This window comes from Anarhichas minor, unplaced genomic scaffold, assembly GCF_050575085.1.
Source record: "Anarhichas minor isolate MPS153535 unplaced genomic scaffold, ASM5057508v1 ptg000027l, whole genome shotgun sequence".
Lineage (NCBI taxonomy): Eukaryota > Metazoa > Chordata > Actinopteri > Perciformes > Anarhichadidae > Anarhichas > Anarhichas minor.
Genome location: NW_027466473.1, coordinates 21570343 through 21642431, shown reverse-complemented (window position 1 = coordinate 21642431; position 72089 = coordinate 21570343). Strand labels below are relative to the sequence as shown.

General features: G+C 42.1%; 2 protein-coding genes across 2 annotated transcripts; both read right to left on the bottom strand.

The window, feature by feature from the left end:
- Positions 1 to 56106: 56106 nt before the first annotated feature.
- On the bottom strand, positions 56107 to 62499 carry cunh5orf15 (chromosome unknown C5orf15 homolog). Its single transcript, XM_076101759.1, has 3 exons — positions 62362 to 62499; positions 58971 to 60169; positions 56107 to 57763 (listed from the first exon to the last, which is right to left on the bottom strand). The coding sequence occupies exons 1-3, from the start codon at positions 62480 to 62482 to the stop codon at positions 57629 to 57631; spliced, it is 1455 nt and encodes a 484-aa protein (XP_075957874.1). The 5' UTR covers positions 62483 to 62499; the 3' UTR covers positions 56107 to 57628.
- Positions 62500 to 63478: 979 nt separating this feature from the next.
- On the bottom strand, positions 63479 to 71055 carry vdac1 (voltage-dependent anion channel 1). The gene is made up of 9 exons (XM_076102089.1): positions 70937 to 71055; positions 69449 to 69518; positions 67940 to 67989; positions 67452 to 67604; positions 67288 to 67340; positions 66284 to 66511; positions 65374 to 65524; positions 64689 to 64746; positions 63479 to 64575 (listed from the first exon to the last, which is right to left on the bottom strand). The coding sequence occupies exons 2-9, from the start codon at positions 69513 to 69515 to the stop codon at positions 64484 to 64486; spliced, it is 852 nt and encodes a 283-aa protein (XP_075958204.1). The 5' UTR covers positions 69516 to 69518; positions 70937 to 71055; the 3' UTR covers positions 63479 to 64483.
- Positions 71056 to 72089: the final 1034 nt, after the last annotated feature.

Below are 72089 nucleotides of genomic sequence, written 5' to 3'. Positions count from 1 at the left end.
AGGGAATCATACTTCGTCGCCGACCTCCGGGCTATCCACTAGAGCGGCCTCACTGAACTCCAGAGGTGCTCCGCCCACCTGTATTGGTGCTGGGTCCTTTATTAAACACATAACACAGGGATTCTTGTCAAGTCTTGTCATTGACATTTGCTAACCCGTTGAGCCCTTTTATCAGCTGCTGGGAGGTGCTATATGCTATTAGCATCCTCTCATCTCAGTCTCATCCCCCTCGCCACTGCGTGTGTGCTTTTTGGTGTTGGTGTCAAAAACACTTTGAGATGTGAGTGTCAGTGGCACAGCATTGGTGTGGGTGAGTGTGTGTACGTTTGGAGACCGCCTCCAAAAGTGTGTGTGTGTGTGTGTGTGTGTGTGTGTGTGTGTGTGTGTGTGTGTGTGTGTGTGTGTGTGTGTGTGTGTGTGAGAGACTGGCTGAGACCTACAGAGAAAAACACATTGAGCTGACGCTGCCATCTCCTCACTCAACTTTCTTCTGCTGCCAACAAACGATACCCACCTGTGCCAATCGCCGTCACTATTGTCTGTTCCTTCATCGCGCGCAGAGGGAGAGACGGAGAAAATGAATTCAATTGTTATTGATATAACGCAAAATCATAACAGGCTGAGTCTGAGGGCACTTTTAATATAAAGCAGGTCTAGACTGTATTCAACGATTCCCCCCATGAGCCACTCCCTTTTAACAGGCAGAAACCTCGAGCAGAACCAGGCTCTGGGTGGATGGCCATCTGCCTTGACCAGTTGGGTTTAGAGAGAGAGAGAGAGAGAGAGAGAGAGAGAGAGAGAGAGAGAGAGAGAGAGAGAGAGAGCACAGGAGGAGAGAGATCAGTGGCAATAAAACTTATTATTGTTACTAATAACATTTGAATAATATTTGTACCGGCGGGCGTTAAGCAACGGGGTGCACAGCAGGTGGTTTGCAATCACAGATCCAGACTCTACAGCTACAGATATACCTGCAGAAAGCAACAGAAGGAGCGTGGAGAGAGATGAGAAAGCATAAATCTAAGAGTGGGAGACGATTTCGAGTTAGTAACATGCAATGATGCGATAAAAATGCATCCAAATGGACAGGGAGTAGAGACATTTAACCTAGAAACACCAACGTGAAGCTCATGTTCGCAGTAGAAGAAGAGTCTGGGTATCACCAACGTCATCATTTGGCGACCATACCAATACCTGTACAGAATATTCTTCCAATCCATGTGGTAGATGTTGATATAGCTCAGTCAAGACCAAAGTGGTGGACCAATAGACCTACAGACACCTCTGGTGTGGTTATTAATGCAGCAGCACTTTCACTTGAACCACTGCTTATCAATAATGTACAAAGACCAGTCATTTATTGTTTAGAGCAAGTTGCAGTGTTCTTTCAGTAACCATCAAAGAGACAGGATGGTGCATCCCCACGTTTCTATATATACTGTGTGAAGCCTGGCTGCTCCTTTTTGACATGAATGTATAATAATGTATTCTTAATTCTTGCTTGTTTGTGTCTTCCATCTGTGGTTACTGCAATAAACACAACAATAATAATAACAATAATCTCTGTAGTTGTATCATCCATTTTCTTCTTTTTAGGTGCAATACTTCTAACTGTACAATGTCAAGAAACCTCCATTGAGAAATATGAAGCAGAAATATAAAACACTTCCACAAAGTCGTCATAAGTTTTAGGTTTTATTTGAATAGGCCTTCATGTGCACAGATCTTATAACATGACTGGAGGCCTTTGCACACGTTTTCTAAGTCAATATGAACCGTAAATGACATCATGAGAATATAATGACATGACTGTAATCATCATAAGGAGTCGCAATCTCCACCGAGATTCAAATTATGAGCCCTGATGTTGAATGCAAGTGAAATTGGGCCAAAAATGAATAGGGGGATTTAAATGAACAGTGCAGCTAACCAAATCATTATATCACACGTCTTTCTGAAAATGTATCACGTTGGAGCAAACTTGTGTGCAGTTGAGTAAACAAATATTCTCAGGCGGAGAAAATTGCTTGCTCATTTTTTCTCTTGTTTATCCTTCATGGTTTATTTGACTAATCCACAACAAGCCTGCCAGGTATTCTGTTAATGTAGTCTTATAGCTTACCTGCAAACTCTATGAAATAATTTAGATAAAACACTTCTGTTTTTTATTCAACATGGCCGTATCTATCTACCTACCTATCTATCCATCTATCCATCCATCTATCTACCTACCCATCTATCTACCTACCCATCTATCTATCTACCCATCTACCCATCTATCTATCTATCCACCTATCTATCTATCCATCCATCTATCCATCTATCCATCTATCTACCTATCTATCTATCCATCCATCTATCCATCCATCCATCTATCTACCTACCTACCCATCTATCTATCTACCTACCTACCCATCTATCCATCTATCTACCTACCCATCTATCTACCTACCCATCTATCTATCTACCCATCTACCCATCTATCCATCTATCTACCTATCTATCTATCCATCCATCTATCCATCCATCTATCTACCTACCTACCCATCTATCCATCTATCTATCTACCTACCTACCCATCTATCCATCTATCTACCTACCCATCTATCTATCTACCCATCTATCTACCCATCTATCTGTCTGTCTGTCTATCCATCCATCGCTGGCCTTTTTTAGAATAACCCTGCAGGGCACTGAAGACAAAATACAATTCTTATTTTGGACCCACAGCTCTTATCAACGACACTATAAAAAGTGCTGCTTATAGGACGTTTTGTCTCTTGTTTATGACTGTTTGGCGTCTTCTTTTTTCCAAGGGTGACCGTAACTCTGAAGGACACGATACGACTTGACTCACCTCTCTGTGATTCACGCTCACCGTCCAGTCGGGTGGCGGTCTTCTCTCGGTTAAAAGCTCAGGTTGTGCCAGTCTAATCCCCCCCAGCAGCAGGCCTGAATAGAGAAGTGAATGGTGGTGCGGTGGGAGACACTGAAAGGAGAAGAAAGGTTAATTGGTTTTGTTGACCATCTGTCTGCGGAGGAGGCTGGTGAGAGACGGCACACCTCAGGTTGGATAGTAAGGACTAGGATTTACAGGCGCTGATTGGCAGTGACCAGAGTGCTCACCTGTCCTATTAATAGAGCAACTTCATCTCTCGCAATAGTTCATGCTTCCCTTTATGTTTTTGCCACTGTTCTTTCTATCTATGCCCTTCTGCTGGCTGCACTTTTCAACCATCTAGTTCTTGGGCTCTTTGTGTACCTCACACAGGTTGACTGGCTGACTAAATCTCTCTCTCTCTCTCTCTCGCTCTCTCTCTCTCGCTCTCTCTACAAGGTGAATGAGCCATAGACATCCAGCTGAGAGGAAAGGAGAAGTAGCTGAGTGATGCATTCAGCCAGTCTAAAGGCATAGCCTGATTGATTGCCTGAGGGGGGGGGGGGGGGGGGGGGGGGGTTGCAGCTGTACCTTCAAAAACAAAACTGGTGATCTCTCTGTTGCACTGCTGAGCCCTAAAGTGGGTATTTCTATCAAACAGGAGTACCCACTCAGAGACAGAGAGATGCAGAGAGGAAAACACAGAGACAGCCATCACTACACTGTAACCACCTATGACTCTTTTATGTGCAAGCTGGGATGTGAACAAGTCACTTTTTTTTATAAACTCTGGTTATTTCTATCAAGCAACTTGATATATCATACCCTAAGGGCAGCAGACTCCACGTCAGAAATCGAAAGTACGGAGCTGCAGCTTTAAGCTATTGAATTATGGTTGGGAATGAAAACCTGTTTGTCGCCATCCTGATAAAACTGGAATTGCCTGCTTATAGCTGCTCACGATGACCTTGATGGTGCGCTGTGTGCTTGAGAGAGCGAAGCTGCAGGTGACTCGACTCTCTGTTGTGTCTTTTAATGCTGTTCCCGTCCACTTTGATGTCAGTGTAACGTCGAGTCACATTTTTAGGGTGTTTGTGCAATGCCCTCTGTCCTAAAACAGGTGGTAGTGCACGAAATGGCCATCAAAACACAGATATGAGTTTCCCCTTGTCTACACCTGCCTGCCACTGCAACTCAACAGAATTCATGAATGTAATGATATGTTTCGACATCTTTTATGTATTAAAGATGGACAAACTTTCCCGCTACCATTGTTCGAGACTCACAATGCTTTCTCCACAGAAGTGTAGAAGAAAAACTTGAGTGAAAACTCTTCTTCATGGGAGACCAGACAATTTATAAAACACTTGAAAATACTCATCTCACCGCAGGAACCGAAGCTGCTAAATTATCACCTCGAAGCTTAATTTAGTGAATTTGGGTTTTCAGCAGAGGGGGGAGGGGGGGGGGGGGCAGTCCTCAGGACAAGAAGGCTCAGCTGTCTGCCAGATATTGTGAAGGGGATTTTTTATCTTCAATGCTCTTTACATGCAACACAATGTAGTAAGGCTGAGAGCAGACTCATCCTGCTAACCCCATTTTATGCCAAAACATTTTCAGAAAACGTTTTACTCACTCACTCAATTTAATGAATTAATGTAAACTCGTGCTGCTTTTGCTTTTTAATTATTGTAACAGAGAATAAAGACCCGGCTTTACAGGAACAGTGTTATTCCTTAACTTCATGGTCTTCTGATCTCCAGGTGATGTGGTGGTTCACGTTGACACTGTGATCTGTAGCTTTAGCTTCTATCTTCAGCTTTTCCACCACTCAATCCTGAAAGCCAATTGAAATTGCTTCTGGAATTAGTTTTTGCATAATCCGAAGCATAAAAAGAGTGATGTAGAGAAGGAGTGGACAAACATCTTTTTTTGTACAACCTTTTGAGTTGTGGCCATGCATCCGGCTTTATAAAAGATACTGTCTGAACTGTTAAACTTGTTATCCAACATCACTTTTAAAACAAATCAAAGTATTCCTTTGAGCCTGTTCTCTCCTGCAGCAAGCCTCTCAGTGAAGAGGTCAAACGTAATTTACAGTGCATCTGGACGGTCAATGGTAAATGATTAACCTGCTGGTAGAGAGTCTTTGAATTAAAGTGTTGCCCAATTTCACATATGTCACTCTTGCCAAATTTAAATGATATGCTCATATAAATACTGCAGGAAAAACAAATGTGGTCTTTCAGCAGAGTAGATGTAAAAATATTTTTTGTCTGTTTTATATGACTTTAATGCTAAATTTGGAGACTACATTGCTTCTTACTTAGTAGTAATAAATCCTGTTATCGGGTATTTTGTTGTGGAGGAGCCAATAACTGCTGTTGGATAAACACTTTATCTGTATCGTTTGTTGAGAACACTAATCAATAATGCATTACACGTTTCAGACACTTAAGAAAGCACCACAGGGAACACTCCGCAGTCGTAAACTGCCAAAGGTGACATACACTTTTAATATCGCCCATGTTCTGATTTACACAATGCTGTTTTACTAACACTCTGCGGAAAACGCACAGTTTCATTTTCTGCCAATATCTGGCCTCCGTGCTGCTCTCTGTCAGAGTGGGAATACAATTAGCAGGTACATTTCATCGTAATTAACACGGCTTCAACAGAAGTTTGTTGTTCTCGTTTCCATCCTGAATCTGTAAAAACTTCAGGAGTGTTAATTTGCCTCGGAGCATCGTCTCCATTCAGCTTGTTGACATATATTAAATATAAATTCACTGCAGAGTAATTTAACACATGCACCACATCTGATTGCTGCAGTTATAATAGCTGAATAGGTCAATGAGTCCATTAGACTGATGAGATCAAAGTTATAAATAACTGCATATCACCATTCTACATTTGCTGCATTATTTTATTCGTCCAACTCACAAATCATGCCATTAAAGAACAACCAAAGCTATTTCCTCACTATTACGATGATGACTGATGTCAGGTGTAAGTGTCTCGGTGACATTGAAGATGTTCTTATAAGGATATACAGGGAAGCAATATCTGCATACTCTCCCCTAGAACATCGGTTTAAAGCTGCTAATTACAAACTGCATTTATATATAAAATATTCATTTCTTTTTAATTATCTGCTGTGAGGGTCAAAGAGTCTGCGCCATGTATTTAGTGAACAACAGCCTGAAGGCAACAAAAAAATGAAAATGAAAAAAACCTGTCTGAAAAATGTCTTTAAAGAGCGTCACAGCTGCATTATTCTTTTAATCACTTGATCAGAAGACGACTAAGGAGTCGAAAGACTTAAAGGTGCAGTGTGGAGGATTTGGGAAGCATCTAGTGGTGAGGTTGCAGATTGCAACCAACTGAAATTTCCGTGTGCCAACTATGGTGGCCGGCGCAAAATGATTGGCTCTTTGTAGAGCCAGTGTTTGGTTTGTCTGTTCTGGGGTAAGGTAGGAACATGGCTGTGAAGAGGACCCACTCCAGATGCAGAATCAAACGGCTCATTCTAAGCTAACAAAAACACAAACATTCTTATTTTCAGGTATGTCTACTCTAAAGAAAACAAACTTGTCGGCTGAGACCAAGTTTGCGACGAAAATCCGGTAAAACTTTCGACTGAACTGCAGGCTGCTGAACACAGAGCAGAGAGGAGAGGAGAGGCTGGAAGTAGAGGTTGTAAACATGTGAATAGCTCAACATTGGGAACACTCGTGGGGTTCAGTTAATGAACACGTCGCCCGCAAAACGTCACAAGATGTTCATACCATTGCAGTTTTTTGGCACTTCCCCATTGGTTTCATTTCTCAGCACCGGAGGTTGCTGCTTGATACAAACCCAGTCGTCAGTATTAAAGTCCTGAGAAAGCAGCACTTTCTACACTCCCAGCCTCCTCAACAGAAATAGCACTTACATTCCCAATGTCAGCTATTGCTATACTTGATATTTGCCAAAGTTGGCTTTTGAAGTAAAAGTAACTATACATCCACATATCTAACATAATACATATGACATCTTTCTATTAAAAGAGATATGAGGAGAATCATTTGGCAATGACGAACTGGAAAGCTGTCAAACTTGAAACACTCACACACCCACACATACGTATACCTCATGACCACTCACAAGAAATATCTGACTATTTTGCAATCAGATGAAAAGGATATCTTAGCAGCACCTATGATTAAATTTGAATAATCTCAACTAAATACCAGATAGAGCAGCGAGCACTCGAATTCAAATGCCACATCCGACACTGGCCAGTTACTCCGGGGATTTAAACATTGAAATATAAATAGTAGTATGCTGCCATAAAGCCAGATGGGTGATTTAGATGGATGGGCCTATTAAACAGTAGCTTAATGAAGAGTCCTTTTCTATTCTCCAAAAGGTTCAGCAATAAAGTAAAATGAAGATCCATTTATTTTCGTTTATTACGGTGAATCATTCATTCAATTTCTCCCTCTCGCTTCTTCAAGAATCAAATGAGCTTTCAGTGGATCATTAAGACGATGAGAAGTCTGGCTCTGATTCACCCCAGGGAGCATCCAGACTGAATAGTGTTGATTGTGTTTTTTTTATCAAGATTGTTGTTGACTTGTTTACATCAGGCCTCCCAGTGATGACTCATTAGCGTTGCCGCAGCTGTCAATAGCTCTGTTGAACAAATTTCATCCTACTGTCAATAGAACCGAGTTTTTCTTTTTTTCTGTCATGAGATGTGTTTTTGTTTGCCCTTATGTGTTTTAAAATTAGAGTTTTAGTCTGTTGGCTGGAGAGATTATATTCAAAGGCGTATGATCACCAAACATCTACGTCTACCTGGCGGCAAACTCCGGTTCTGCTGAAGAAAGCCAAGCGGAATTTCCTTAAACCTGCATTCTCTCTAGTGTCCACCAGGGGGCGACTCCTCTGGTTGTATCGCAGTCTATGAGAAAAGGACTACTTTATTACCTCAGTAAACATTGTAAACATGAGTTTATGGTCTCAATCTCTAGTTTCAAGTCTTCTTCAATACAGCATGATGTTCATTTAGTAACTTATGGTCCATTTAGAGTCAAACAGACCATAAAGCAGGGGATGCTTTAGGGCGGGGCTACTGTGATTGACAGGTCGCTACCAGAGCCGTATCTGGCATCTCCTCCGCATTCCAAATATGGTGACGTCCGTTCATCGGTTGCAAAAAAGCCAAGATGGCGTAGACCCTATTCCAAGATGATCACCCGCCAAATATTGTTTTAAAGTGCCTGCAGTTTCCAATGATGGCTTATCAGATGTTTCTGTGTAACAAACCACACTGTGGATCAGGTTCCATATGATAAGCACTGTTCAAAAACAACTCTGTTCTCCTCTCCGGATGAGGTTTGGTCCTAGCACCTAATATTACTGTTGAGATAAGGGAAAGATTCCATATATCAGGTGTTGGCAGGCACGCGGGAGCTTAACCTATGGCACACTAGCATTATGTGTGCAATAGAGTTTTTTAGACAGTGCCCTCACATCTGCATGCTAAATCACCTCTTTCACCAGCCCTGCTCTGCCTCTGATTGGCTAGTACTCGTTGCCTTCTTTGCAGGATTTTGCAGGTTTATTGCTGATGAAGAAGATTGGTGGAAAGTTGGTCGGGTTGATGATTTATACTAAGATGTGTTTCATAAAGATGGCAGCGTTCTTGTGTAGTGCTCACATTTATAATTACAATGTCCTAATTATGGGAGAATGAATGGTTGTCTAATACTCTCAAGAGACGACCACCAGAGGTCGCTTGTCAGTTGAACCTAAACACACGTCATCTTAAGCGTGTGAAAGAACTAATGCTGACATGTTTGCGGCCTCATCATTGCTGCACATGCTCTAGCTGCATAGAAACCGCCGTGAATGCACGACCTCCCCTCTGAACGCATGTTTATCCACACAAGCACCATCCAGCAGCAACCCACAGTAACGACACATGAAACGAAAAAAAACATGAAACAGGTCAATAATTTCATCAAGTGCCTGCGATGCCCGGGGCTCATTTCACAGACGTGGATTAAGACTAATCCTCGACCAGAACATTGCTTAAAACAGGTTTAATAGTCCACATGTGACATCCAGCTTTACATCACACTTAAAAGCTTGTAAATATGTATTTATACAGATTAGTCAGGTCAGGTCCATGCTGTATGACTGGTAGGCGCTGGATATGAAAGTCTTCATTTTCTGGTCTGTTCAAACCATTCAGTCCTAAACAAATACACACAAGGTCGTATTAAAGAGTCAAAGTTTGTGCTGAGCCAAAGTGATGCATAAATGAATACCACATGCGTTCCCTTGTTGGTTATTTCCTTTCATAATGAGCCATAGAGTTGGACATTTGCTGTGAGCGAGCATATGCTGTATGAGAGTGTGCTTCACTTCACAGAGTGTAGACGGTCATTTGGAGAGCATGTTTCCACCCTTGAAGAGAACTCAGGTAGAGAACAGGAAGCAAGAGCGGCTGCTGATAAAATGGATCCTCCGACCTGTCGCACCATGTTTGTGTTTGAAGGGATCAGTGAGTTTCTTTCCTTCTTCTAAAGTTCTGACGATTTTGTTTTTTAATATTGTGTGGAGTGTAACATCCAACATTAAGTAAATACCTATTTACTTATCAACTGAACTGGATGCTGCTTTGGTTTGTCTTTATTTAGTTATTATATGGGACATTTGACATGCTTTACATTGTGCTTCATAATTATTGCATTTGGCCCTTATCCTGTTTTCATGTGGTGTTTTGCTTTTACATTGCCAAAAATATTTACCTTTTTCGAACAGGTAAAAGTCTCACTGAGTATGTTTACATGTCCACTAATACACCCGTTTAGTTGTATCCTATGTTGATGATATTCAGGTGTTCATGTTTATTAATGTCTCTGTACACATTTTCATGACAGAATCCCGGTTTTGATTGACATGCGAGTATGAACTCATTTGGTTTCTGCCTGTGTGACTTCTTCTGGATTCAGACCAAACGATTTATACTCTGAATTACTCGAGTCAGATGTTCACCATAACTTTGTTCAAGGGAGGTATGCATCCAACAGCACTCAAAGAAAGAAAATGTGTTTTTCTGGGCAGAGAAACAACATAACTAGATGAAGAATTCACTCCAATACAGCACACTGAGTAGATTACCTCGACTTCCCTGCAGTGTGAAACTCTTCCGAACCAAGTCGGGGTTTTTGCTGGAGAAAACGACATAAAAGAAAATGAGCACTTTGCTCCTCAAGAGCTCGGTGGTTAACTACATCTGTCAGAAACATAAGACTGGGGGGAAGCTGAAAGCTTGATGTCGGACTAACATGGAAGCAGAGGAACGTATTCCAGCTGATGAAAGGGAATGCTTTAATACCTGATGCTGCTAACTCTCAGTAATTGACCCCTTATGGCAGCCCTCCATAAGAGGATGATCTCCAGTGAATTGTAAGCGCTAACTTATCTGGAGCGATGTGTGGATTGGCAGAACTTGGAAATGATGTGTGTGTGTGTGTGTGTGTGTGTGTGTGTGTGTGTGTGTGTGAGAGAGGGGGGGGGTCATTTTAGAGCTTGCGGCTGCCTTTATAAGAGCATCAGCAATGTAACTCGCATGTCAGGACAATTGTCAAGCATTTAGAAATTTATTCAACAAAATAAAAAAATGAAAAAAATGATGAACATGCAGATGTTTTATGTTACTGAAAACTTGATCGACACGTGTCATTTCCGTTCTTGTTTTTAAACAACCATAACCATATCAGATGCTCTTCATATGTTTGCACTGTTGTTGCCGTACATGACGGATAATTTACTGATATTGATGCAAATCCACATTGTGGCCTCAGCCCTTCTTCTCCAGACAGTTAACATCTGATCTTGTGAGTCACGATACATTTTCTCATCAATTCCTTCACACACACACACACACACACACACACACACACACAAACAGATGTTAGCTCAGGACAGTAACTTGCAGCTGCCAAGGAATCAATGAAATCACGACGATCACTGTTTTTCTCTCTGGCAAGCATGTAGAATTCAATTTACTACTTGACACTGATATTGAAATTGATCCCCTCTTACTAAATGCCAGATAAGCTCTCAGGGATTCATGAACCTGCAGATGCAAATGTCAGCTTGATGCCACCTTGTTACTCCACCCCGAGTTGAAAACGAGGTGAGAGGTCTGTCAGCGGGTTGTCAAAAAGATGGCGAGGAGGACAAAAATAGGAGAACTGTAAATGAGTCACCTCATTAAAACAAGACAGAAACAACAAGAAATAACTCTTCACGATTTCATCGAGCTACATGTTTGTTTTTTCAGCGAGGGTCCCCGTCGGTTTGCGGTTGCTGGGGGAATTCTGCGTTGGTTATGTGCAATTACTTAGTTGGCATTCAATAAGGCAGTGAAGTAATAAACTGGCTTTGTGTTAATCCAAGATTAATTCTCATGAATATTAGATCAAGGAGGGGGATTTCATATTGGGAAGATGTAAAATACTCACTTGAGATTCATCAGCAAGTAAATACAAGCCATGAGAGGAGGCTCTGCTTCTTAGTGGGTGTTGCACGAAGCTCAGGACGCCTTGATTGCTGTTGCACTTGCTGGTCACACAGCTAAAGGGGATTTTTTTTAATTGAATGTAGGAGACAAAAACATAATATTGACTCTGGCAGATTGTGAGAGACAAATGCATTGATTAAGAATCGCAAAGGGGGTTCTGGTTCAGGTAGAAACAAGCGGAGGGGAGGGAAGGAACGTGAAAGAGAAGGCGGACAGAGAGAGATAAAATACGCTGCAAAGTGCGCTCGCTCCGACACCGTTTGGTGATTTATCCCGCTCCCTCCGCTCTCCCAACCAAACACATCACACTCACAGCGGCCTTCTGCGCGAGATCATCATCACATAATTGGTTTTAAATCAAGAGGGAGAGCCTGCTGCCCAGCGGGGGGCCGGGATCAATCATGGGAATCGATAACAAAACACTGAAATAATGCCTCCCGAATTACATTTCTTAGCCGAAGGGGGGGCGCGGAGCCAACCTCCGCGAGCCCGGGACAATGAACAGTGTTTACTCTGTCACACCCCTTAATTGGTTTATGTGTGATTTACTGAAGTGGATATTTATTGCATCCCCAGTCACAATATGATTCGATATTTAAGCAAAAGTGTGTAATGGTACATGAACCATTTCTGTCTTCATATAATGCTACAGCCTGAAATAAAAAGAGAGAATACAAGTCAGAGTTCATCGAGTGCATCTACTGCCAGTGTTGTAGGAACTAATTACAGTCATCCACCAAACACTTGCTTTGCTTTTGTTCCCAGTGAGGACGTATAGCGAAGGTCAACATCAAGCGAAAATACTGGAATTGTGTGAAGCAGGCTGAACATGTTGTTTGGCACACGCAGGAAAACTTTTAAAGGACTGATGAGCAATGCAACAACTGCAGGCTGGGGTGCATGCCAACAGAAGAGGAGTTTTACGACCAGAATTGTTAATGAAACTGAGGGCGGGGAACAAAGAAGCTGGAATAAAGAAATAAAAGTCTCACAGTAATCTGTCCTCGTACCAGAGACCAGTTACTGCCGTCTAAACCTCCTTTAGCTTCAGCTCAACTGGAACCAACAATAAGCACGGTGTGAGCTAAACAGGTACAACAATTAAAAGAACACAAAGTTACAAACAAAAAAGTTTTCCAGGATACTTTATATTTTAGCCACGGCATACACCAGTACACACAGATGCCCTTTGACTTTAATAAAAGGTCATCTACTGCAGATGAGTTTCACCTCTTCTTCCATTAACTTGTCTGGTCCCTCGGGGCTCAACGACCCTAATGGTGCACACCTGTTCAATGAATGAGATAATCATCTGACAAAAGATTGCTTTTCTATCTAAAAATAGAACCAATGTCCCTATTCTTTGTAGTTATATGGACAATATGGGATTCAAAGGCATGGCTCTGCTTCTACTCTTAAACCCTTGGATGCTGTTTGTCACTCTGCACTTTTATTTTTTTGTTTTTTAGCAGGTAATTATTAAACCTTGGTAAGGGGTCGATTACACTGAGTGCATCGCTAGAAATGCGTAGCGCACAAAACCATTGTTTGTCCTTCGGTACAGCGAACCTGCCGTGCACTCCTCTCTAGTGCTGCAGGTTTCAGGTGCTTTTTAGACGCGCAAAAAAGTTTAAATATTTTCAAAAAATACACACACGCACACACACACAAACACACTCCACAAGGTGAGGTTTTCTCATGACACACTTATGCTTCAGGTCCCACGGACACGTTTTGCTCTTGAAATGTCCGCCTTTCCAGTCAGTGTTCCCATCTCATGGAACGACCTCCAACATACCTTGAGGACCAGTGATCTCACAGCATATCAGGGCCATCACCATTAGTCACTGTGTATCAGTGTGTCATTGTTTGAGCTGATTCTATTGTTCTTATCTTAGTTTTTAGTGCTTTAATCTTCATTTTTTACTCCTTTTATTCAGTTGTTTAATGTTGTTTTGTTTATCTGACTTAACTCATTCTAAATGAGGGCCCTCAATGATCAATCAGAGATATGAATAAATAAATGAAACCTTTGTGTTTCACCCAGGACGTGTTTCCATAATGAGTTCATGATGAGCTTTGAAAAGAGCATTCCACCTTTGCAAAATACTCGAATAAAACAGCTGAAAAGCACGAGAAAACTTCCACAATGGCCAGTTTTGACATGAGGAGACATCAAGTTTGCCCTTTAAATGGGTCAAAAAAACAGCTTTTGGTCCCAAAGTACACAGCGGGAGAGAAAACCCCATGTGAAGCATCCAGGTGGATAATTTCATCTGTCCTTGTTCTGTCAGTGGTCCCAGCTGAGGGTGTTACTGGTCAGCATGTCCTGTCCTAATTACTCTGCTAGCAGGGAGGACCACAGGTCCAGATGCACTGGGACTCCATAAGCGCTGGAGAAAAGGTCCCAGGCCGCTATCCGCACAGAGACACACAAACACCACCATAGACGCGCTGTACAGACGCACATACACACACGACAACCTGAGCAGAGGTGTGGACTCGTCCAAGTTGAAGGTGCACAAATATGTATCTGCACACACGGACTCACACAGTCAGCGAGGCCCATATGTAGAGGGACTGTGCATCCTTCCAGGTCATTAGCCCCTGGCTGTCAGGCCGAGCCGAGGAAGCGGAGGTGACATGTCGTCTCCAGCTCTGCACCAGATGTGCTGCTGACACTGCAGACAGACAGCGTCGCTCTTCAAGCCCAAAGTTTGTAATGAAGTCATCTCATGCGCTGTAATGAAATCATCTCCTTCTTTGACGTAAAGAGGATCTGAAGACGTTGCTTTTATTAGAGAGGGGGTTCAGCATTTTGAGTTTAGCTTACGTCATCCCAGTATCATAGCCACAGAATACAATCCATTGGTTGGTGTACAGGGACATGGATTTTTCTTATTGCTCAGGACGAAATAATGCCAATATTATGCAATAATGGAACGTCAATTAGGAGCCTTAATTTTGGTGCACACACAAATTAAATGCATCCATTTGATAGTCAGAGCAAGTGACTTTATGTATTTTTTGTAAGCACTTCATAAAATCCAAAAAGACAAATATTGGTGGGTCTAACAAACAGGACTCTCAACTGGAAGAACGGTGCTCAACACCACTTTGTGGTTTTATTGTCATGGTTGTCAACTTTCTTTTTAAACACGTAAAAAACGGACAGTTCGTGTCCCAGTACCCAAAACCAAAAGATTGCATTTCGGGACTATTTCAAGAACTGCCGTGAGACGTGTTGCTTATTCAGACCTGTGTTGCTGTTCTTTCTGCTCCGTCTCCATTTTTCTTCTCTGCAGCTCTCTTCTATATTTTGCAGAATCATCCGTGTTGATTTAGCTCTGAAATAATAGAAGTCAACACCATGTCAGTGTTTATCCACATTCACACCCTTCCAAGCTTTTGATGGTTTTCAACAGCTGAACCTCGGAGTCATTTCAGTTCTACGAGAGGACAAACAACACTCCAGTCCACACTTGTCATCTCCAAACAATTGCGACGAAAAAATGCTGCTAATGAAAAATCAACACCTAGCAAACAACTCTGGATAATTTGTGGTGTTGTGTGGATGTGACCACATATTGAAAAATACATCCATGATGCTTCATTGTGACAGCAAGGACTCTAATAAGTCATTTACATCACTGTTTGTGATGCTTTCGATGAGAACCTGGTGTGTTCATAGATGGCATAGACTCAAACGGCCAAAAAAATGAGTCATGCTGTCTCATCAAATTTTCAGTGTATGAAAACACAGACTCCATTGCTCAATTACATTTGGCTCCAGAGATTGCAATGCAACCTGCTTTTGTGTGAAGTCCTGCTTCTGGACGATCATGCAAACGGACAGTTCACAGAAAAAACTAAACATATTTTACTTATTTCTCCTCTTACCTGTAGTGCTATTTATCGATCTAGAATGTTTTGGTGTGGAAATGTCGGCCTTCTCTTCAATATAATGGGACTAGATGTCATTCGGCTTGTGGTGCTCAAAGGAGGGCTTTGTCTTCAAGTAGTGAGGACTGGAGTGGATATCTTCTGTTTTCTGTCCTCAAATCAGACCAGAGAAAAGACCCAGTTACGAAGAACACTTGAGGTTGTCGTGGTGCCAGCCCTGGTGGATGAGTCTCAACAGCTTAGGCACGTAGTTTGTGTTTGCAGTTGGTGACGAACAAGTTTTGTAATTAACAAATGCGCAGGAAAGTTAGTCAAACCTGCAACGTTTTTTTTTTTTGACACCAAACCAACACTGCAGCACATTCGGAGAAAGATAGAAGCGCATGCCCAAAAAGTTGGCGCGCTCCGCGGTGCAGGACGGTGTAGGAAATGAGAGGAGGCTGCGCGGGGAAAACAGAGCTACTGGTGGAGGAAATCTGGCAAAGTTGTACTCTGGGCTTCATGCTGCTGCCTCTGCTCTGGAGCTAAGTTGGCTGGTGTGAGAGGAAGGACAGCCAAATCCCCTAAACCAGAACAAATATGTCTAGCGAACTGCACTACGCTGCAAAAAGTGTCCATGTCAACCAGTGATTTCAGCTTGCATTCAAGCTTGTAGCTGAAGGAAACGTTATGACTTAACAAAAACTGTCTCACAACAGTGAAGTGGGTCAAACACATTTTGTCTAAAGCATTAGAAATTGTCTATGAAACTAAAATACTTTTCAATATGTATGTCCGATGTTATTTTCTGATAGATGTTATAAAGTTTAGATCTTTATTTTTAAATGATGGTAAAACTAAACGGATATGACCACTAACTGAAGGAGAAGCTGCTCTTACTTTTAGTTCTGCTGCTATTTCAAGAGGTTGTATTTACAATGTTATTTCACCTCTTAGGGGTGGGGGTGAAATTACTCTAGTACGCCATACTTTTTAATAGATATGCAGTTTGATGTGAACAGATGGGACCGTTGACTGGCAGAGTAAAAGCTACCGGCAGATTTATGGATCCCCTCTAACTTTTATAACACCTTTAATTTTGCGCCGTTTGAGGCGCATCAGTACCGCTCGAGGGGAAGCAACACGTTTGCCGTGATGAATCTATTTAAACTGAACAGATGCAAAAGTGCCATACGTCATGTGTCTGTAGTTGTACTTCTCTTTCGTTGCATTTGTGAATTTTTAAGAAAATCTGCAGGTTTTGGATTAAGTACCGCAGGTAAACAGGTTAAAAAGGTTTCAAAAGTACACTTTGTTATTTTAGATGCATTACATGTGAAGTTTCACAGCCAAGTCAAGTTTCATGTTTCCTTCTTGGCTGTGAATGGTGCCAACTGTGAGATATTATCAAAGGCGTGTTGATTTTCTCTCAATCACGAATCCACAATTAAAAAATTATTGTAAAAAAAAAAAAAAAAAAAAGGTGCAATGACAGAATCATGAGATCGAGGGTGGACAAGAGCAACACTTTGAAAAGTTTGCGGTGTAACACACTTTTCATGCAAAAACAGAAATCTCATTGAAACCATGCACACACACACACACACACACACATTGGAAAGAGAGACAACAGGCTGTTTTCACAGCAGTCACACACACACAGTCTGCAGAGACGCTCCCAAAAAAAAGAGCAGCAGACCTACACACACACACACACACACACACACACACACACACACACACACACACACACACCACACAAACTGAAAAAACATTGACTTTATCCCCAACTACACCTCCCCAGCCTCACACACACCTGTGCAGTTGTACACAAACCGGTGAGGTGTGTGTCTTTCTCCATGGTGTTTGTCAGGTCTAATTAAAGAGCGATCTGCTCACCAGAGGGGCTGATGACACATGAGGGTGTTTAATTAATATTCGAAAGAAAGCCACGCGCCGTGGCAGTGTTACGGGACGGCACGGGCTCCTGGAGAACCAGGAGAGGGAGGGAGAAAGTAGAGAGAAAGAGGGAAAGTGGAAAAGGGGATGAGTTATTTGAGGATATTTACCAAACAGAAGGAAGAAGGGGGCTGAAAGATTTCTGCTGAATTAATCAAAAGACAGAAGTTAGAAATGTATGTAGGTCATAACTCAAACCTCCATGCTCTCCAGTGGTAACAAGAGTAAGAGCGTGCTTTTCATTATGCTAATGACATGTCTCCTCAACTCCTTTCCTCGCCTCCTCTCCTCGCAATCACTGTGTAACCCCGCCCTAAAGCTTCCCCTGCTTTATGGTCTGTTTGACTCTAAATGGACCATAATGTACTAAATGAACATCATGCTGTATTGAAGAAGACTTGAAACTAGAGATTGAGACCATAAACTCATGTTTACAATGTTTACTGAGGTAATAAATCAAGAGAGAAGTAGAGTCATTTTCTCATAGACTTCTATACAACCAGAGGAGTCCCCCCCCCCCAGTAGAGAGAATGTGAGTTCAAGGCACTTAAGCATTGGCTTTACTTTTCAGACCTGGAGATTTTCCAGTTGGGAGTTCCCAGCCTAACTGTGGGGAATATGGAGAATTAGATATGGGGAGGGAGCAAACAGAGAAAAAAAGAGATTGAAATGAATGAAAAACAAGGACAGAAAAAGAGACGGGATGAACCAAAAACAAAGAGAAAGAGAAAGAGAGAGAGAGAGAGAGAGTAAAATCACTCATGACCAGCAGTGCATAGAGGAAACTGTGTGGTGTGGCAAATTAATTGTTCTGCAGGAAGCATTTTCATTTGTGTGCTCACACAGCACAAAGCTACTGGAAGGGAGCTGGAGCTGCGTGTGTGTGTGTGTGTGTGTGTGTGTGTGTGTGTGTGTGTGTGTGTGTGTGTGTGTGCGTGTGCTACGATTGCATATACTGGATGTTGGGATGAAGGGGGTGACCTTATATATTTTAAAAGGTTTACTTCCTGAATGCTTACTTTGTCATCACAGAATGCTATTCCATATCATGAATGCTGAATCATACCGTTTTTACAGTATGTAACATACACTGTACATTGCTAGTGCACATCACTCATAGCACCAATAACTCTCCTTCTCAACAGAATTGTTGGAGCCAATATGGGTGTTTTTTTTCTTGGTTTCTTAGTTCATATTTTTGTGGGTATTTGTATGTTAACATGTTGATGATGGGTCACGTCTCACAATCACGTCATAGGTAGACACAGGTGCTTAGTCTCAGTGAGTTTGGATCGCTGGAGGTGTAATGGTTCAACTGCAGCATCACGGAAGAAGCAAGCAACCAAACTCAAGAACTTATTGTAAAAAAAAAAAAAAAATAGCAAGACCTCCTCAAGCCACATTCTTAGCATTGTGATGGTGAGACCAAGTCCTCAGGTGATACATGAAGTCATGTTAAGAAGTGAAATATCACAAAGAAGGACTCCTCAGTTAAGGGCCACACTCCACATTCATTTTCATGCCTTGTATTACGCTTCATATCGCCTGTTGATTTGTTTTTTTTGCTTTATTCTTTCCACCTTTTCAGTGCTCAAAAAAGCACAGAGCGGTTAATAAATGTCTCCATCGGTCAGATGGGAACGTGTAAGCGGAGAACAAGTGTTTTTACACAGCCTTGTGATCCTCCTGCTGAGCCTCATCTCTGTCTGCCCTCAGGCCTTTAACTCTGATCAGCCGCGATGCATCGCCGATGATTAGATGCTGAAAGGGTCCTCGATCCGTTTCGATCTTCAATGTCTGTGCCTTTTTATACCTGTCTTGCCAGATAAAATGTAAACAGGTACAGATGCAGTTGTCTAGAGCTCAAGAAACACTGTTTACGCCTTCAAGCCTTGAAACAAAGCTTGGTGGGATATTGAAGTTATAATGTTAAACTCTCTCCCAGGGCCGACACTGTGTTCAATAAATGTTTGTTGTTTTTCCAGACGCATTGCTTTTACGATAAGAAGAATATCGATGTCATTCTTGGTAATCAGTGCAAATAAAAACTTCAGTAATGTTTATTATGCCGATATTGTACATACAATACTCATACTGCACGTACAGATATGGATTGTGCACTATGCACACACACTTATGCTTAAAAGTTTATCTTGCGAAAACTGTCTTGCGCACACACACACACACACACACACACACACGCACACACACACACACGCACACACGGCAGCTCTGCCAGGAGGCTTCGAGTCGCTCCATCCTCCTGTATAGCTTTATTTGTTTTGTCATGAAAGCAAATTTTTTGAAAACTGACACTTGCCGTAACGAGCATCTGTTTTCGCCATCTGTGAGCTATGCAAATTAAGCCAATGAATATTCAGACAGGACTCAGTTTAGAGCCACGAGTCCTCGGGCTTGCTTACAGTTGGTGGAGAGAATCATGTGGACCGTCGGGACGGCAGGAAAAAAAAAAGAAAAAGGGAAGTAAATCTATGTAGCCCCTGCTCTCCACCTCCCCATTCTTTTCTTTTTCAATTTAAGCAGGCATATGCTGAATGAAAGCTCTGCTAATTTGGAACAATTTATGAGCTGACAGACACGTCTGTTTTATTCATCCACTCTCGGGGACATCTGATCTACCTGTCCTGCGTGCAGAAAGCTGTTTTCCTGTTTCCTCCCGCTAGTGGTCGGCCACTTCTCTCCATCACCTCCTGTTTATCTCTGCCCCTCTCTGACTGTCCCCTATTCGTCTCGTCTTTCCTCCTCCTTCCGTGATTCTCCACCTTCATTTTCTCTCAGTTGCTTCCCTTTTATTCTTTGTTTCTGCTGTTTTTAATCACCTCTAATTCCCTCTTTCCGTTTCTCTTCCCACTTTATTTCCATTTTTTCCACCTCGCTCCCTCTCTTCACTTTCTCCCTACAGTGAGGGCATCGCATGAATAATTCAAAGGCATTGCAGGATGATAATGGGAAATTAGAGGTGAGACTGTGTGTGTGTGTGTGTGTGTGTGTGTGTGTGAGATCAGGCGATTCTTTCCAGCCAGGGGGAAACTGTAAGAGGGCTCTTTATCCATATAAATTATGTCAATAAAGTGACACTTCTGTTTAAAGTTGCAAAGTGAAGACGAGTGACAGACGATTTAGTCGTCTGAGGATGATGGAGTAATGATTACCGTTGAGTTGTTAAGTCAACATTATTGCCATCAGTCAGAGCTGGTTTCTGAGGAAATTCTGGGTGTAAAAAAGGGAAAAAGATGCTGCTCTCTTCTGGTGCAAGTAGGAGGCCACCGCGAATGGTTGCTGGTCCACTTCATGATATGGATTGAGGACAGCTTACTTCACACTGTACAGCATGTGTATCATAATGGTGATTTTAGACACTCTAATTAACATTTTGCTTAGCCCCGCCTCCTGCTGCTACTCTGTCGAGCTGTCAGAGCTACGTTACCATGGGGCCCACACTGTCACTAACTCGTTTAATAAATATTATATATGTTTTGGGGAAACTGGAAAAAGTGATTTCAGAGAGAAGCAGACAAAATAAGGAAAATCTGAAACCATTGCATGAGAGTGTTTGGTGCAGAGCCAGATAATTATCTGACCCTGGTTTGAGCTGGCAGATGCTGCACTATCATTGGCTAGTGTGCGTTCGAGAGGCGGGACTAAGCAAAAGGTCAATTGCTCTTGCAGCATGCAGCGACTTGAAGCAGTAAGCGTAAAACAAAATGTTGTTAAATTCTGCGTCCGATCACCCTGTAACCCCGTCCCAAAATTGAGAAGAGGAATCTACGTCTGTTCAGACTCTCAACTGAAGATCTGTCTCTTTTAATGGCTGCTCTGAAGTGCTGCCGTTAAAATGTTTGGTCTAATTGTGCATACAGGTCTCTGTGCTACCCTGCTGCTGCATTATCCAAGAGGTGACAGCATAAAGCGTCTCTATCGGTTTTCCCTCGCTGAATGGAAGATAACTTTCCTCTGCTGGCTGCTTTGGAGTGCCGCTGCTGCAGGCGAGCTCATTCACGCTCCTCCAGGGCTTCATTTAACTGACTAACTAACAGTCTAGGCTGCGCAAATCCATCCAGCTGGAGGTGAACGGCAGCGCAAGCAGCTGTCAGCTGCAAACTGGCCTCCATCCTGCTAAATCCCAGGGCGGCAGCAGCAGCAGCGCTGACAGAGAGGGACCGTCACAGAGAAACTGACCTGGGGGGGCTTTGCGTCGCTGAAAGGCTTCTTCTTCTCTTCTCTCCTCGTGTGGCTAAAGATAGAGGAGAGGAGGGGATGAAAAGTGAAGAGAGGAAGAGGAGGAGATCAGTATTGAGAGAAATGTTCTCAAAGCCAAAATACCCAAAGACCGCGATATACATGGCTGACATTAACATCTAATGATTTCGTGACTAGAAAAACCAGCCTGTCCATTCACGTCAGGGTGTTTAAATGTAAATGGAGCAGAGGAAATACAACAGAACTCCTCAATATGCACTGCTATATTGGAGGCTGTTACATAGCGGGGGCGTGACGGATAAACAACGGGCCAAATACTCGCCTGCGACTATTTTGCATAAAGAATATTCATACCGTAGGATAGCTTTTGTAAAAATGTTGGCAAGACGGTAAACACTAAATCAATGTCGCTGCAATCCCAAACTGTGTAGATGATAGAATAATCAATAATTTACTGCTAGAAAAAAAATTGACATTCTTCCAAAAAGAGTTGAAGGAGGTGGGTGCTTTTCTTTGCCTATGCAGAGAAAATTACCTTCCTAGTTATCTTCCAATGAGACCCCATTATATACGAGTTAGCGCCCTATTATTACTGTTATCATATTTTTGGGCCTGAGGGGTAATCATTTATGTTTACTGCAGTATGTGTAATATGACCAAACTGAAGGGACATGATGTGTTTTCCTTGTAGTTCAAAGGTTTATTTTTCTATTGTACTACCATAACATGACACTGCCACTCACTTGCAGAGATGCAAATTTGCAGCACTTTTTCAATAAAAGGTTTGAATTGCCTATTGACCCAGAGCAGCATCTGGCAGTCTGTCTGAAGTAAACTGTTTTTATTGTGAAAGGTAAGTACGGAAGGAGTGGATCTGGTCTGCGCTGCCTTTGTGAAGGTTGAAAGGAGAAATAAAGTTTGGTTCGCAGATGTACGCTTTGAATATCTTTGTTCCACAAAACATGATTGGTTGACGCCTTTAGTTGCGTTGCAAAAGCTCAGAAAAGTAAACATCGTTCGGGAAAGAAAATTACACAGTGGTGGGCCGTCAGGGCCTGAAGGCCTGCTCTGCTGGCCTAGACAGAATCACAAAGTTATAGCTATTTTATAATTTAATAAATTTTCATAAATACACTACATGTATTATAATTTTTTTTCCCATTATCTTATTTTCTCATTGCACAGCTACTGTCTTCCTCAGTTGCTCTGCTTCCAGTGCAGCTTGTTTTAAGTAGAGCTTTTATCCAATCAGATTTCACCTCTGTGTCTCTAGGTAAGAAGAGAGGCAGAGGCCTGCAGACTCACAAGTGAATCCCTTTTTACAGTTTCAGTGAATGGGGACGATATTGTTGATTGTCATAGTGTTCAACCAATCAGATCTTTAGTTTGACATGTTGGGCGTATTCTTTGACGTGTCAGAGCCTGCTAGCTGGCCTACAACTACTTCAGCATTACATGCAGCTCAGTTTTCAGATGCAGCTCTGCAGTGAGGTGCAGCGTGTGCTGTGATTGGTCAGTGGGCGAGCACGTGACTATTGTGAAACGAAACTTAAGCAGGCAAAACTTAGTCCGAGTAGTAAGAGTTCAAATTGAAAGATATGGAAGAAATGACATTTTTTGCATTTTGCATTTTTTGCATTATTATAATTTTTACCTATAGCTTTGTTTTTGTATCACTCAGTGGCTGACTCAGCCATGAAAAGGATTTGTATGAACGGTGTTCCTGGCTGACAGCATCGCACATTTTATGGCTGGGAATGTGTTTGATTTTAACTGAGTATCTTGGTGTTTGGAGCTATGCTATGCTAACCTGAGGATGCCATAGCACAGCAGGACACTACGGTACTTTTGGAGAGACTCGCGTGGATCTACAGATCAACGAACACGTTCGCAGGGAAACGGAGCTCCGGTGTTCGCTGAACCGGCTTTCGTCGGACGCCGGCCGGCGTTTGTACACCGAACGGTACACCGAATATATTTCACCGAATATATTTCCACATAATATTCATGTTCTGTGGGAAAATATTCATGACAAAAACAAAAGTTTGAAGAAATATAGAGACATGCAAAATGTTAACATGAAAAAAAAATGCCCCCTGTAGTGTAAAGGCTGTTATTTGTGTGTTTAAATGAACTGAGACAAATAAAAACACGTCCACTGATATTATTGCCACTGACATTTGAACCCTCATGAAATGACGTGTTTGAGTGATAGTGGAGAAGCAATTCATGATTTCACACCCAAAAGCCAATAGCTGTGAATCCAGAGGTGTTCTGCTGAAATACCTCCACTTACCGCGTGAAGTGTACTTCTCTGGATCACACATACTTCTGCATGCTCAACATTGGACTGGCAAACGGACGTCTGTACCTGCACATGAAATACATCATCACAGCGAGACAACGATTTCTGACAAGTGGGATCACATCCATCATACGTCTCGCTCCTGCTGCACACACCTTCTGTCTTTTTAAATACGCTCTCGGTTTCCTTCCATTCACCCCAGAGAGGTCAAACAAAGATTCCAACGGCTGTCTTAGAATGACAGCATCACGCCGAAGCAGGTGAGACAGAGACATCTGTCAGGATACGAGGCTTTGGCTTCGGGCTAGGAACACACACACACACACTTGTCCTCAGAGGTTCAGCCCTCAGGTGATGGAAAGAGAGCATTACATCCTACTCCACTGTCTCAGAGCCAGAGCCTCATCCGTTCTGGAATGAAGACAACACACACACACACACACACACTTTCTCCTTCTCTGTTTCACACTAGCCTTCTCTCGCCATCCACTTTGTGTCCTCAGGGGGAAGGAGTTCCTATACGACGTCCATAACGACCCCTGGATGAGCCTCTTAGGCGTCCATAAAGCTGTGGACAGCGATGACAGAGGCCTGCGGGCTGCACTCGTAAAGAAACCTGGTCGCACCACCTCATCACAGCCAGAGTCAGGAAGCTGCACACGCAGCCGTCCTCTAAAGTCCCTTCTTTTAAACCTGCAACACTGCACAAACCAGACTGTTCTCATACAGCGTTCGTGGCTATACCCTACAACAAAATGAATGCGTAGATAGCCCACAAAGTCCCAGGAAGTATGCATACCACAAAAACCCGAAACCACGATATTTTCCTAAACCTAACAAAGTGGTTTTGTTGCCTAAACCTAACTAAGTTGTTTCCTGTGTATTCTGAAAAGACTGTTTGCATGTAACGAGTGGAAATTGACACGTTTTTGCTGGATATTTGTAGGAAAACGCACGAAAAATGAGGTATAACTTATTTGTGAGGTATCAAACGAACTGTTTTATGAGGATGCGTTGCACATTTAACATCACAGGAGATGCCGAGATGAACAGAACAGATTAAAATGCACATTTTAATTTTAGTGCATAGGAGGTAAGAACAGTAAAACATAAAATGTATTTAATTCTAAGCAGCAAATCATTGTTGAGATTACATCTTTTATGGTTTTAATACTTGCTTTCTATTTTCCTTTTCCTTTAGTTGTAGTGACCCAGTTTACCAGCAAAATCTGAAAAAAAACAACTAGATTTTGATTTATCAATAATCAATCAAAACAGAAGACGAGACCTCCCCCGTGATGTGCCATGTCTTTCATGCTGTGGACGGTTACCCAAGTTCCCTTTCTGTCAGTAGGGAGAGACTGCCGGCTGCATGCCTTATTAAATATCCTACTGAACTACACAGGAAGACAAACGATATGAAATGATGAGCTCTCTTAGTGTCACTCAGGCTGGCTGCATACATTAAAAACCTGACTTCTGTGAGAGATTAGAACAGAGCTGAGTGAGTGAGTGAGAGAAAAGAACACACACCAAGATAACGTTAATTTCTTGTCACTACAATCATTGCAATTCAAATTCACAGTGACCGTCCTCTGTCCATGTACCGAAGCTTTCAAAGTGCATCAACACTGACCTCTAATGCCGCCGTGGGAACCGTGTAGTCGATCGTATTTTCCTCCTTTTGACACTCATAATTTGCACATAAAAACCGCCACACGAGGATATTTCTGTACCAGAGAAGAGATGAATATTCATGCATCCTCGGTCGATCTGTCGGAGCGAAACTCATCAAAATGTATCAGTAATTAATCTAATAAACTGAAACATCATTTTACTGGACAGTAGCTACATTAAGTCTTTCCCACACTGAGTGAAGCAGCATCAAGAGGCCTGGTGATTAGTATTCAGAAGGATATTATTCATCGTTTTAAATCTTTAAAGCATTTACATGAATATAGATGAGGAGACCCCTGTGAAACTGCAGTCAAATGCTGCCAGTCCTGACAGGGATGCAATGCACTGCAAAATAAAAAGTCCCCATCTTGACAAATAAAGTAACGCTATGTACTGCACGTTCAAGGAATTTAAAATACCTGTTGTGTTTCCAAAGAAAAGTGTAATTTCAAATTTAAAAGTCTTGAGTGTGTGATTTTTTATGGATGCGTTAGATTATATTGTTTTTTAAAATGGACATTTTTTTCCAGTGCAGTGTTCCTTTCCCCAGTTGCAGCTTCAGAGGTAAGCTGCATGTGTTACAGGTCCCACTTAATATTCTTAGTGATGCAAACATCATTAGCACTTCGAGGTGTTTAAATAGAGAGCTTTGCCCCGAGCGTCCAATGAAATTAGACAAATATCCGCAGTCAGCTCCTGGAGGTATTCTTGCTCTTGTTATAATCCTCTTGTTCCCTTTTGCCTTTTTTGCTGCCCTCACACTGTTTCCCTGTAAAATATCATAATGGGAATGAGTGAAATAAAACAATGTTTCATCATATGTTTGAACTTAAAGGATAAGGCTGACGGTTTTCTATATTTTGTAAAAAGTCAGGCTATTCTCATTAATTGTTCGTACTTACACCTACGAACGAAATCGCAACAAAATTCATATATAACTCAGCCCGGTCTCACAGAAATATGGGACGTGGTGGTGGCCCGAAATGTGCTAAGACTATGTATCGGCACGTGATTGCCATTTTCTTTGATAACATGACAACAATCCAAACCATGATGAGAGTTAATATCCACTTTGCTTACCACCCACACATTGTGTTGTATAACTGGGAGCAGCCTGAGGTGTAGAGCCTTCTCTGTGTATTTGCATTGTCATGAAAATAGCTTCTGACTAGCGATGCCCCTCAAAACCCGGTTCTAAACGGGAACCAATAAGACAGTATCCCGGAGTATCGTTAAGATCGATAAAAAACGTTTTCTGTGACGACGGAAGTTGATTTTGAAAAGCCTGTATGCACATGACGAGTGGAACGATGACACATGTCGCTGTACTTCTGTAGGAAAATGTAAAAAATGAGGATGTATGAGGATACGTTAAACAAACATTGTATTCAATACCTCTCCATTCATTCACATTTTAAGGCAAATAAAATGCAGTTGTTTTCAAGCTGAACTTGTTTTACAGTGTTGTGCGTTTCTCTCCTCCCTCCCTTATTTTATATTTACCGTGGGACTCCAGCCGCTCCATTACTACAGGTCAAGGCACTATGCAGGGGAAGAGAGATTAACTCTGGGCAATTAGAGAAGTGAAATTCCCTGGCAATGTTTATCATCCTGCCCTCAGTCTTGTTCTGGGGCCCAGCTAGTGAAATATAGATGTACATTCAATATTTAACATGGGGACATCAAAGTGGGCCATAGATGTCGTGCCAGGAAGAAAAATGAGGCAACTATTTTTCCAGTGGTATGAGCAGACATTACTCATGGGGGCGCCAAAAATCTGCAATTTCCTGTCAGCGTCCGAGTTTTGCTCAGGGCATCAACGCTCACAAAATCGGAAAATGTGGGATTCAGAAATATTTCCATCGACATTTCTCCCGGAGAGACTCTTTTTACAACAGATAACTGTCAATCCGAGCAACCGTACAAAGAGGTTTCCTATACACAAGCTACATGGATTATGTTCAGAGATAAAGTCCTTTGTATTGTAGCAAGTACTACATTTATGTGCCGCACACTAGTCAAACTTTGACTTCTGGGTTCCTCATATGGTTGGAAAACACTTTAGTTAAGTTTCAAAAAAAGATTGTGTTTTTTGGTCCATTTTCATGAAGCAAGCACATCACAAAAGTTACTTTCATGTATTAAACCAACCACAATCTCCCCCTGAAATGAATCGGGCACTAAACACTCCAGTAAAAAAAGTCAACCTGTCAATCACAAGGTAGCCCCGCCCTAAAGCATCCCCTGCTTTATGGTCTGTTTGACTCTAAATTGACCATAATTTACTAAATGAACATCATGCTGTATTGAAGAAGACTTGAAACTAGAGATTGAGACCATAAACTCATGTTTACAATGTTTACTGAGGTAATAAATCAAGAGAGAAGTAGAGTCATTTTCTCATAGACTTCTATACAACCAGAGGAGTCGCCCCCTGGTGGACATTAGAGAGAATGCAGGTTTAAGACACTTCTGCATCTGCTTCAGTCTTCAGAACTCTGAACTAAATGAACTGCAGCATGTGTGAACGGCAGTTGTGATACTTTGACTTGTGAGTGCAGGAGAAGTAAAGGTGTTACCAATAACATTAATGATGATTCTGTTGAACCAGAATGCCATTACTAAAGTTATTAGCAGCACCTGTCTTTGTCAAAATGTCCTCTGTGAGAAAAGGTTCAGGAAATAAATGAGCATACTGTATTTTCCCCTAAAGTGCACTTTAACGCTATCACATTATATCCACAGCACACCTGTGGCAGTTGAGAAAACTACCAACACTGCTTTACCACCAGATAAATGTTTGCACCTCGGGCAGTGAAGTTGTGTGTGTTCGTATATGAGGTATGAGGTGTTTGTGTAACCTGATGAAATGTTTCCTTGCAGTTGCTAAATTGCATGCAACCAGTTTAAAGCAATCAATATTTCAGCATTCTAGGGACTTTTGTGATTTGTGTCTGTGAGGTGGGGTGGCCGATCCATCCACTGCAACCTGAAGCCAATTTTCTTGATTGCTTCTGTGTTCCTGCAGCGTTTCTGCTCCGGCTTGTTCCCTCCGTGTGACGAGAGGCATTTCTTTAAGTGTGTGAGTCCAAGCAGCAGCTGAAACAATCAGAAGTGATGTCATGCTCGTGTCAAGTGTGTAATGCTAACTGTGTCACTTCAAGAGTGGTGACAAAGAGCTGCTTAGAATTAAAAAGTGTACAAAAAAGAAAAACGGTTTTGATGACAGCTGAAATGGAAACAAATCAATCCCCAGAAACTTGGCTTCGGGCATCATAAACATCACATCACCAAAGGCCTACAATATCAGCATGAAAACATAAACATGATTTCATATGGAAAAAGACAATGAATGAAATCTGCCATAACAAGATAAATCTTTAAAATATGTAGTTTAAAATGAGTTATATATATACACACACACACTATCAAAAGTTAAAGTTAAAAGAGGTTAAAGACAAATTGAGCGGTACAGTTGGTATAATTCTCTGTAGGTTTGTCACTGAGGGCGCCAGTTTGATTGCTCATATAAAGTTCTTTCTTTATGTTGAGTTTCATCATTAGCAGCGTTTTCTTCCCGTTGTGGTTTGGAGCGAATAGACTAAGCTACCGTGTAGTTTGGTCAGACGTTGACTCGTGGCTGTAATCCGCCAGTAAACAGAGTAGAAGAAGATGAGATCGTGAACCGGAAACAGAACAAGTCGCCTGTCACCTCGGCCATCTATCTAACCCATGTACGGTGGGAAAACGGAGAGATGCCTTTAGGAATTTGTTTCCTTTGGTCTAGTTTTAATTTTTCTTTGAGTCATGCGAGTCAAATGTTCACTATGTCAGACTTTATTCAGCAAATGCATTTCCATAATCAATTCAGCACATTATCTATTTTTCAACAAATGCAATAACCACTACAATTGAAGTTGTTTTATCGAATTTTTGCGTTTCCATACAACTTTTCTAATTCAAAACTTCATCATGTGCTTAAAATATGTGAAGGGAAACACAGTTAATGTCCTAACTTGTTTTGTTGTTTTCAAGCTGTGTGTGTGTCCTCCATTTACATTGTGCTCTGTGTTGTTGGACAGCAGCGCCCATAAACAGCACATAAAAAAAACAAGCGCATTTTGTAATTATAAACATCATATCTGGTAAGACTTTGCATAGTTTTGCAACACAGCCATTGTGTGCGTTTTAGTGTGAACGTTATTTGTCCTCTCTTTCTGTTTAGTGAATCCATTTCACCTCAAAGTGTTGAAACATCAGAACATCCACAGAGAACAGAGTCTAAACAATTTCAGATACAAATACTCTATGAAGATAGTCCTGTGATGACATTATTTTACAGTCATGCACTGTTCCACCTGTGTATACCATGTTCATTCCTTCCCTGCCACTCTAATCCTTTCAGCTCTCTGAACTTCTTTCCCACTGAAACAGATCATTTTTTGCCCCCAACGTGTAGGCAACATGCGGCGCCACACTATCTGCCCATAGCTGTGTAAGCTCACAGAGTCGTACCACGGCAGGTACCCCACGCTGTTTGCCCCTAGAAGATGGAATTACCCAGACAGCCGTGGAGCGCTCCAAAAGAGGGGGAGCGGTGAATCGTAATGCTGTTTACACCACGCCGCCGCTTCACGGCTAACATGAACTTAATCTCATGTCTCAACTGCAGTGGAAATGTAGCTTCTAGAAAGCTTATTCCGACAGATTATTTTTCAAAAAGAAGGTCGGAAAGGAAAAAACGGTCCGGGACATTTTTTAAGTAGACTGTGTCCAAGGGTAAAGTGAATTTCCTCCCCAAATAAACCACATGCAGATAGGGCTGCTCAGAGGGGGTGCATTCTGGGTAAATGCACGGTGCGTCTTTGTGTGCATCTGTCTTTATACCTCCACTGAACAACAGAGACACAGACTCCTGTTTACTGAATTAGCATTTATATTCCTGCATCCAGGAGGCCCAAAATCCGAGTCTCCGGCTGTCAGTTGGCCATGCTTCCGGACAGTGAGTAATCTATTCACTGCTGGGTAATGATACAGCAGTTGTTCACTGGTCCGTATTCTTTGCTTGTCCATTATAGTGCTCTTCCACCAAAGTCTTCTCGTCTTTTGTGTTGAATTCCCCTCAGCTCTAAAACTACCCTTTTCCTTGATTTTCTCCCAACTTCCATTTCTGCTTCAATATCTCATCCTTTGATTTCAACCAACTCGTAAGCCTCCTCTTTCCCTCTCCATCTACTCCCCCTTTTAACCTAAAGAAAGAGCTCCTCTACATCCTCCTCTTCTTCTCCACCATTACCGATTTCACCCCCACCACCATCTCGTCTCCCTCTTTTGGCCTTCACCTTGCCATACAGCTCTCCCCCAGAAACAGATGAAAACACTACTCCCAAGTGTCCTTTCCCACCCATGATTTCTGCTTGCCTTTTACCGAACTCCAGGACATCGAAAGGCAGCCATTTATCACGGCTGTGGAGCAAAAGCACGCGGCCCGAAAGTATTGAGGCGGTCATAAATCTGGAACGCGTGGGGGGGGGGGGGGGTCTTGTTTCAGTCGACGCAGGAAAGGGTCAGGAAACATTCAGCACCATGTTCACCGTGACAGGACTGCAGATGGCATACCGAGTTTGGCTCCAATCCAGAGCTAATCAGGGGGATGTGATTTTTACCAAAGCATAAGCAGGGATCTGGTCTTCATCTGCTGCTTAGCCCTGAGAGCATTAATATAGCATCAAACAACTATTTGCTATGTAAAGATATAGTGGAGTGTTGTTTTGCCAGCTTCTCTTTGCTTTGCTAACATACTCAGGGCCCAGTCTGAACTCACAGAAATACATGAATGACCCCCAACCTCCTACCGGCACATCATGTGGTGTTGGTCCCATGTAAACAATACCAATGGAAAGTCAGTTAGGATCCTTTGTCATGGAGGTCACACAAATTAAACTCATCCACGAGAATACGCAATGTATAGAATGAAGTGACGGAGTGAGAAAAACCAGGAGATCCGCGTTAAATTGTCACGTCCCCCCATGGAAACATTTTAACGCACTGTACAGAGGTCGTGGTCATTTCATGCATTTCTGGTGAGATCAGGTTGTCGGGCCAGCTGCGCTTGATTTTAGTGCATGTCCGTGCATGTGAGCGCACCCCTCAGGTTAGCTCACGGCCGCCACCCTGCACTGCGCTCATGCGCCGGTGACAGCCCACAACGTCTCCGTTGTGTAAAGCGTATCACTCGTCCTTTGGTTCCCTCTCAGGTAAACACTGTCAGCACTGCTGCTGTTGTTTGCAATGTTAGCTGCGAGCCGCCTGCTCAGGCTTCGCCATGTTGAGAGCCAATCAAAATAATCCCAATCTCGCATTAGGCCCCTTTAACGATTAGCTCATCTAGCCCCTATAATTAATTTAAGCATTTGCATCGCAACGACGAGTAATCTGCACAGAACCTGCAGGCTGAATCTCTATAGCAACCCAGAATCAGCCATAACTTAGTTTACTATATATATATATATATATATATATATATATATATATATATATATATATATATATATATATATATATATATATATATATATAGTTCTTAACATCATTTCCTGAAGAGAACTGCTTTTTCACAGATCATATTCAGAACAAGTGTGTATATGGGTGGTTACGTACACACACTGGTCAGTTGTGTGGTATAAAGCATCAGGACAGAGTAGAGATCACCATTCATCAAGTGACCCGATGTCACAGACATCCATTTTCGCCGATGTGTCCTTGAGTGTAAATTCTTGAGTCCCCGCTACCTCCGGTAGCTGCTTCTCTTCAGCCGACCTCTGCTGAAGGAATGGACGACAGAGAGGTGAAGCTGTGAGCAGTGACCGCAGGCCGAGAGCTCGGCTTGAATGACTCTGAATGGTGCTGAAGTCTCTGCTCTGCTGCCGAGCGCTTCATCTCATAAACAGGACCTTCCAATTGTTCACTGTAATTGTTTAATTCCAACCCCTCTATTGTAAACGACTGATATGAAAATGAGAGCAGAGGTTAGAAAAGTCAGTCAATATCTGAAAGCAAAGCTTACAAGTGATACTCGAGTTGCATTCACGTGTTTACGCTCTTCATTTGCAAAACACAACTGTTTTAAATGCTGCTTCAGCTCATAAGTCCCACCTTTGTATACCATTCCCCTGTACAACTCTTTCTCATACAACTAAATTGTTATGAATATTACATTCCGTTGTGTTGGCAAACATAACGGTGCCTGGATTATGTCCACAGGCTTTACAGAGTGAATGAAGTGTTTACGTACAGCACCAGAGGCACGGAGAAGTGATCGGTGGCATTTCACAAATGAAATACGTTGTCAATGACCAGTTAACTGATATGTTCGGTATCAACGTGTTTGCAACTCACCATATCAGAATCAAATTCCGGTTTGTTGTCCAGAAGGTTTCATGTACAATTATTTACTTTGTGTCACGGGGTGTGGTGGAGGACCAGAAGTTGAGTGAAGCAGGTATTTAATGGATAATGAAATCAGAACAGGAACTTACAGGAACACAAGAGGGAATCCACAGACGAGACAAGAGACGAGGGGGAAAATCCAGCAGAATGAGGCAATGCAGGCAGACGGGGAACCGCGAACAGGACAATCCAAACGGGCGGGTAGACATGAGAATGATCTGGCAGTGAGTGTGTGTGTGTGACTGGGGTTTAAATAGTGGGTGCAGCAGAGTGAGCAGGTGAGAGTAATGAGCTGACGAGGTGGGTGTGACTGGCAGGTGCGCTGAATAAACTGATTAGGTGAGTGAGCGATGGACAAAACAGGATAACGGTGGCAGAGCTGTGACACGTTGGTGTGCTGGTGCATCATGTAGCCATTGTAAAAAGAAATACAAAATAAAAGTAAGTGCAAAAGCCAAGAAACATTAAATTGAAAGAGCTCTGTCTTTAGTGGTAGTTTTGTGCAGAAATGTGCAAAGGTTCATAGAAGGAAGTATAAAAAGAATGAAAATGTAGATACTGTATAGACAGATGTGAAGACATGTTTATTACGTTTTTGTGTGCTTTTTGTGCACCATGTAGTCCGTACTGACTGCAATGTTAAGTAAAGTACATTAGGGATGTTTGTGACGTGTTCTCCTGTAACATTGTTTCTGTCTGTATTTGAAATAGTTTACATACTTATTTTAAGCCCAACCATTTTGTTTCATGGCAACGACGTGGCGTTAAAACGACACGGCAAAAGCCTAAAATGCCAAATAATGACACATTGGCGGAAGTAATGATTGATAACATTTCCTCATTACGACGATTCAAAATGTAATCTGTCGCTGGCCATTGCCCTTGTTGAGCTCGGTGTATTCTTGCAGCGTGTAACGAGGTCAGAACCCAATGATGAGCACTCTACATATTAAACAATATTCGCAAACAAAATCTAAAAAAACTGTAATTTAAGTTACAAAGCATTCATATAGACAGTGTGCTCGTCCTAAAACATATTTAAAATCTGACTTGTAGCTAACACATCACTGCACATTGTCATAATATAGTTATTAATGTTACTTAATCACACGTGGAGACCTATCATCATCAGGTTTATTTGATCTACTTACCTTTTAATCTATTTTCATGCAGCAACACAGTGTAAACAGTATGGAAGACTCTGAGTCCTGCCGTTGGATATCTTTCTCCCCATGTCGGCTCTCTGTCTACTGTGTGTCCTCTTCAATACGTGTCTCAGTTAAATACTTCATCCTGAGTACTTAGGCAGAAGTGAGAGCTCTCACGTTACACCGAGAGAACCGGAATGAGAATCAGCCGCAGAATGCCAACGGCTGGATTAGAAATGATAATCATGTTAGAGCTGTGGGACCAGCATCTGAAGTGAGTGCTGATGATCATTAAACCACGTGGTTGGTGGGGATACTGGTGTCTCTCTCAATCACACACTAAAGTAAAACACACACATCGTCAGGTGTGTTCTCATTCAGTTGATGAAAGGCCAACAACTGGTTTTATCAGTTTAAGTATAGATAGATATTATATATGTATGTATATATATATATATATATGTATATTTCTTTTTTATCTCAATAAATACCTTCCGATACAGGTATGGGAACAACGCTTTTTATTTTTTAACATAAAGATGTTCATTTAATTGTTCTATCATATAAAATCAACCCCCCCCACCGCCTTTTGAAAATGTAACGCGTTTACTTTTATGCAAGTATATTTTTACACAAGTGGTGTAAAAATGAAGATTTTCTACTTTTCTTTCCGTCTGCATTACTTTTCACTCTTTTATTTGTTCTCCCTCTCAACACCTGCACACGAGAATAATCACATCTGAGGGACTTTGTGTGTCTGTGTGCATCTGCTTTTCTCGCTAAGCCGTCTCGCTATAAACAATTGGCTTCTCAGCGAGGCAATAGCTATTGTTGGTGTACTTGGTAGCCTTGGCTGTGCCCACAGTGTAGCAGTGAGGGGCCTTCAGATGATGAGTTTGCAGAAGAAAACCAGCCAATCAGCCTCCAGATAATGCTCAGTGTCACTCATTATTGGCAGCTGGAAGTATGGAAGAGGTAAAGCTTTTTCTGATTGTTTGTGCTCACTGGGATTACAGACTGAGTGTGACTGGAATCAACAAGCAAGGCTCGTCTGAGAGGAAAACTTTTCTGAAAGGAACATTGTTGTGCTTATTGGTCAGCATACCTGATATGCACGTTAATTATTCCAATTGTTCACATCAGTGTTTCACACTTTATTAATACAAATGCATGCATACAATAGAACCACTACTATTGCTAGTATTGGTAGGATTTGTAAAGATGGGGAAATTATTGGGCAGATGATAAATGGAGGGAGGCAGCGCTTTTCAACCCGGGGGTCAGGACCCCCACGAGGGGTCACAGGATAAATCCACAAATATGTATGATTTGAAACTTTCCTCTGCTATCTTTCTTGTAAAACTCTGTATAATTTCCAACATTCAGGCCTTTAGGAATTTGTATTGCAGTATTGGTATTAGTAGTATTTTAATGGGTCAAAGTCCAAAACATTTTGAGACCATTGCTGTAATGGCAGGTCCGTTATTTTTCTTTCTTAAAGTTCTGTAGCTTCCCAGTAGTGTTCCGTATGTATTCAAACCCAAACATTCAAATTTTGGTTTTAGCATCCAAATGCTATTTTCCCAAAGTCTTCTAACACATTTTGCCACATGACCTGATGTAGGTTTTTGCATGATGACGTTCTTCATAAATACATATCTAAATACATATCTCATTATCCATAGTCAGTGTGTAATACAGACAGTAACTAAGCCACAAGACTTTATTGACAAAACCAGTAATTTTACCTCGCAGAACATGCAGGACGCAGAACACTTCATAAACTAACCCTTTCAGTTATTTCCAAACTCAACACAGCGAATGTTGACTGTTGCTAGTCTTCACATTATTATTAATTAGCTTGGTAACCCACATCAGTGCTTTCCGCTAACGGCTAAGTGGGCGTTTCCATTCGCATTTTCGATTTGAAAAGAACGCAGATGGAGTTGATTTTTAATGAATAGTTAAAGCTGCAATAACCGATTGTTGTGGGCCAAGCTGGGGGCAACAGAAACAAACATAGAATCACATTTTAACATTGATTTGTAAGCAAACCATTGCCTAGCGAAACATCCAGCAGCGACAGGGAAACATTATCATTCATTTTGAATCGTGATTCTGGCCACCTGAAGAATGTAAGTCCAATGTTCACGCTTTAGTCCAAACCAGAACAACCGTAGAGCTGAGGGGAACTGCAGAGTCGGGTGATTCTACTCTGTGAGCAACCCTTCTGGGTTACACATCATTTGACCATTTTACTAGTATGTATCAATGTAAATCCTTTTTGTTCCTTGTTTTCTGTGTGTGATTCATGCCAGCCATATTCAAAGAGCACTAGTAAATACACACAGTGTAAACACGCACACACAAAACACACATGCAGACTTATAATAAGCATCAGGCTGCTGTCATAGCAGCAGTCAAGAGCTGAATAATGGATGGGAACAAATAGAGGCAATTACTTAACAGCTTGTCAATTCAATTAGCCTACTGTTTAAATGGCTTAATCACAGTCATACCACCCTCTCGCTCTCTCTCTCTCTCTCTCTCTCTCTCTCTCTCTCTCTCTGTCTGTCTCATTTCCCTCCCCTGCCTCTTCTCTCCTTATTTCTATTTGAAGAAGATGACAGGGGTGAGGAAGAAGAAGGAAAAAAATAAAGCAGTGCCCCCGAGAAGCTGTAAATGAAGAGGGAGGACGGCAGGAAGAGGAATGAAGGAAAGAAAGAAGTACAGAAAGCGAGGGAGGGAGAGGAAACGGGAGTAGGGGTGAGGAGCAAGGAATGATAGGAGATAAGGGATTTATAGGAAACAGAAGGCGAGGAGGAAGGAAATAAGGAGAGAGGGAAAAATATATATACAGGAAGAAAGTTCGCAAGAGGGATCATTCGGAAAGGAGGGGGGTGGAGGGAGGAATAAATGAGGGATGGCTTGTGTAAGCAAAAGGGATTGAAGTTACAGACAGAGGGAAGGAAAGGAAAGGGCAGAATGGAGGCAGAAGGTAGGTCAATTAGAGAGAGCTGAAGGACGGAGGCGGTAAGAAAGGAAAGACTTGAAGTACTTAACAAAAAAGATAAAGTGTGCCCAGAGAAGAAAGGCCAATAAGGATAGAACAGGAAAGGGAAGGAAAGAAGGTTTAACAGCAAACTTTATATATTATATAGTGGAACAGTCACGTGACACCCGAAAAACACTTTTTCACATTAACTTACATTGGGAAAGAGGCGTCCGTAATTTGGCAGAATTGTATTTATTTAGATAAATCAACACACAAATAGCTCTAATTTAAATGATTAGCTCCTAGAAGTTGCAATAGGCACTAATAGCTTTGCTCTATGGCCCCAGTGATGCAGGAGTTCCCCGCAAGGTATTTTCATCCGAATTCAAAGTCAAACTCGGAAGAACCGACACAAGGCGTTGGTTGGATAAGAGGCCGAACACATGCCGAGTTTTTTCTGCGAACTCAAATCCAAAGTTGTCAATGTAACTTTGCTTCATTCTTTCTGCCCAAGGACGTCACAACATCTGGTTGAAAGGTCGGCCAAAGTGACACAGACGAATCGAGCGGAAAAAGCTAGTGTGAGGGATTTTACGTCGCTGGAAGTCCATTCATCTTTGTCTTTGTTTAGTTCAGTCAGTGATGCTTTCTGCTAAATAACCGCAACTTTATCAAGCACCTTGGATGAAAGGATGCGAGTGGCACTGATGGCGTTGTTTGAGACGCAGCATGTGAACGACCCCGAAGGAGGTGTAAAGGTACGTAAGTAGGAAGAAAGGAAGAGCGAGCGAGACAAAGGGAAAGTGTTTGGCATGAAGCAGCTGTTAGTGAGCAGTCAGGAAGGCAGACAGACAGTAAGAGGAGGACGACTGTCAACACCTTTTTCCAAAAGAAAAAGTGCTATATCAATAACCACCTGGTAGCAGTAAGATAGGCATGCAAGGCTCTGGCCCGGTTCAGTGTGTGGCTCAGGGACACTTGAGAAGGAGCCGGGGATTGAACCCCAAGCTTGCAATTAGTGGACATCCCTCTCTATCTGATGGGCCGCAGCCGTCTGGAAGATATGGTACATAAGTTCATTAAAAATATTTCCCCTAATACCGGTCTCTCTCTCTTCCCTCGTGTCCGCCTCTATTTCGTCCACTGCCTGATAATTACATTTATAAACAAGTTATTTGGTGAGTGAAAGTAGAATATAAATGTAATTTCTAGGTTGCCGATACACTTCCGTGGCTAGAAACAAGGATGCATTCGCAGTTACCTCACACGCGCAGCGAACAGTCACAGCTACATCTGCTACGCCACGCTTCTCTCACCCAGCGGCCCCAGCAGGGTTTGACAACAGCAAACTGGAACACAGAAATCATGCAGTTGCCTGGTGTTTCAAATACCACAGAGGGCTCGACACACACGAACACTCGTACACACTTCATCTGGGTTCCCGCTGTTTTTACAGAGATAGTTTTCCAGCACGTTTCCGGGACATTTTCCGTGATGATCTAGCTGATAATAAAGACATAAACTAATACGTTCATCTCTGTGGAAGTCTGATTTATTAGACATGCAGTCAATGGCTAAAACATGCTTTTTTTCCAGTGTGACAAATTGTTCGTGAAATAATATAATAATCCAGTTACCAGACGGCCAGTGACTAATATTTACATTTAAAAGATAATGTAACTTACATTATTCTGAGTTTCGGCCTCTTGAATTTTAACCGGCATTTCCACAACAGACTATTCAAATTACTTTTATCTATAAACTTCCATTTAAACATTAATAGGATCCTGAACATGATGGATATACTAGCAGTTCTTTGTCAGCTGAAGGAAAATAACGGAGCATTGAAATCATTTTCTGGGACAACACAAGCTTTTCCCAGACGTTTGACATTTTCCACGACTGGTCCCTGGACGCGTAGGAACCCTGTTCATCTTCATCACATACAGTCTTTGCCTCTTGTTTTGTTTTTCCTCCAGCTTCCTTCCAGCTCTTTCTCTCTCTCATTTTTCTCCACAGTTACATCTTTATATACCTGCTTGACAGTCAGTCCCAACCTCTCCTATCTCCTCTTCTACTCTCGTTCTGTCCCTCTCTGTCTCCTCACATTCTCTTTCTTCTTGCCTTAACTGCCTCGTCTCCCGCTCTCCTTAACAATTCCCTTTGTTTTACTCCACATCTATGTTGGGATGTTAGTGCACAGAGAATAAAGGTGAAATCTGGCACCAAAAATGCTTCTTTAGAGGAATGCCATAGAAGAACTGTTTCTGGTTCCACAGAGAACCTTTCAGACCAAGGTATTTTAAAGAACTATTTTGCTTCAGAGAACCATCAAAAAATGGTTATTTGAGGAACCATTTCTGGTTCTTTGAAGAACTTAAAGAAAGAAATGTTCTCTAAAGAACCTTTTGCAAATTTGTTTTTCAAATGTATACCATCCTCCACCATCCAATAACTCAAACATGAATTACGAACCCTAAAGAACCATGTGGCAAACATGTAGAATCATCCAATAGATAAAATGGTTCTTTAGTGGGTGATGGTTCTTCGTGGAACCACACAGCCTTTTACAGAACCAGTTAAGAACCATTATCTTTCTGTGTGTGGTGGTCTAGAAGGCAGAAAGTCATGCTTGTTATCTAAAACTGTTTCCACCAAGCAGTCCGGTTCAGTCCAATGGTTATCATCTTTTTCCATTATGTTATGGTTATTAATGTTTATATATATATATATATATAATATATTGTTAAATGGCTGTTTTTCCTCTGAAAGTCCTGGAACCCGATTAGAAAACTTGGAAATTGTAGCGTTTGTCCTTAACGTCCCTTGTAGGTCAATCTACTTCACAACCACAAACAAGATGCAATCGAGCTGACTAATGTCCTGCCATAATCACTGCTACATAAAACCAGTTATTCTAATGAGGCCATTAATTAAGCTAAATAATGCATTCATTAGCAAGCATTCTATGGTGCTGTGTGGCGTACATGATATGCGATCTCCATATATTAAAGCATTATTGTTTTTGCCTCATTTAATGTGCAAATTTATGTACCAACATGCTCAAAGGTATGATGGGCTCTCGTCTTATGCAGGTATGTTTTAGCAGGTGTTACTTGTGTTACTGGCTTGTTTACACAGCGGTATCACACAGGACGACAGAAGGATGATGACACCATTTCCCGAAATCTACAGTTGAGGGGTTTAAACTCACGCGCAGTAAATACATGCATTAACAACACCATTAGCTTACAACAACAGGGAAATCTGGATCTATTAGAGGGAGCTGGAACTCACTTCTAAAAGGGTTGAAAGGAAATGTTTTAAGTTAGAGTAAGAAAGAGACGCCTCTGCTGTTGAGCCCTTTAGAAAAGCCACTGCTCTGTACCAGCAGGACGGTGGGTTTACTGAGCATCTCCCCAGTGAATGCGTAGACTCTGCCCCATCGAGTGAGCCGATTGCTAGTTTTAAATGCTGGACTGAGCTCAGTTGTTTCAGGTGTAGTGGTCACCCTGATGTCGGGTTTTACTGAAGGATTTTGCCTGCAACAGGAACTGGTACTTCTCAAAAAGTAATCAAAAATCAAATTAAAAGCCCTCTTTGGTGGCAAGTAATGTGTTAAAATAACATGTCGCCACCACGGAAACAATTTATGTTTTGTGAAGAAAAGATCATAGTTTTGGTTAAAAGAACTACATTTGTTACTTCTAACAGCCTACGTAATTTACAATCAGTCAATATTGACTTTTGGATTCACATGGGACACAAACAGCGGTCTCCTGGGTGAAAGTCCTGTGTTACCCATCCATCCATCCATCCCGACCTCCTCCCTATACTTTCAACTGCCGTGATTCGGACATTTGCGTCCTCACATACTGCTCCTCTGGGTAATGTCTAGATAAGTTCAGGGTTGCAGTTCATGCGTGAAAGGAGCTATAGGTTAGTTTTTAACAACAGTGTGGTGAACTAATTAGTATTTGTCTCTCCCATCAGGCTTTCTTGATCCGTCTTTAGAAGTGGATGATGTGAAGGACTCAGAGGCTTTGCTTTCACTTTGTGAACTTTGCGCTGATGAAAGCAGCCTGCAGAGAAACAATATCTAAAACAAAATCCAAAGTTGTTTTTTAATAGGAGCAAGCTGGAGACCTGAATGACCAAGAAAGCTAATGAGAGACCATTAAACGTGCTAATTAACTTTAGAAAACTTTAAAATAACCTCACAAGGAGGAACATCTTCACCACCTACGCCGGAGTCTTAGCTGTGCGTGTGAAGCATCTTCAAAATACAACACATGATAAATCCAAGTTCAAATGTCATAATTCTCTCAAACACAGAGGGAAACATTTGCAAACACTTTTCCCCATGGTAAATACTGGATATTATTCACATTCACTCCTCTTTGAAGTCTTCCAATTTCTACATTCTCACATAATCAGAAACGGTTTATTGCCAGGTATGTTTGCACATACAAAGAATTTGATTTGGTGAAATGGACCATAAGTTACTAAATTAACATCATGCTGTATTGAAGAAGACTTGAAACTAGAGATTGAGACCATAAACTCATGTTTACAATGTTTACTGAGGTGATAAATCAAGAGAGAAGTAGAGTCATTTCCTCATAGACTTCTATACAATCAGAGGAGTCGCCCCCTGATGGACACTAGAGAGAATGCAGCTTTTAAGACACTTCTGCAGCGGCTTCACTCGGCAGAACCGGAGGACCTGATTCTCCAGACAATGGGCTTCATGCAAGAAGCGATAGAACAACAAATTTACTCTTATTTTTGTTCAAATCCACGATCTTGTTCTTTTAATTAGTACCCATTGATTTCTGGTGATGTTTTCTTAATTCTACTTGAACCCAGTGTGTGAGGATGCACAGAATAATCTGAAACGATAACAGTTTGGGGTTTTTTGGATCAAAAATAAATTTCACACTCAAATAAAAAAAACGGAATGAGATGCACCACATGTGAGTGATGTTTAACAATTTAATCTTCATGTACATATTTCCGTAAAGACTTTGCTATTTGCATGAAAATAGAGGAACAATTAATTTGGCTATTTGAGATGTAAATTTGGGATATTGTTTCGTTGAAAAGCATCGGGTTTCAACCACTGAAGGAGGTCAAATTTGTGTTTACCCCCTGGCATTGAAATTGTCCTCACATTAAAGCTGACAGCGTTAAAACCACGCACTGCATGTGAGCCATCAGCTCCTGAGGCTGCAACACATGGCGGCTCTAATAAGCAATAGCACATTGATGACTTGATTTTAAGCCGCTGTCTGAACGCATTTCCAGGCTGCCATTTAGCTGGCTGCCTCTAATATACCTGTCCTCATGAAGCTAATGCCTGGCTCCATTCCTGCCTCAGGTGACTGCCTTTGCGCCGCTCAGAAAATGCACCCCCCCCCCCCCCCTTCTCCCCCACTGTTTATTTTTCCTATTAGCATCTGTTGGTCGCCAGACAAAAGCGACGCTGGCGCTGATGCGTGATGCCACCACAACAGCTGCCGTGTTAAAGTGGAAACCAGAAGAAGTCAAAAATGTGCAAGGGGGGTGCTGTGCCCTCTATCTGACACCAACTTCTCTGGAGCGGCTTTCTGCAAGAATCCCAGCAACCACAGCTGGCACCATAATGGAGGTCGTCTGGAGAAGCAATGGCGAAATACAGAAAAGTGTCTCAAAAGCACGCCAACGAGGGAGTACATTATTAATTGAACGAAGAATTGTCTTGCTTTTAGCGCTAAACTTTCAGCCATGAAAGTGCAACCTTGTCAAGTAAGTGTCAAAAATAATTGGTCTAAACTGACTTTTACCTTATTAGCTCTATTTTAATCTGTGGCAGATTGCAATCAAGAGTTAGTTTAGCCTGATCCCACAGAAACACGTGAAATAAAGACGACCTCTGAACAGCGCATTACTGTACGTGGTGCTGTCACTTGATGTGTTAAAACCATGCAACCATGGAACCAGCAGTGCCAGAGATTTAGAATGATCGTATTTTGAGGAAAATTGTTGTACACGAGTCATAACCATGAGAGCAAATCATTTACAAAACACATCTATTTAAAATACTTTTTGAAACCTGTAAAAACCACCCACGTCATTTAGTTTAAAGCAAGCTGAGCTATGATGCGTGGAAGGGGGGGGGGGTATGTGTCCATAAGTCTGACAATTTTTGTAAAAGTCTACTATTACAAAATATAATTACAAGATCGCAAGACTGGAAGCCTGTTCATATCATCCTTGACAACAGTCAAGGCCATGAGTTTAGCTAATTACACTGAGCTTACTGCTGCATTCACAGCTATCGCTTGTGAAAACTCTACAAACGAGTGTTGAGCAGCCGCGTTCCAGAGTCACAGTCATGAGTGGCTGCAAAGAGGTCACATGGGAAGAGATTTGAAAACACAGACGTAGGATTCATCCGGAAATTAATTCAAATTAAACCACACAGACAAAACAAACAACTACTGACTGTAAATAATTCATTGTTGATCGTACTGAGGGCAAAATGTTCGTACAAATACGATAATTATCGCACATCGGGCAACTCTGCAGAGAAACTATGCCAATGGGAAATCAATCAATTTATTTTTATTTTGCTCCCAAGTCTGTTTTACATCGCAATGGTTTAGATATTAAAACTCACTTCTGCTGACAAATGTGTAAATATTTTCACTTTAAAGTATCATTAAAATGCTGATTGTTAGGGAATCCACCACGACTAAGATGTGAGCTGCTGTGGGCTGTGGCTGAAATGAGAAAGCTGGACAGAATAATAACAGCGATGTAAGAGCGGTGCTACACTTCGGGTCAGGGAGTAAGCAATTACATGGAGAAGGAATAATCTTATTATTAGAACAGCACAGTTATTGCAAAACCTCAGTCAGGTCATTAAAAAAATGAAGATGTTTACTTATCACTTTGCAAAAGGTTCTAAAGAAAAGAAAAGATCAGAATGTAAGTGATATACAGACAGTGATATAATGACAATGGTAATTCAAAATGAACATCTATTTATTCCTGGAGCGTCTGTCTGAGACGGGGAGCAGATTATAGAAACACCAACTTCTTTTATCTTACAGCACAAGTTAAGAACACATTGTGATTAAGGCTGCCGTCACCAATACAATCAGTGCAATCGCGGATGGTGCAGAAGTCAATTGCCTCGACTCAATTCTGACACTCTGATATGTGGTAATTAAGGACACATAGACAGACGGGATGTTCAGAGCCAGACTTAAAGTGCACCGCAGCAGTGACAAAAGATGTATTTTTCCCCCAACATACCAGCGTGCTGCTGTGTGTTGTGGTGTGTGTGGTGTTTGAGTCTTTTATCAGTCGACAGACAGACAGTATCTCCACAGGTTTGATTCGTTTTGACCCCAAGTGTCCAGGTTTCCCTCAGAGAGACGCAGAGTCCACACAGCACTGCCAAACCTCAGGGACGCTGTTCTGTAGTCGACATACGGCACTGACCTGCTGTCCCCCCGTGGATCCACAGAGAATCAGGAAACACATTTTTTTTTTTTACGGAAATACAGGAAACGGTGGAGGTTTACTGCAGTTTCCATCACATGTATTCATAGAGGCTTTAATCAGATTTAAAAGGTCAAAGGACTTCACAAAACTGACATCATGCATCATGGTGTTTTATACACCGTAGTCTTATCACAGCATCCTCTGCACCCACAAAATCACAAAGTCAAATATGGTCTGAAAAATCTATCCAGAAGTTATGCAATTTGAGTCTAGAAAAGTATGCAACTGTGAAAAGGGAAAAAGTGTAAAAACTTTGTTATACCGCTGTCTCAAAGACACCACAACCATTTGCATAAACTTTTACCGCGCAGAAAACACAAGTTGCTGGTCTACCACTGCACCGATCGCTTAGTTTGTTATACATTTGTGACTTTCGGAAATGAATGAACGTGTCGACACATTTCTGGTCGGAAGTAGAAATGCACACTTTTAAACATTGTGAAAGATTTGGATATCGACGGCGTAGCCATAGGACCAGACGGCAAACTCCGGTTCTGAAAAGTGAAGCCAAAGCTTCGTGTGTTAAACCTGCATTCTCTCTAATGTCCACCAGGGGGCGACTCCTCTGGTTGTATAGAAGTCTATGAGAAAATGACTCTACTTCTCTCTTGATTTATTACCTCAGTAAACATTGTAAACATGAGTTCATGGTCTCAATCTCTAGTTTCAATTCTTCTTCAATACAGCATGATGTTCATTTAGTACATTATGGTCCATTTAGAGTCAAACAGACACTAAAGCAGGGGATGCTTTAGGGCGGGGCTAACTTGTGACTGACAGGTCGCTACCACAGCGTTGTCTAGTCAGTCTTAGCTCCACCCCATCCCCATTTCTGATTGCAAAAAAAGATGGCGACAACCAATGGGTGACTACGACAACTTGTGATGTACAGTCTATGCGTAGGACGTACATCATGGTGGCTTAAATCGGAGTATGCAAGGCTGCAAGTTAACAGGAATATTAGTGGAATATTAATTTTCATTAGATGCAAACAATTTAGTGGGAACATTTTGAGCATGTAAACGTCGTCACTCAGTCAGTTTCATGTTTGTCTCTCAGCTACACTTCTTCCCCTTCGTGGACCAAAGGCCAGAAATAAAAACCAAGCAGCAGACAGAGGTTCATTACGGCACAGGGCACCAATTGGCCACACGATCGTTTTTCCGATAAAGTCGGCTAACCACTGCTTTGGGTGATTACAGATTTATCTATCTCTGCTTCCTCTTCAGCTCTTCACACATCACAGACTCTTGCTAAATGTTTCCCTTTGGGGATGAATGGAGGAAGTTTGATAAATTGTGCTCGTGTGCGGGAGGCTTTTAACCGATCTCTGTGAACATCAGGTCACTGAGAGTCACCGGAGCCTTTCCAATGGTTTCCCCCATTACAGTATGTTTATGTCAGTCTTGTTGATTATGTTTATTTATTTCCAAAAACATGTGACTAAACACCTCCAATTCACAATAGGAGTTTAAAGCTGCATTAGCCGTTATTCTAAGACTTTGTGTAATGTGAAAGGTGTCGACTCTGCAGTTTCCATCAGCGGTTAAGATTTGTTTCTGCATCTTTCAGCTTGTTGTTTTGGATTTATGGCCTGCGCACGCTGCCCAGCCTCATTGCCAGATGCAGCATGCGTTTGTTTTAGTGAAAATGCTCCAATAAACCAAACAAATGACACAAAACATTAACGACTAGCTGGCGAAGAAAGTTCAGCGTTGCAGCTGAAGAGCTGAATAATCCCCGAGAGTTTATGGAGTCCATAAAAGAGCTGAATATTTATAAAGTGGTCAGAAATACAAAAGGATGCTCCATGTCTGCTGGATGTGTAAATAAGCAATTCACCACAACAGCTGTTTACGGTCAAAGGCATATTATATTTATCTAGAATCTAGAACAAAGCGAAAGTCAAAATGAGTTATGGGTATGAGTCCAACAGTATAACAAAAACGAGAGAAGAAAGAGCTCTATTCCTGTAAAACTAGTCACGGCCGACTGTTTAGCATTTTAAAAGTACAATTATCTCTTATGTTACTATTTTGAAAGCAAAGATAATTAAGGGTTATGACTTTCACTTCAACTACAAAACCCTAATTTATGAAAATAATGAAAACCTCATTTTGGAATTCAAACCCTTCATTTTCTTGAATTTTCACTGCAGCAGAAAGACTCGACCCTCCCTCTGCTCCTGCATTGCCGTCGCCTCCATTATGAAAATTACACCACCGACACACACACACACACACTTTTCTCCCCATGCTGCCGGCGACCACGGCACCTCTCTCATAATTCCTCCTGCTATATGGCTGCCGTCAGGTGATGAAATGGTTTCCTTGACCAGAGCGGGGCCTGCCAGTTGTTTTAGTGTTCGGGTTTTAGCAGAGCGATAAAGCATCGCCGGCTAACCCCGGCTGACAGAGAGCGATATCTAATAGGCCTGTCGCTCTCGCGCCAAACCGCTCGCTGCATTTCAATTAAGGCCTCATGGGCAGAAAAAGGCCATATCAGACACGGAGTGTTTGCAAGTTATGTAATGCATACATGCACACACACACACACGTCCATGTTTAACCTTGCACAGAATGATGTATGTGCAAACGAGAAGTTTGTGCCTAAAACATACTGTTTGGCCTAATATGTTCAGAAACAGATAAAGTCTTGCATTCCTCCAGCTCATTTTCATGTCTTTGTTTGCCCAGAGCTAAACATGGCATGATGAAATGTCACAGGTGGATCAACATATTGACTTTTCTGCTTGCACCGTTCTCACACACACACACACAAAACACACCCTTTCCTCTTTTACCGCTGTTATGCTGACAATATAATAAACCCTTTTTATAAAGGAAAGCATCATAGGAGACTTTCACTGTGATATTTGTAAGCGTACGTCACCACCACTGGATCAAAAACACACTTTGGACCTTGTTCTGTTTTACAGTGGCTGTAGAGCTGTTACTTTTGTTTCCCATTTTTAACACTTATGCTACACTATTTTTAAATCACCTTGAATGCCATGAAGGGTGTGGTGGAGAGGATGTGACTACTTATAATAGGTCTGTGATAAACTGTGGACCCTGAAGGAAAGAAATGTCCCCATTGAAACATATTAAAACACGTTTTTGATCCCTCGGCCATTACATCATAAAATGTGCATTCTGTTACATCTGGCTTCAGAAGTGTACTTTTCACTATTTTCCACCGCATTGAGACATTTTCTCATGTTTGCCTTGCGTGGCAAATACATGTTGTTTTCTAAGCATCCACTAGGGGCATTGCTGCTGTATTACGGCGCACTGCTGTGTTTGATGCAATGCATGATGTGACGACCCCTCCCTTCCACCAGGGGTCTGTGTCCTGTTTGTCTCTTTCTGTCTTTCAGGTTGTTGCTCGTCAGCTGATGGGACACACCTGAGCCTGGTGGGAGTGCCAGGTATAAAGACTCGCCCCCTCTTCTCTGCCTCCTTCTTTGGGTGACACAGCTGCTTATTTGTTTAGTTTAGTTATTTGCTCTTTGAATAAATGTCTATTTATTACTTTTAACTTGTCTTGTCTCCCTTACGTTGCAGCATCTGAGCCAGGTTGTAACAAGCACAAAATCAATGATGTTGCTAATCATTGACATATCAAAGATTGTGGGGGGAAATCCCCCCAGCATTTAGTATACAGAACATAATTAAAGTTGTGTTGTTTTCTCATAATGTCATTGTGTACACAAACTGGCATTTAAAGATGAATGAATAAAAATGAATATATATTTGGTATTATGATCAGAACTGAATTTGGTTCAAAGATTTAAGTTGGTGAAAGTTGAAAATGACATTAATACATTTTATGCTAGACATGTTTGTCCTCTCAGGACATCGGAGCACCTTTTTTAAAGGGTTGCACAACAGTTAAAGGTGCAAAATGTTTGCACAGTGAACATCAATATCTCTCTCTCTCTCTCTCTCTCTCTCTCTCTCTCTCTCTGCCTCACATCACCTTCTTTCTATCTTCCCTCTTGCTCCAGAAAAGCTTTATCCTCTGTACCTTCTGTTCTATTGTGCAGCGACGGTGCCCTCATCAAAGTGAAGCAAAAGGGCGAGAAGAGGGTTCAGCATGCTGTACAAAGAACACACACTGCAACATTGTCAGTGTGTGTGTGGGTGTATGTGTGTGTGTGTGTGTGTGTCTGATACTACCCACCACAATGTCTGATTGAGACTTTTCTTTCCTCAGCCTCATTTATAATATTAATAAGCTTTATGTACACAGAACTATTCTCAACAAATAAACAAACTTGCTGCTGGAAAATATACAATGCAATGAAATACCATAGCAACAACAAATACACACAAAATATACTCAAGTAAACAGCAGCACTGAAAATGGAAAATAACAGCATGTAACACAGAGGTGAAAGTTCAGAAACTGTGCGATTATCATGTTTATTTATGGTCATTACACTTAAAATTGATTTAGCAATGATTTATAGGTATTAAAATCCCTCGGAGCATCTAATCACTTAAGAGATGCGTGTCAGTGTGAGCAATGACTGTCTTGAGTTATGGACGATATTTGCCGTAACAGTTACGGTGACAAATGTTTATTTGAAAGTAGGGTCGATGATTCATGTGCCACTGAGTCACGTTGATGCATCTTTTAATTGATGGGCTGTAACTTTGTACGTCTTGTTTGTTCATTAATTAAGTCCCTTCAAACTGGCCACGTCAGGAAAAAGGTTTGGAGGAGAGGAAAATTATTTGAGGTGGGAAGCTGTGTTATTGTGCGTTTTTATTTAGTTTTGTTCTTCTCGCTGTGGTCCACCATGGACTATTTATTGAGGGTCTTATCTGGGCTATCGGTCAGATGTCAGTCTAATTTGGGTCAATTTACTTGTCAGAGGTGAAATACGATTTAAAAAAAACAGGGATACAATTCTAAAGTGAACTGAAGCAAAGTTGTGTTTGCTCGAAGTAGAAATGTTAACATCTCAATTTAGGAGTAAACGTACGAGCATCGCTGCGTTACTGTCACCGACTGTAGACTAAAGACGCACTGCTACAGAGAAGTCCTTGTAAGCTAATGTGCATGAATTACAGAGAATTAAAGAACTATTCTGCTAATTATCAGAACATGTCAAATCTCAATCGTAAAAATAATTCAACCTCAACAAAAACTCATCTACTGACTCCTTTCTGTCAGAAAACTGGGATCAGTGTTAAAATAAGCCCCCGGGCAAAAATCTCTCATAGCCAGAGGAGAACAAGAGGAGAACGTTTCCTCCAAAGCCGAGAAATACTGTTGAGAGCGAGCCAAATACAGGAGGGCCAATTAATGCAAAGAAGACATACCTAAAAATACACACACATGTACACCCACCAAACCGGCTGCTTATCAGAGGCAGGGAGAGGAAGATCAAAGTAGCAAAGAGACAGAGGCTGTGAGATTGAGACAGAGCTGAGAGGTACGACGCATGATGTGAAGGACAGAGAGAGGAGGAGGAGGAAGAATGCAGGAGAGCAAGAGAGAGGAAGAGAAAGAGACGGGGAGGCAAAATTAGACAGCAATGAAATGCTCAGATCCAAACCGTCTGAGAGGAAGGCAGTCACAGTCAAAAGAGTTAAAAGCAAGAGTCTTCGGAGTCTGGTTTGATGGACAGAATAAGTCCCTCGAGCAGAGAAAAGATACAGAATTTAAAAAAGACGATAAGGGAAAATGTTCAGAGTGCAGCGAGAGGAAAAGGGAGAAGAACAAAGCAGTGTGAGGTAGAATGTGACAAGAACTTTGAAGAAGACTTAAAACAGGCGGCATAATGAGGGATCCGATACGGAGGGAAGAATTGAAAGATCGACGCTTCGTACTGCAGGTTTGAGTCTATCGCTGGAAGGGACAGGTGTTCTTCAAACGTGAAGATATTCAAAACGATTTTTCTTGAAACTGATTTTATTGTGTTGGCTCACTCAGAAGACTTTGTTTTTTTGCTTCAATGAGCCCGGTGTGTGAAAGTCACGACCAGATTCAACCACTAGAGGGCCCCGGGAGCAACGTGAACTCACGGTGCCCTCTGACCTCTTGTTTGGAGATGTCCCTCTACAAGACAAAGCCTCTAAAGTTAGGCCGGCTCAGGGACGGTGCGTCTATCAGAGCTTTCCTGCTGAAAACAGCTGCTGCTGGAAACTAGGTTGATTAGAGCCGAATATTCAAGCCAGAAAACCAAAATAATAAGCTCCATGGTAGAATATTATCTGTGGGATCCTCACAGCAAGTGACACGTGTCTTTGTATTACAGTGTGTCTCGTACATCTCATTTGATGCATTGTTTGAATTAAAAAATAACACGTTTTTTACGATTTATAACTTCATAGAAGGACCGAGGTGTGATGAAGAGAGATGTGATGAAGGACACATACTTATTATACACACCATACATGCATTTCCAAGATGTTTCCCTCTCCTCTCTCTCGTGATACTGTCCTGTATGTGCAGCACAATACATAATTGGAAACTTCTGCTCCATCTAATCTCAACCTCTCTTCCCGTCTTTCTCCGTGGCCCCCCGGTGATGTCTCTGCCTCTCTTGTTGCTGAGGAGCCTCTACCCTCTCCAAAGATGATCGCCCCTCTATTTTCTTCTGAGCGGTGAGACAAAAGCATAAGAGGCTCCACTCAGAGCAGCCGATAAAGAACAAGGGCGGTTAAGCTTTGTCAACACGGGGACACAAAACTCTGAGAGATAAAACAGAATGGAGAAAACATAAAGCCGAGGCCGTGGCTATTATTTGCCGTTCCTGGGAGACTCAGCGCCATGAAACTCAGAGAAATTAAATATAAAAAGGAAGCTGGAAAAGCAACGCGGGTTCACACAGGTAAAGAAGGACAAAGCCACTTTCTGAGAGTATGAAACATCAGCTCACAGCGCCGCCCGGATGAATCCCAGTCCATCCAAGATACAGAAACTCCTGAAGCTTCAATTGTTTCCCCCTTTAAAGGTTGGCGGCCTGAAATCCCACTCCTTAACACCATGCTGTGTTTGCACTTTCTGTGCTACCAAAATAACCCACACTCTGTCCTGGAGTTACTGCTATTCACCCTGCCATTTAAGAGGTATTGTGGCCTCCCGAGGGAGGGAGGTGTAGAGGTGTAGAGGAAAGCCTGTCGGCATGGAGCAGGAGAAGGTTTATAGACACCAGTGTCGGTTTATGTGACACCTCGTTCCCACGTTCATCCACGATTACCCCTCCGCCTCATTTGGAAGTGTTGTGAAAGCTGTGTGGACGGATGAAAGCAGATTGGGTGACATTTGCATAATTTTCTTTTTGCTAACATTAAATATAATTAGGCTGGTCTCCTACAGCATTCATAGCAATACCTAAGCAATATAATGTGTTGTAATTTGTAGATATCCCACGTTATCTTGACGGAGGACATATAAAGACCGCTAAATCACATTTTAACCCGAACGACTATCTATTCCTAAACCTACGTGATTTTGATTTTTAACTGAGTTTCCTGTGAAGACGGAAGATTATTTTGAAAAGACCGTATGCATGTAACGAGAGGAAATTGACACATTTTCTATGTTTTTCTTTGAAAAATGCACAAATAATTTAAATATTACTTTTCGTAGGATATCATACGAAGAGTTGTGTGAGGATATCTTGAATATTTAAAGCGCTAACCGACATATGTAGCATTGAGAAAATAAGTTAGCGAGGGCTAGTTCATTTGTCCGTCCGAAAAATGCAGATAGTCCGACGCTCCCGTCTGAGACACTAATAAAGTCCTCTGCTGAGTTGAAAACTTGGAGTTCTTCTGAGTAAAAACCTGAACACAACATATATCAACATAACTCTCGGGTCCCCTGTTAGACTTCTACTCTGGTAACACTTTGCACTAGGTGCTATAACACAGGATATTGAAAAACTTTAGCAACAGTGTGAGACAAACTTAATTATGAAACAAGTTTTCAGACCCGTGGGGCTAACAGTCTTTCATTATTAGAAGTGTTGTTGGAGCTTTTATCCTTCCAGATTGCTTCCCTTTGTCATGCACCTTGCAAGTGTGATGTTGTGCCAGAACACCGTACGTGTTTTACTAACATAGTCAGAAAAACTTAAAGAGTAACTAAACCCGAAAACTTCTTTGGCTGAAAACCAATATATATGGATGGATTTGGGTCCAAATCTTGACATTTTAGTGCAAAGCATTTAATTATTTGTATAAAGCTAAATGCTAGCATACATATACCAGCCTGTTACTCTTTCAATAAGCTTATGCGTATAGCGCTAATAGCATAAGCTAATTATAAAGGTTAATGGCTATCATGAACGGTCATTTTAAAAAGTCTGGCATGTTAAAGTTACGTTGACAAAGTCCAGCAGATAAAAGCATGTGGTCTTTTTTTGATGTTGTGTAGCTGTAGCATTAAAACAGCTAACTAGCCAGCACACTAAATCAGTATTTAACATCTTGATGCTTCATCCACACACGTCACAGCGTAGGGAAGCACATTGTCATCGCATGATAGAGTCACCAGATTTTGAAATGTGTCGATGGCTAAATATTAAGTCATCAGGACTCTGAATGAAATATCTCACACAACAGACATTCACGCACAGTATCTGGTGAAGGTTGATGTTGAAGAACAACTCTACCGAAAACCCTCTTCTGGAGAAGGACTCGCCTGTTTGAGTCTTCCCCTTGATCTGCACCACTGAGGAGGAAGCTAATGGGCCAGACCACATGATCTGATCACTACAGCATGCGCTTTGATAAGCTCTGACCTTCGACCAACTGTTCCACTGCAATACCTCCAGGTCTCCTGGCGCTCAATATAGTGATGTCTCTGTGAAAAGCCGATACATGCTGAGATGGGGGGGGTCCGAACCAAATCCAGCAGATGCTGAAAATACTGAAATTATTACAGAGAAGCCAAATCGGTCAATATCTGTCAGAATTGGCCTTGATGGATAGTTTCACACAAGGAGCTCGATTGGTCAGAGATGCATTCCAGCTGTGTGAATTATTCCCATGAAGCTATAGCGGTGGTGTTATTCCTGGTTTCCTTGGGAAGAGGTTAGTTATCCATCTTTCTGCTGGAAAGAAAATGTTAAAGCCATCATGAGTTGTTTGGTGAAGCCCATACCTGCCTGCACAGCTACCTGCGCTACTGTTATAATGACGAACACTCTCCAAGGTCGCTTTTTTGCTAGAATTAGTTTGGCTTTTGTAACACCAATTAATTTGAGATGATTTGCAGCAGAGTTAGGTATTTAATTATCTCCTCTACGTGAGTGGGAAAAATACTAAATTAATAATTTATTGAAGCCGCAAAAAAACCATTTGTACTTCTGAATAATTGATGAAATACCGAAAATATAATTTGAGAAATCATTTAATAATCATTTTAATTTGATTGGAATAAATTAGAGGCTCCACCAGGTGTCTAAACAGTTTATTTATAAGTGTTTTAGGTATTTGAGTGTGTGTGTGTGTGTGTGTGTGTGTGTGTGTGTGTGTTAGATTGAAATTAAATACAGCATATTACATCCCTTTTAACACAGAGTTCATACCTGAAGATCTGCCTGTCTGAATACAAATATTGATATTTTATAAGCATTGGTCAAAAAAGAAAAATTATACTTTTTTGTGAGTTTTGCTCTTATTATTTTTTAGGAACCTCACCTGAAGGATCGTGATCACTTGAGACATTTCTTATGAAAGTTAGATCAAAAGGTTCGTTAAGTCTTTTACTAATTGTTTCAATAGTTTTTGTGATAGACTCAACCTAACTTATTTTGGTCTAATTTATGTTCAGTGCAGTTTTCATACAACTTAGAATTTTCTTAAACCTGCAAAAGAATCCAAGATTTTCCTTTTGAAGCTTTTACTGCAAAATCATGCTCAGTGCGAATCCCTCACATCGTTTCCTTGTGAAACATCTTCCCACCACCTCTTGTACCTTCTGAATGGTTTAACGTCAAAATAAAATAATACTCCCCTTTTGCAAAATTGTCCATTGACAAAACGCCCGCTAGCTGGAAGATAATTCTGTTTATGGCGTTCAAAAGTAGAGACTCTTTGTGACAAAACAGGTAATACAAGTGAGAAACTTTGTCTGGGTTTGTATCACTTGTTGGATTGATTCTTTTCTTATGTCATGCTGCAGTTTGAAGAGCAGCAGAATGATTTCCGAGAGATTTGTTGGTTTCTGACCGTGCAATATGTTTCAGTGTAGGTCTGTAGCACATCGGATTAATTCTGCTGCATGAACAGCCTGTGGCAGGCTGGCAGCCATTCATCTTAAGGAGACTAGTCAAAGATATGCGTGTCCGTCTTTCTTTCTCTCGGCTTCCATCTGTCTTGTCACTCTCTGCATGTTTACCAACTTTAAAAAGACACACATGCCACGATAAACTTCTTTTTTTATACTTTTAGCTGTCCAGAAAATCCATCTCTTTGGTTTTGTGTGACATTAAAGATTCACACACAGGCCCAGGTTTTCTCCCTTTGGTGTTTCTGAGAGAGTGCAAGTGGGTTCCACTTCCCACCACACGTTGGTGCAAAGGAAGTATAAATGTGTTTGGCTCAAATTCCCTTTTATCATGCTGACATGTTATTTATTTAAGAAAAGCGGTTGAAACCATTTTTCATTTGCTCAGGCAACAATCCGACGGGGAGTCAGTTCTTGTCTCTCTCACAGTGTGTGTGGTACCGTTCAGTTAGTTAGACACAGAGCAGAGACTCACCGCTTCCCCTCATTAGATATGAGTGTGTGCGTACTGCCTCCTTGTGGTGAAGTCACTTGTTATTCCTTCCAGCAGTCCTGATGTACACCCTTTTCCACAGAGGACATTTGAACACGTCGCAGAAGGAAAGGCACAGGTGTAGCTAATGAAGTTAACAGATGGCTGACTGGGACACTTGATTGTAAAGGAGCCCTCGTTAGTGTCGTCAGCACCACCTGTGTTTTTCATAGTCCAGTCAAAATGCCGGCTGGGAGAAAGGACACAGTGTTCGTCAGTTCATCTTAACTACTTACGCATCAAATAAAAAACATTATCGCAACTCGTCGCTCTGCAGCAGTTGCTTTTTTATGTAGTTTCACCACTAAAGATAAAAAGAGAAACTGCATCTAATGTAGACAGTGTAGTCTTTTGCAGACATAGTATGCATCAACTGCTGCTAAATATAGATGTCTTTAGTATATAAATATATAACTTCTATTTACAGGTTTTCAGCTCGGTCTGCGACTGCTGTAATTAAATTATACAACCTGTGAGCCCATTAGGATCACAGGAGATCAAAGTAACCGTCTAGTCAGTGATGCCAACACAGTTAAGCTGAGAATTTACTGCATGAAAGAGCCCGATAACAGAAGGCTGTGTGATGTAAAACACTCTTCATCCGACTCAGAAGAAGAGTACCATAGATGAATCACTAGAGTGGGTCAAACATGAAGGCAACAAAAATATAACAGGTAAGACTGTACACAATTTGTGCTTTATTGACAAAAAAAAAAGATTGTACAGTTTTCAACTGTTGATTGCAAGAGCAGTGTTGATCCACCATCTTTACGTAAAGCTCCTCCTCTCATACTCTAATATGACTGAACATCACAGTGCAAATCCCATCATCAAACTAACCACTGGAACTTCTATAGATGGACAAGACAAACAACTGGCAGAAGGCGACGAGAGATTAATAACAAAATATGCGGATTCATGTGGCTGTTACGGCATTTCAATTGAAGGCATGAGACGGCGACGGACAGAAACACGTGAGGCTGTGATGACTAGGAAGCGGTCTGTTCTTCGTGTTTGTGGTCAGGCCACACAGAGCGTGTAAGATTTCTGATTAACAGATATAAGTCCACCAAACTGACAGGAAGTAGCTACAAATGAAAAGTTGTGTCTGAGCATGAGGGAACCACAAGGAAGACCATAAGGGATTAATAGAGACTTCACCGAAGTCATAAAAAACAGGACTTCTGCATAGCAAAATCTGGGGCTGGGGGGGGGGGGGGGGGGTAGAAGTACAAGCGGTACCGTAGACGAGTAAAATATAAACCGATGAACACGGGGGAAGACTTCTCCCACATTGTATTAGTACATTCTAACCTGAACAGTGTTCAGTGCCTGTCTTCATTTAAATGGCTTCAGCCCATGGAGCCTCCTTAACTGTATGTGCAGCTTAACTTCCCCACATGTAACAGACTTCACTTCCCTCATAGAAGGTCAAATCTAAATGAAAAAGGCTTTTATACACTTGTTGCAAAGGTGCGACAGGAAGCAGTTAAACAGGTGAAAAAGTCATTTGAACTGCATTTTATGTGATTTCTTTCTTTGTGAGATAAAACAAATGAAACACAGGTATATTTTGAACTGCTGCATTTAAATACATTTTCCCAATGTTTAGTTTTTTGTCATTTTACAGTACTTCACTTCTTACTGTATAAGATCGATGACAAATGGACCATTTCCACATGAGCGCTGGAGAGTTGTTGGGAATGACTGCATATATATGCATCAGATCCTGCAGGATTACTAGCTTTGTTTGTATACAAACGTATGCATGACAACAAGTGCTTTGAAAAGAAAATGCTTTGTGTGTTAATTCATATCTTGGCTAACTGCTGGGAGAGAAACCTAGAACTAATCTTGGGGTAAATAATGAACTGTAATAATTAAGCACTATATTTTGACCCATTAGCAAGACTAAAACACTCTCAAAAAAGACAAATATAAAGACCCCGAATAAACCAAAATATGAAATCCCAAGAAGTCAAATAATATAACAAATAAGAAAAACAGATAAAGTAAAAATCTCTCTATGCAGACAACAGAAAAGTCTCGAATAAACAGAATTCTATCCCGAAGACATAAGTCTCAGAAAGCATCAGTGAGGCTCCGGGACAAAGCGCAGCGTCTCAACAACAGGACTGGCCGAACACAAAGGCCAGCTGGCTCTGAGCAGGTCTGTGCAGGTCTGGTTCATCAGAACACGTAGTCCCGGGTCATCTTGAGGGACGGCATGGCCTCGTCCACGTTCTGGTCCAGGCGGTGATACTCCACGGTGTTGCGGGAACACAGACCGTCCTTCCAGCGCCGGCTCTGAGCCAGGAGGAAGATCTGAGGAAGACGAGACATGCAGAATAGAGATCAAATTAATCCGATAGATGTACAAGTGCTGATCAAGTGAAACTGTTTCTGGACAGGCTAGCAGAAAAAGATGAAAGACTACATGATTGGAATCCTTACTTTAGCTGTAAAATCCATATTAACACGGGGTCAGCATAATGTAGAATATGAAACCCGTCTCTACTGATTTGACAGAGAGAACTTCCTCTAGGATGAAGCAAAGATGTCACACTGTTGTGCTACATACGAGCACATATTCCACAATATGTGACGCTTTGTTTGTAACTAGTTAAAGAATGCAGTGCTGAGATCTGAGGATATCGACCGTTTTTGTTACACTGTAAAGATCTCTAACTTTTCTATTACATAAACATTTAGATGAAATCATGCAGGTTCACGAGAAAGTCCTCTCAACTCTACACGGCTCAGGCAAATCCTCATTGTTTCACTCCAAAATGTAGAGTTTTGTACATTTAAAAAGCTGCGAGAGGTGGAACGATTGATTGACTAGTTGTCAACCATTAATCAGCACTTATTTGGGTAATTAATTCATCGGTTTGAGTAACAGTCAAAATACTATGATTACAGCTTCTTAAATGTAGATATCTTGGGGTTCCTTTACTCCACTCTGGACTAAAAAGAGACATTTGAGGATGCCATTTTGGGGAACACTGACTGACATTTTACAGATTAAACAATCGATCCATTTAAAAAAAGATTAATCAACAATGAAAAAAATGGTTAGTTTGCAGCCCTACATGAAGGTATATATTTCAGACACTGATTTTGCATTCAAAGTGTAATTCAAATACATTACTGTGTCTGAACAGGTTACAGATTTCGTGAATTTTTACCCCAAACAAAGTACAGCATGCAGTGTTTTACAGGACTGTGTGATGGTTCTTTATTTTTTTATCCATTAACCTGATTCTTCATCTAGTACATGGACCAAAGGTGAAATCTCAGGCTCTGGATGTAAGAATGCCTAATTCTCTTTCAAAAACAATTGAACTTATAACAATATATAATAAAAGACAACCAGCAAAACCTCAGATTTAAGAAGTTCTTGTCAAAACTGTTGGCAGCAGATGGTAACGGCTGAAGTACCATCAGCCCCGTGCAAACCAGACTCATGCTGCATCATCATCATCATCATCTCTGGCCTCTTACATCCTGAGCAGTTCATGCAGACACTCACCTTCCTCTTGTTGTGATAGGTGATGTAAACAATGGCCACCAGGAAAGCCAGGATGACCAGTTGGAAGAAGAAGTGGGAGTCCTCATCCTCCGTGTTGTAGCTGTCCGCTCCCTTGTAACGGGTGTCCTCCATCCCATTCGGCTGCAGCCTGCTCACACTCTGGTCTTTGACGTCGACGTCGTCTTCGTCGTTGTTGTTTTCAAAGATGTCGTTGTCCTCGTAGGCAGTGTCATCGGCGTTGGCGTCGTCGTCATCATCTGTGTAATCATCCAGACTGATGTGAGGTGAAGGTCCACTGTGAGTCTGCCCATGTGGATCATTGTCCTGCCCTGTGGATGGGTTCAGAACGGTGGAGGGTTTGGACTCATATTCCTCTGTCTCCTCTGTTACAGGTCTGGATGGTTCAGGGACTTTGAAAGGGGTGGCGGGAACTTCTGGACTAGAAGCTGGGGGGGCTTCAGGAGCATCTTTTGTCACAACCTTGTCTGAGATCGCAGCAGCCTTGTCTGAGATCGCAGCAGCCTTGTCTGGGACCGCAGCAGCCTTGTCTGGGACCGCAGCAGCCTTGTCTGGGACCGCAGCAGCCTTGTCTGGGACCGCAGAAGCCTTGTCTGGGACCGCAGAAGCCTTGTCTGGGACCGCAGCAGCCTTGTCTGGGACCGCAGAAGCCTTGTCTGGGACCGCAGAAGCCTTGTCTGGGACCGCAGAAGCCTTGTCTGGGACCGCAGAAGCCTTGTCTGGGTCCGCAGAAGCCTTGTCTGGGACCGCAGAAGCCTTGTCTGGGTCCGCAGCAGCCTTGTCTGGGTCCGCAGCAGCCTTGTCTGGGTCCGCAGCAGCCTTGTCTGGGACCGCAGCAGCTTTGTCTGGGACCGCAGCAGCCTTGCCTGCGTCCTCAACTGCTATTGCGTCCCCATTTTTGATGGGTCCTTGCTGCATTGTCTTATCAGAGGAGTCAATGACGATGGCTGGATTTGTTTTATCGAGCACTTCAGACGTTTTTGGTCCAGTGGCTGTTCCGGGGATGTCTGAAGGAGCCTGTGCGTCAGAGGAGTCATCGCCAGCAGATGTCGCAGGCTTCTTGGGATCTGTTATAGTTGTTGAAATCTGCTGAGCTGGCAGAGGCTGTGTGTCATCTGCTTTCTTGTTTGCAGTGGTAACATTTTGAGATGTGATTCCCCCTCGATTCTCCTGGATTGGTGCTGTCAGGTGAGAGGGAAAAACAATGCAAGACAATATATATTATTAGGTTGATGAAACACTCCTGAAAACACTTCAAAATAACAATTTGAAACATTTGCATGTAAACAAAATATGTATTTTCAATCAGGGAGGGGTTCTTTACTTTCTAAGCCTACCTGCTAATATAATATATAATGTGCAATGAGTCCAAATTCAATCTGAATTTTAAGTTTCACCCCATCTCAAGAACAACACTTTCATCTAAAGTGACGTACTGACATTACAGGTAATTAATGTTCTTCAACTTACAACTGAAAGGAGTCTGTAGTACAACCACACCATGTGAACCTCCTACTAAGAGGCAGTTCATCCTCCAGCTGCCACAGAAAAACTGGAAAGTTGACTTTGATTTGTAGTAAACAGCAGCTTGTTTTGAGTGTAATAACATGCAAACTTGCCCCAACGTCATGACCAACTTCTCTCCTTTAAAACACAAAAAAACATTACATTTCCGTCTCAAAATTAAAAGAAGTACTTTAGATTTATTTAAGAACCCCGACAGTTTCTTACTGCACCTTTAAATGAGAGCTGAACTTGTGCATCTGGCCTGCATTGCTGAATCAATGAAACCATTTAACCAACAAGTGTGTGAACATTATTTCCATCCTGTGTGACTAAGGAGGCGTTGCTTAGGAAAGGACGGGAGGAGAACACTTGGGACTTGAAGCACGGGGTAAGACGTCCCCAAGAGAAGAAAGGAACTATTCATACACATGGGCCACGGCCAGCATAAATAACCACGTCACAGGAGATCTTTGTGGCAGCGACTGATAGAGGCAAAACAGCATGTAGGAAAGTCAGCCTTTAAGACTTAACAAAAGTCTTATTATTTAAGTATTCTTATATTTCCCAAAAATAAATAAATCACACATCTCGTCCATAAGTACTTGGGGATCTTCCTCCACTCTTGGATTAGCTTTATTCACATTAATCCCACATGATGCATGGGATGATGCCCAAGAGTTAGAGATAAGTACAGCACATTAATGATGTGTCACGATCTGATTTCATGAGTCAATAGAGTTCATGCAACTTACAATACTTCAAAGCGGAGGACACGTTAAGCCAATAAATGTTGCAATCGGATACAGATGTGAATTCGAGGCCCACAAAGTAAAAATGAAACAAAGCGCGTCATTTGTAATGTCAGATGTCAGATGTCAAGACTTGCGTGACAAATTCTAGAGAAAACAGTCCATTCATAGACATTTCTTTGCTCCTAACAGTCTATATGTCCGTGTGGATGTTTGTTGCACCAGTGCATCTTTATCACAATAATACATGTAGAGATGATTTGTTTGAGTGAATATGGCGATGACGATGGCGTGGCAACGTCATAACGTGAAAAGGAAATGGGCCAAACCCAGCAAACACAATACTGCAACAATGAAGCAACCGACACACGGTCTTCATTTAAAAATTGTAAAGAACACGGGCAAGGATATCAACACCACTTATCTCAACAGATTTCAACCAACAAACTACACACAGTCAAAGTCCGCTTATGCAACACAGAACTTGCCATTGAGAGCAATTTCACAGCCTTTGCTGTGGTCCCAGTTCATTGATGGTAAACTTCAAAAGGTTTTTTTGAGCTGACAAAAGGAAGGTTAATTAACAGCTCAGATATATGACAAGGACATCTGGACCATGTCACTGTCTGTCCACCACAAATCACTGCTCCTAAAGGAGTCACCCGAGGGGTATCACAAAGTAGACCCTTTAACTACAATGACATTTGTCTCACAGTTATCATAGAACAGACATTTACAGAGTTAACTGCTCGATATACACGCTACATTACATCCAATAAAAGGTCACGAGCTTGAACTTTGTTGTGAAACATCACTTCCTGTTTGCTGGTTTCCGAGTTGTTTTTTATGGCCAAACATTGCCAAACATCACGCCACTGCGTAGTCATATTTAAAACCTCAAAATCACTCTATTTAGTAAATTACTCTGTTTAACTGTATTATAATAGTTTGATAATGACTCAGAATAAATGTACTATTTTAAGACTCTTCCGCCATCGTCCCTCTCGTCTGACACCGTGGTTGCTAAGCTAGCTAGCTATCTGACACTGGCTAGCTAACTAGCAGTGCTGTTGGTTTCCTTAAATAAACAAACATACGGGTACTTCAGTATAACATACCTTCCGTCGTGGTATTTAACGGAGCTGACAGGCAGCCGCTGGTTAACATTTGGATGCAAATAATCAGCGAAAGAGCGCAAATATGTCTCTTGTTTCGCACCATCTTCCTGCACGTCGCCATGTTGTTTGCGTGAGTAACTGAAGGGGCGTGGTTTCCACATGGCCACATAGGAGGATGCGCGTGAGGTCGATGACAAACTGGATGCGCGTGAGTCGATGACAAAGTGGGTGCATGTGGTCTGAGTCTGTTGCAATTAGTGACAGTTGCTTGTAACGTTGTGTCCTCCAAATAGATAAATCTTTGTCTAAATGTCTTAATATTGACATTTATATAATTGTTTTCGTGACACTGTCTTTGCTCCTCATTGTTTTGGATTAACAATGAGGACGTTAAACGTTGTTGTTCCACCATAAAATGATTTATTCAACGATGTATGTGTTGCACTCTGAGGGGCCGGTCTCTGAGCTGGACACTGGTGTAAGGTGACCTCGACGTCTTCAAGACCAAGCAGCTTGTCACGGATTTTTACACACACACACACACACGCACGCACACGCACCATTTCACGGCAGCCATTTTGACATAGTGTTGCAGGGTAAGCACAGGTGTAATTAATAACTGATTAAGGCCCTGGTATTGTGCATGCTGGCCCGCTGGAATGGCTGTGACTAAATACAACAGGGCCATAATTAATTTGATCAGTTACACCTGAGACATGTCAACATGGCCTTCAACCTGCAGATACAGGTCACTCCCATTGAAGAGTGAGAGAGCCATGTCAAGCTTTGTGCCTTCCTCCATCAGACTCATTAATGCAGGAGCTCACCTGGGTGCCTGACCCGATTTATTATTTACTAATGGACATTTTTAAGCTCACTTAATCCCACAGGCAGACATCTTTAACTGTTCAAGCTGCACTTGTCCTCTTTTGTATGTAAATTGTACGGCTATTTGTTGTCTCCTGCCTTAAAACGCTTTTTAAATTGTCTTCAGCTGTTGCAAATGGCCGTCTTATTTGATCAAAAGCATTTTCACAGAACTTTAAATAAACATGGGTCGAAATGAGTCCTCACAAGATGCAAGACATTATGTGACAAAAGAGCATAAACAATCAAACTGGTTCAAGATGTTCTTTATTCAAGGAACGACAATACTGTCGAATACACTAAGCATGATTTCCATAACCAGTTGTGGAAGACTACCATTTCCTGTCCACTGTAATCATAATCTTCATCCTCCCTTAGAGAAGTTCTGTAACTCGTATCCAGAGGAGTGTAACTGTGTGCACGATAGGTCTCCCTCCCTTTGCTCGACCAGGAACAACCGACGGGTCTTTGCCTTTGTAAGACTTCACAGGTGGATTAAACTATGCAAGTCTATCAATAAAATAATTTTTACTATATGTAACAAAAGACATTTTTCACACCAAATGCACAGACACAAAGAAATAAACAAGTGAGACGAAAAACACACAATGTCCATATTGGGGTTTAGTGTCTTTGAGCTAATGACAGCTGCTAACATCAGGGACAACTAACCCTTCCCACTGAATAATATATCAAGACAGACGTAAGAGCTCTCCAGTGCAGGAGTGAGAAAATGAAACGGTTGTATCACCGCTACCACTGCTGAGCAAGGAGTGCTTAAACGGTGCTTTGCAACAGCACCATCTGGTGGTGTAACTACTCAACTCCATGCTAACAGCCCTTTCCCTTGTCATCTGCATTGGAAAGCAGAGACTCTCAAATTAAAGCATCGTGTACGATTGTAGTGAAAAGACAAAATAGTGAGGCAAACATGATTGCACTCAACGCTACTTTTTCCCCCTTGCAAGCTATTCAAGATAAAACTTTCTGTTAATCGAGTTGTAGTTTTGTTCAGAACTCAGCTCTGTTTGAAAATATGATGATTCCCTTAAAGTGGTCCTTTGAAAAAAGTGGTGGATCGTTGCAAGAACGACTTGACCTGCTTTCTGTCTTGGCTCCAGCTGTAGCATGTCTAGGGGACTCTGGGGGGGGGGGGGGGGGTTCGTGAGGGCTAGCTAATCAATTAAGGATTTGGAATTTTAGGTGGGGAATGCGTGTGTGCTGGGAGGACTGGAAGGACGGCGGCCTCGTCCTCCTACGCCTGGAACTCGAGGCCGAGGCCGAGCTTGTGGCCGCCGGCGTTGATGTTCTTGCCATCGAGGAGAGCAGAGAGTGTCAGCTTGATGCCTGCGGAGACAAACACACACCAGGTGAATTAGTGTCTTAATAAATAGATACATGTTGAGATATTGTGGTCTTGTGGTGCATGTTTTTGCCCGTTTTAAGCAGAGCGCACTCACCTGGCTTCAGAGTCTGAGTGTAGCCCAGGCCCACCAGGCTGGAGTTGTTCACCTTGGCCTGTGTGAGATGAGAACCGCAGATGAAAATCATACAAAGAACACATATCACTAACAGATGAATGGACCATGCCGATGCGGGGCAATGCATTGCCTTCTCCGGGGTTAAATGTTAACAAAATCTAAACTTTTAAAAAGTGCTAAAACTATAAACTGTACCACTTCAGAGTGTCACGTTGGCCGTGTTATTAACATGTTATTAATAGTCGTTGAAATACGTGTAATTACACTAACAAACTACCATTCACACTAATTGGCTCTGCTGTGAGTGGGATTTAAGGACTAATGTGATTGGCATCAGCCTGGGCCTTTCTGTAGACTCGATGAGGCTTCTCTTAACTAAATGAGATGTAATCACAACATGGATTTGCATCCATCCTTCCACGTTGGTCATGCAGAGAAGATTGTGAACGGACTGATTGGAGCAACGTGACTAGTTGTGGTGCATATTGTCAAAGCCTCTCTGGTCAACGAAAGGTTAAGAATCTGATGCTGCATTATGAATTCCTTGTAGAAGAAGTTTAAAAATGGACAATTCTGAATAGGGATCAATAAAGGGACATCGTCATCGTACAACACGTGACTATACCACTACTACTACTACTACTACAGGTTACACACTACTCACAGAGAAGGACGCGTCAGGATCAATCTGATACTTGGCAGCGATGCCAAAGCGGGTGTTGCTGTTTCCGGCAGTCCAGGCCAGGTTGACGGCCGTCTCCAGCTGGTCGTTCACCTTCTGGTAGATGGAGCCACCGAACTCGGTGCCATCATTTCTGAGGGAAAAATAGCAGATCAGAATATATGTAAATGCAACGCAAAAGGATTCCCTAGAGGTGATATTTTCTCCCTCAAACGAATAAGTTATAGTTTTGTGTTTTGTAAATAAAGAATACCTTAGTTGTTGTTATGCATGTGTGTTAAAGAGCTCCTCAGATGGGCACACGGTCAGTGATGTAAAGCCTACAGTATACTTTGTCTGACCTCACATAACCACATCAGCTGTACACTGAACCAGACAGGCTCGGCCAGGAGCACAGCAGGAAACAGGACAAACTCGGTGCCCCGTCTCTCCGACGCTACCTCACTCTGCCTTTTCACTGAGGCCCTGTCTGTCTGCCAACCACTCACTCACTCACTCACTCACTCACTCCGTCTCACTGGCATTACAGTAAATCCCATCACCTGGGTGTAAAAATAAGTTTGGGTGCCCCGGCACACAGCCAAGTGGGCGACAAGTTAGTCAGCCAGACAAGGACAAGAAAAACCGAAGGCCTCTGTCCAGCCACGGTCAGCCATCTGGAATCAGTAGTTTCACTTACAGTTAAAGCTTTAAGCCCATGACTTAAGTTCAAGTACCGCAGGACAGAAACCCTAACCCAATATCAGAGTGTATAGTTACATAAATAGTTGGCTCAGTTTCAAACTCAAGGTTTAAAGGCACCGTGGTCGTTCGAAAGTGCATTAGAAACGCATTGTGTGTGGTACAATGGAAGGATGCATTTATGACCATCTGCTGCTTTGTGTAGTCTTACACATTCGTATGGAGCTGAAACTCGTCCGTCTTGAATCCAACTGCAAAGTTGCTCTGGGTGACCCGGTTCCTTCCGGCCTCGAAGGTCATCTGGTAGCCGGCCAGCCAGCCCTCGTAGCCCACCACGCCTGCGCCGTGGATGGCCGTACCGTTGATGTCGTAATTGACGTCACAGCCGAGGTTGATGTGGTCGCACTTGTAGCCCGTCTTGACCTTGCCGCTCTTCTTGCTGGCAGGAAAGTCCAGGAGAGAGAAAAGGATGTTAACGTCAGAGGACAAGGTTCCCCAGAGCGAGAAACATCACACAGCTGTGACAAAGAAATAAAAACTCAAGTAGTGAAGTATATCAGAGCTACAGACTGCAACCCTTTAGTCACGCATACTTACAGACATTGTTAGAGGCACTTCAACAGGCACCGTTACTGATACCGTTAGCATTACAAATCAACTGGCGAGCTAGCTCATGTTAGCTATTCGGCAATTGTGCAAATACTGTAGCTCATGCGTTATTTTTCATCCCAAAGAGTGTTACACTAGTGCCTTCCTACTGTGCTGTGATTGGCAAGTACTTGTTGCCTTGAGTTCGGCTCATTTCCTCTAACAGGTGTTGCATGAAATCATGGCGGAATTAGCAAGCTAGCCAGCTAACTAGCCAGCCACTCACTTTTGTCGCAGTGAAGGAAAGTACATTGCTATCGCCAGATAATCCACCAATCACAGCACAGTAAGGCTGGACTAGGCAGCGAAATAGCTCGGATTTAAACACACCCATGTTACTGTTACTGTATGTTTGCTAAATATTGTTTGTGTGTATTCTAGTTTTGCTGAATTGCCAGTAGAAATGCAACGTATTTGAAATGGCCACGTAGCTTTTGATGAATTGTTTAAACCCATTTACTGAAGCTCCAGTAGCACATGAAGGAAGGCTCGACTTCATTCCACTGAACTCTTGATTTGTCACTGAAATTAACTCAATCGTCCTTTTTCTCATTGAGCTCTTCTTACCCGGTGTTTGGTGAGAAGGAGGAATCGAACGTCAGCTTCAGCCCCTTAGCCAACTGTGGAATAGACAAGCAAGACATAACAGAATAAATAAACTTCAGTTGATGCCACTCAAAGCTGTATTTTGTATCCATACTTCTTTGCCCCCCCAACAGCGCATCACCAACCTGGTCTTCAATGGTGATCTCGGTCCCCAGGGTGTTGTCGGTGTTCCACTTCTCCGTGAAGGTCAGTCCGTGCTCCGCCCACTTGTACTTGGTCTCCAGGGATCCGGCCACCTTGCTGGTCTCAGTGTTGGCAGAGCCCGTGCTGGTGAACTCCTGCAGATGGTGTTATTAGAGTCAGACTGACAGGTCACACAGCCAGGTACATAACCACGTTAACATCATTGTACTGTTGATGTCTTGCACCGTAATATATAGGGTTGTAGACATTGACGTAGTACTGATCTCACCCTGGAACAGAAACTCTATCCAAACTACTGAGGGAACATTAACAAGGTGAAGAAATCTATTTGACTTTCAGTAAACTTTAAGTGTCCTGGCGATGGTTAGGAGATCAGATAGCCAGACACCTAATGATCAGCCAGGAGCCTCTTAAGCTATGATAGGACAGCTGCAGTCTGATAATCTGATAATGACTGCCGACGACTTACCAGTCCATTCTCAGACTTTGTTTTCAAGTCCAGCTTGATGACCCCAAAGCCTGAAACAGACAATATTGAACATGAGTCTTAAGCATGCAAAATCATCTTCTAATTCTGTTAATAGACATTTAAAGAATCCCTTTAGATATTTCCAAACCCTTCAAATCAAGTCATTGATTAGTGTCAGTGAAATAGCCGTTCATCAGCCTCCAGAGTGCATTTAAAGTTATTTACATGCCACTGACTGAAAGTGGGTATTGATTTGACGTAGATTCTGCAAGCGCATTAGTGCCGTCGGTTATGAATAGTAGCTAGAAGGCTGGTTAAACAGATCCTGGCCTTACCCAGCATAACAGCCATCAGTTGATTTAACCAACCGCACTTCACACGACCCAGAGATCGCCATGTTCATGTACTGTCTGGCCTCGTACATATCCAGCTTCCCCCTCACTAAATCCTCAACTAATTCACTGTCCATCCTCATGCAAAGCCGAGACTTGTTCTGTGAAGGTGATGGACTCAATTTGTTCCATGTGAGCACCGCAAGCCTGCAGTGAAACTCACAGGGATGAATTACTGTCACTGCCCAAGCTTGCGGTGAATCAACAACCCGGGAGTTCCCGAGATATTAACTGGGCGTCAGTCAGTCACCCTTGGAGCACAGCTGTGTGTACTGTACGCACAAAACACGCCCACATCCTCTAACTCCTCTCCATGTTAGCTATCAACAGAGCAGTAACTGGTTTGAGTCGTTTGGGCATTGTGCCCGAGAGGAAGCGTTGCATCGAATCTTGCAAGAAATCTCCTTGATTACTACACAGCACAATACAGGAAGAAATACTGTTCTTCTAGTGTAAAGAGTGATGTGGAAATAAAACTAGCAACAAGTTTGACCATTGCTTATCTGCTTTCCAGAAAACTTTAAATGTAGAAGCGATAAAAAGCCTCCCGTTTTATATGTTTTAATTATTTACAGATTAGCACTAACAAGGTAACAGTACGCCACTACACTACAGGCTACCAATGGTCTCCATATCCTTCATGGAGCTTCATAGAGCTCAGTGTTTTACCATGATTTTGCAATCTGACAATAACATGTTTCAAAACTCGAAAACTTTCACGTCACAGGTAGTAGTACTGTACAAACTGGGAAAATAGTATATAATATATAATGACTCTGGAGGAGCTTTGTCAAGTCTTTAAAGCACACGAGTACAGACTATATGCTGCTCGCTGTGTTAAAAAGTGGCTTCAACTTAGAATTTGATACATAGATTAAACTCTATTAAAGTATGTAAAAGCTGAAGTATTTTATAATGCATTAAATATATAGAGAATGGCCACTTTCTGCTCTCCTGTTAAATGTGTGAATCTCAGAATCATCTTCATACGATCGTTATTATCGTAGGCCTCACATCATAGCAGTATTCTACTGTGATTGAACCCCTTCTCCCTCCATACGATACTGCTGTACAAGTCGGTGAAATAAGCGAGTGCGGTTGGCTGCGCGGTGCTCACCGTATCCTTTGGTAAAAACATCCCGGGCAGACTTTCCAAGGTCAATGTAGGTGGGAGGTACGGCCATGATCTGCAAAGAGAAGCAGGAACGATCAAGGCTCTGACTGAACACATGGCAGAGAACTAAACAACACAACGGTCTCTGGCTGTCCTCCCGCTGTGTTACACCTTAAAGACAGACAGAAAACCAGTCACAGCGGAGGGGAAAGACACAGTAAGCAAACTGACAGATCAGATGTGAAGTGCTGCTGAAAGAGGAAGGCGGGCCGCTGGAGAGACTGGAGGTCAATGATGGATATGAAAAGGTACAAGTCTGATGAAGTTATTGGCTTACACACACACGCACACACACACACACACTTGTCAGCATAGAGGCCAGCTTGTACGCAGGTGTCACATTTTGGCGTAAGTTAATGTAATTTAACATATTTAGACATTGTTTCAAAGTGGAAAAAGCCAAGTTCAGAAAGGACAATGGGAGCCACAGACGGAGGCACAAAGCGGACTGTTTGCTCACCCTCTGGACTGACGCTCATGTACAGTGTGTGTGAACCTCTTTGTCCTCATTTAATTTCCCTGACCAGCCTGTTGTGAGCTACACCAATGAGCTAAGGCGTGTTCTACCTCAAAGTGTCACTCTGCAACAGCTCCACCCTTTGTGCTCCAGTTGTGACATGTCGAACACATCTACTGCATTGCATCATTGTGCACGTTTGGGCCCCAGATGTTTCTCTGCACCCACTATGTCCTCCTCAAAATGTAGGCCTCCTAAAAAAAGCCAGTGCAACATCAGCTCTGACACAACGCACGAGGTCCAGGTCCAGGTCTCCCCCCCCCCTGAATCTGGTCCTCAGGGACAGGAAGTGGACTAATGCCAACACACCCCACTTATGGCTTTCACACATGGCTCCATGCAGAAATGTCAGAGCCTGTAGAGGACGTTGGACTAGGACGCCACCTGTATATATGACAGCCTGCAAAGTCTCGTTACTGAGGTGTACTGGGCTAAAACCTTAATGACTCTAGGTTGAAGAAATCTGTCTTTAAGCAGCAATCACACATAACTTTACAAAAGAAAAGAGGGCACAAATCACATAGCATGAGGCTAGCATTTAAGTTTCACACATCTCTGCCCTTCAGCACCACTTTAGCTGTAACGTTAGTTTTGTTTGTGAAAATAAAAAAACTATTCTCTCTCTCTCTAAATTAGAGTGAATTACAGCAGCGAGCACTTGACTCGGACAAAGAGGTTATAAGAGGCAGCCTCTCCCTGCCCTCGCCTGTGCTAACAGATTAGCACTAGCTAGCTATCAAGGTGGACAGGGGACAAGCTAGCAGCAGGCCTAGCATCGCTCGCTCTCTCTGCACGCAGAGCTGCATCCGACTCCTGGTAGAAACATATGGTATCGCCGGCTGATAGCAATGACAGTGCAGTAAACACATAACTTCAGCTGTGTTGCGTTTCAATATTAAGACACATAACGTTACCTCTGTGTGTTCCTGTCCTGGTCGAGAAGGGGCTTGTCAAACTGCACAAAGGGAGGAGAGAGGAGAGAGGTGGTGCGGCGTGACGCGACGTACGTTACGTGACGTTACAAGTCACGCAAGCAGCCGAGGAGGCCGCCTGTCATCGTCAAAGATACAACATTCGATTCAAACAGCAAGATGGTTCACACCACATTTCAGCATTTCAGTACTATTCCTATTAATTCCTAATAATTATTATTGTGCTACACTGATTTAGTATTATTTAGTATCTTTTTTGTGACCTTTTCCATATGAAAATGATAATCCAATATTAGAATAAATAAAACGAGTCATTCTGCATTGTGAGTACTTTTACTTTTGATACCTTAATTCCATTTTATTCATACCTTCTATAGTCTACTTTCTACGTTAAATCTTGAATTCAAGACGTTTATTGGCACCAGAATATTTATATAACTAATTTAACTAATAATATGCTAAGCACTACTAATAGGATACATATTTTGCCTTAGACCAAAACGCTAAAAAAAGCTATTTTAAAGAACTACACAGGTTCAGGTGTGTTTACAATTCATGATGACTTAACAGAAGCAAAGCTAAATATATAAATAGCAGGCTACAGGTCCAGAAACAAATACTCAAATTATTTATCAGTTAAACGAGAATATTGAAAATAGGTAGAATAATACATTTCTCCCCTTCATCCTCTACCATGTGACACCCGAAAACGGAAATAGTGAAAAGGGAACTATCTCGCTTTTTACATAATTCTCTCTGGTGTCCGACTTGCACCTTCGCGCAGGCGCAGTTTACTCCAGGCGGCACGCAACTCCTCCTACAGCATCCCTGGGATAAAAAGAAGTCCCATTAACAGCTGACTGGAGATCAGCTTCCTGCACCTTCATCGCAAACCTCACCGCTGTCGTGTGGGTTTATAAACTGTCCCGGAACAGAGGAGCTGAATCAGCAGCTGTAATGTTACATCACATCTGTACAGGACAGGAGGACAGGATGAGGTCATATTGACCTCTGCTGTCACGATGAATTTCATTCACAACCTGCGACTGCTGCGATGCGATTTTCTTTTACTTATTTCTGAAAACATCAAGATGAATTTCAGAGAAAAACTAATCTGATGTGATCTCATGGACCC

Bases quoted from the DNA above. Each gene is read 5' to 3' on its own strand.
- cunh5orf15 (XM_076101759.1), bottom strand. From the start codon at position 62,482: ATGGCGACGTGCAGGAAGATGGTGCGAAACAAGAGACATATTTGCGCT. The intron at 60,170-62,361 runs GTATGTTATACT...CTCACCTGACAG, and splicing joins GTTAAATACCACGACGGAAG to CACCAATCCAGGAGAATCGA. The intron at 57,764-58,970 runs GTGAGTGTCTGC...CGTCTTCCTCAG, and splicing joins CCTATCACAACAAGAGGAAG to ATCTTCCTCCTGGCTCAGAG.
- vdac1 (XM_076102089.1), bottom strand. From the start codon at position 69,515: ATGGCCGTACCTCCCACCTACATTGACCTTGGAAAGTCTGCCCGGGAT. The intron at 67,341-67,451 runs GTTGGTGATGCG...TCTATTCCACAG, and splicing joins AGATCACCATTGAAGACCAG to TTGGCTAAGGGGCTGAAGCT. The intron at 66,512-67,287 runs GTAAGAAGAGCT...CTTTCCTGCCAG, and splicing joins TCCTTCTCACCAAACACCGG to CAAGAAGAGCGGCAAGGTCA.